This window comes from Ambystoma mexicanum, chromosome 11 (genome assembly GCF_040938575.1).
Source record: "Ambystoma mexicanum isolate Mex_15411 chromosome 11, UKY_AmexF1_1, whole genome shotgun sequence".
Classification (NCBI taxonomy): domain Eukaryota; kingdom Metazoa; phylum Chordata; class Amphibia; order Caudata; family Ambystomatidae; genus Ambystoma; species Ambystoma mexicanum.
This window is the reverse complement of record NC_090934.1, coordinates 1,195,346,089-1,195,418,177: the sequence shown is the minus strand read 5'-3', so window position 1 is coordinate 1,195,418,177 and position 72,089 is coordinate 1,195,346,089. Positions and strand designations below refer to the sequence as shown.

Here is a 72,089-nt window from a genome sequence, read left to right as displayed (position 1 = left end):
ATTCCCGTAGACCCGGACATCTTCATTTATGGTATTACAGTGCTTGTGAAGGCGATGCCCCAGATTGCCAGACAATGTTGGCGAGTGCCCACTGATTTAATTTTTTGGCCAGCGGTGTCACCTGTGGTGGTAGCAGGAATGATATTATCATTGGATTTACAGGGGTTGTCGTGTCGAACAAAAGGTTTGTCCTGTTGGGAATGGACAGAGATGGGTGTGAATGGTGCACAGTGCTCTGTGTAGATCCGATAGTGCAGCTAAAGGAGATGGCAAACTGTTTGAAAATCACGACAAAGAGAGGGAAATAATCCTAGAGATCTGCATCCCATGTGACATAATGATACAGTACCGAAGAGTGCAGTGTCCCTTAATGGCAGCATTAACTCCATCTCCATTTTTTCGATTAAGATCTGCAGCACGTGCCTTCACAGTTGTGGACTACAAATTCACAGGATGTAGATTCATTGAAAGATGTAACACCTGTGCTTATAACATTGAAGCCAGGTGCGGTGCTGCCCCGGGTAAAACAATATCCACTATCAAGAGAGGCAGAGGAAAGAATTAGAAAAACAATGCGGGCCCTACTGCACCAAGGGATTATCGTGCCATCTACCTCCCTGTGTAACACGGCAATATACCCTGTTAAAAAATCAACCGGGGGCAATTGGAGAATGATTCAGGACTTGGACGCCCTAAATGATGGGGTGCAGAAAGAATTTCCAGTAGTTGTGAATCCTGCGACAATTTTATGCAGCATCCCCAAGGAAGCTGCGTAGTGGCTAGTGTTTACTGTAGTGGATTTGAAAAAAACATTTTTCTCGTTTCCACACCATCCAGAGTCGAGGTACCTCACAGCATTTACACAGGGCCATATGTGGTTTGAACACACTAGATTACCTCAGGGGTACTGCGAGAGCCCGAGTACATTTAACAGAACACTGCATGCCAATCTTGAGAATATTCAGGTGTCTAGCATAATTACTCAGTATATGGATGATCTGCTAGTGTGTAGTGATAGTGAACAGCACTGCACAAGGGACTTCATTGCACTCCTACAATTGCAAGCCTATAAGGAGTACAAGGTCGACAAGGCCAAATTGCAATATTGCCAACAGGAAGTAATCTATTTGGGACAATTCATATCGGCAGATGGTAAGAAAATATCACCAGCCTCAGTTAAAGAGATGCAGATGTTTCTGGCCCTATGTAATTACTGTAGCACGTGGATCCTATATTATGCAGCATACACAAGACCACTTCTACCACAAAAGACAAAGGACCACAGGTTACAGTGGACAACTGAAATGATCAGGCAGTTTAATGACTTAATAAAGTGATAAGCTCAGCACCCGTACTGGCCACCCCAGATTATACACAGGAATTTTATTTGCTTTCACATTCTGATGGTCAACTTATGAAAGAAGTGTTGATGCAAAAAAGCACAATGGGCCGCAAGCCATTCGCCTATTATGGTGGCACTTTCGATGCAGTGGTGCAAGGGCAAATAATGTGTGAACAAGCTTTAGCAGCTGCTGCCTTTGCAATAGAAATAAGTTCCACAATTGCAATAGGGTGTTCAGTAACGTAGTATGTGGAACATTCTTTGTTTGCCATTCTAGAAAGGTCAAAATCTACCCTGACTATGCAAAGGTCGTCAGCAGAGATCATCATTTCTAAACCCCATCTTCATGTGGTTAGGTGTAAAACAGTGAATCCTGCCACCTTTTTAACTGACATGCCTACTACAGAGGACCTGACAGAGCACAACTGCGCCACATACGAGGGGGAGGGGATGACACTCCCAAAGTAAGAGACTTTGCATTGACACAGGATGAAATACTCTTTGTTGACGGGTCATCCACAATTAATCAGGAGGATGGGCAGAGACAGACAGGTGCAGCAGTGGTACGACTTGAGGGAGGGGAGTACAAGACAGTGGTCATGAAAAGGTTGCCTATGCATTATTCTGCACACGCGCCAGAACTTGTGGTGCTCATCAAAGCACTAAGAGCGTCACAAGGGTGTCATGTCGCAATATACTCTAACTCATCGTACATTACACAACGGTACATGCCAGTCCATCCCGCTGGAAGAGGAGCAGGGTTCGGCGGGTGGATGGATCCCCAGCGCAGCACACAGCATTGTTAGAAATGCTAATAGAAGCGTTATCACAGCCATCTGCCATGGCGGTCGTATTGTGCCACCCACACTAACGGGACAGATGAAATATCACTGGGGAATGCAGTCGCTGATGTGGCAACCAAAATGGCAGTGTATCTGCCAAATGAAAAACTGACTGTGTTGTGACAGCCCTGCGCGCAAGCAAACATCCAGCACCTTACACAGCGTTGCCTATCTCCGAGATTATCGAGCTATAAAGAAGGGCTCCAGAAAGGGAGAAAGAGTTGTGATTACTGAGAGGTTGCAAACAGTCCCCGACAGATATGTTCCTTGCCTTTCTTTACTTTTTCTCACTCTCTCGCGCCGCTGCTTGCCTGCCTGCCTTTCGGCTGCTGCTGCTCTCCGTGCTTCCTGCGGCTGGCTCGCAGAGCGTGTTTGCTCTTTATTGAGCGCTCTCTTTGCTTACCTCTTGTTTTCCTTTGCTTTTCCAGCTGCTGTCAAGAGGCATTCTTTGGCCTCTCTTCATCGTAGTATTCGCCCTTCTTTTGTGCCCATACCGGTACCTATTGTTACTACTTCAGTGTATCCTACCGGTATTCCTTTTGTCATTCCTAGTTGGATCACATGCCTATGCTTGTCAGCAGTCTATCAGCAGAGGGTGCCTCTCCTTCTGACAAGTTTTCTTGGACCCTGTGAACATCGAGTCTTTTTTTATGCCTGGAGGCTTTTTCCCCCAAAAACTAGGTTGTCCCGGAGGTGAGGCCGCAGGCCTGCTGAGTCCATGCAGTCACAGTGGCTTCCTTCCGAGGCAGACCATATCTTCATTAAAAAAAAGGAGATACCAGTCAGGAGAAGGAAGAAGATTCCATCTCCAGAACCCAGCTCTTCAGGTGAGGAGGAAGAGGGGGATTTTGAAACAGTCATCAGAATCAGAGGAAGACATTCCTGATATCTCCAGAGAACACACTAGTGCATCAGTTATCTTAAAATGAGGGGTAACAGTACGTGTGCCCTGACTACCCAACTGGCCTGTCCACGGGCGATATGAGTGTGGTGGCACAGTCAAGTGGCAGGCCAAAGCTCAGCTGCTAGCTCCACAGTTTTCTTTTTCTATGTGTGCTTTCTTTTCCTTCTTTTTTCTCTTTCTCTTTCTTTATTTCTTTTTCTCCTGTTTTTCTTTTTCCCTCATGTTCTCTCTTTCTTTTGCTCTTTCTCTCGTCTCTTTCTTTCTCTTTCCCTCACTTTCTTTCTCTTCTTCTCACTTTCTCTTTCTCTCTCTCGTTTCTCCTTCTTTTGTGTACAAAGTGCGCCTTGTGCATTTCTCCTTTTTTGTTGTCTTGTTTGCCTGTGCTTCTGTTTCAGGAAAGATGAAGATGGATGCAACTGCTGTAAATAATTTGTTAAGTAGGGACCCAAGGAGTAGACACACGAATGAAAGAATATGGACCTATATCTATTATTGTGGGTCAGTGTCACGATGCCTGCCCCCGGAAAGCCAGACCAGGCCCAGCAACCCCGGAAGCAGGCATCATGCCACTTGAAGCATGCCCAAAAACCCTATTTAGGGGCTCTTTGGCTACAGTCCTGGTGCCTATGGCACCAGGCTCATAAGAATAAAGTCAGTCCTGGCGCCATGGGCGCCAGGCTCATTACAGAAATCTTACCTGTTGCAGACCATGCTGCATACCTACCTGATGCAGACCATGCTGCACGAAGCCACAAGCCAAATGAGGCTTAAAGGGACTACTTTACCTCAGGGACTCCTTTCCTCTCGGGTGGGGCTGTGGAAGGATACTTACCTGGGACTTCTTCCAAGGCTATTTAAGCCACACCTGGACAGCCACACGTGCTTCGCGTTATTCTGCTTGCTGCAGCGTAACGCTCACCGTGTCTTCAGCAGCTCCAGTCTTCAGCCACGCCCGCTTCAGCCCTGAAACACCTGGAACAAGAAAAGGAGAAGGAGAAGAGGTCAGAACAAAACCCTTACCTGAATCCTTGATCCAGCAAGAAGCCTTGATCCAGCAAGAATCCAGAGAGAAGCCTTCTCAGGTGTATTGCCACGCATCTCGCAGAGCCGCGCCGAACTCACCAACCGGGGCTGCATTCCTTTACTCCATCGCGAATCCAGCATCTCCAGGCCATTCTTCAACACCTGGGGGAGACAAGAACAGATAGGTGAGCAAGGGCAATACAAACCACCCCCAAAGACTTACCTGATTTACCACAGGGGGGTTCTCACCTCATCTCGGGTCGGCGTAGTCAATTCTGCATCACTGCCGCACCCCGGCCCCTAAGGGGAAAACAAGGACAATACAAATCACCCCCAAAGACTTACCTGATTACCATAGTGGGGTACTCACCTCATCTCGGGTCGGCGCAGTCAAATCCGCATCACCGCCGCACCCCGGCCCCTAAGGGGAAAAAACAAGGACAATACAACCTACCCCCAAAGACTTACCTGATTTACCACAGAGGGGTACTCACCTCATTTCGGGTCGGCGCAGTTAATTCTGCATCATGGCTGTACCCCGGCCTCAAAGGGGAGAACCACAATAGACTTACCAGGATCTTACCAATTGCCACTTGGAACTCTTCTGGTGGTTTAAATCCGCAACCTGCAAGGAATCTGGCAGAGTGAAGATCAGACTTTTGAACTCTTACGAACAATTGGACTTAGAGTCAATACTGGAACTCACCAATTCCTCCACGCCAGTGAAGTAACTGGTCGTCTACGCGCCCCTGCGCTCGACGCAGGATGGAGAGCTCATCTTTCCAAATCTTCAGGTGAGATTTAGAGGGAACTTCAGGATTGTTCTGAGGGCAGACAAGGGGAGTGGGAAGGCGGGTTAACGCTCAGATTACGGGAGGTTAATTCCCTTTCTCCATTGCAGAAAGATATTTATACAAATCCAACAAACAAAGCTAAGTGGGTCTGTCCAGTCTGTCATCTCGGCTCTATGTTACTCTGGTGGAAGCAACAGCGGGCCAGTCCAGATCGACGCCCCCGTGGGAATCAGGTGAGCGTAACAGAACGCGAAGCCTACCCACAAATACCCACCTGGGCGTCATGGAGACCTCGGAAACCGATCAGTTGGCCCAATTAGGGGGACTAAGGGCCGAAGTGCATTCCGCCCGCCAGGAAACCAATGCCCTCAGGAGGGAATTGATAGTGTCAAAAGATTGAACTGATGATTTGGCCAGACAGCTATTACAAAGCCAGGCTGGACAAACACCTCTACCTGGACTCGGGGCCAGCCCAGCTCCGGTGCTACCGAGTAACCCGGTGCAGATAAACCTCCCTGGAGCCGTTCCCTTGGCTCCGCCTGAACGCTTTGCCGGAGACCCTAAAAGGTTTGCTATATTCATGAATCAATGTCGCTTACACTTTTTATGTAGACCTGGAGCTTTCCCAAACGATCAAGCCAAGGTAGCTTTTGTACTGTCATATCTCAGTGGCAGTGCAGCGGACTGGTCCATTCCGTTAGTAAATCAGGATGACCCGATTCTTCGAGATTTCCAAGGTTTTCGAACTAGCATGGAAAGACTGTTCACCCGACATTCCGAGGACAGGCTTTGGATAATTAACTTTTATCCTTACGACAAGGTAATCAGGATCTTTTATCTTACATTGCAACTTTCAATAGATTAGTTGTGGAAACCGAATGGCCTGAAGCCAAGCGAATTACATTATTCCATCGAGGGCTTCGGGGAGAACTCAAGGATGTTTTAGCCCAAGTCGTGAATCCGCCTTTAGACTGTGCTGGAGAACTCAAGGATGTTTTAGCCCAAGTCGTGAACCCGCCTTTAGACTGTGCTGAATATATAGATTTTGTGCTCCAGTTAGATCACAGACTTCAAACCAGAAAGGCTGATCGAACCAAGTTTGAAAACAAGGTCTTGGTTAAAACCTACGTACCCTCGAAGGGGGTAGATGCCTCAGAACCCATGCAAATCGGGGGGGTTAGAGGACCCTTAACCCAGAAGGAAAGGGAAAGAAGACGGCAACAGCAATTATGTTTATATTGCGGAGCTACTGGTCATTTCCTTTGGAACTGCCCTGTAAAACCACCCAAGAAAACTATAGGAGCAGCAGACGAAAACCACTTGAAACCTGACTCGGGAAAAGATCACGTCCGGCAAGCGTAGAGGTCAGCTTGCCGAGCTTAAAGAAGGACACTCTGACCTCGCATTTCACTATACCCATGGTCCTTATAGATCCAGAGCAGCCATCACGCATGCACGCGGTAAAGGCGTACGTAGATAGTGGAGCCATAGGAAACTATTTGGACTACGGATTGGCTTCCAGGATGAATCTACCTCTCACCCGAAAGACCACTACCGATGTTGTCACCACTGTTGATGGAACTGAAATTGCCTCTGGGCCCGTAACTCATTCCACTGCAGAGATGACTTTGCTGGGTCAGGATGGACACCGAGAGGTTAAGGTGTTTGATTTAATCAAGGCTCCACAGTTTCAACTGATACTGGGAATCCCTTGGTTGGAAAAACACAATCCCTGTATTGATTGGCGAGAGAAGAGACTAACCTTCCCAGAATGTGCTAACACCTGTTACCCAAAGAGAACTCTAAATTCAATACTGGCCCCAATAATCCCAGCTGCCATACAATTACCTGCTGAATACCAAGACTTTCAGGATGTCTTTCAAAAGGAGCAGGCAAACACCTTACCACCGCACAGATCGTATGATTGTCAAATAGATCTCATACCAGGAGCACAACCACCTTGCAGCAGAATCTATGCCCTCACAGAACCTGAAAATTTCCACTTGCGCCAGTACTTAGACCAGTACCTCGCTAATGGCTTCATCCGCCCGTCCAAGTCCCCTGCATCTTCCGCTTTGTTCTTCGTGCCAAAAAAGGAAGGCGACCTTAGAACATGCATTGACTACCGTGCGCTGAATCAGATAACTATCAAGAATCGGTACCCATTGCCTTTGATCCCTGAACTACTAGACCAGGTAAAGAACGCTTGTATATACACAAAACTAGACCTTCGGGGGGCATATCATCTGGTATGCGTCAAAGAGGGTGACAAATGGAAGACTGCTTTTCGCACCAAGTACGGATTATTTGAGTACCAGGTGATGCCTTTCGGACTGTGTAACGCTCCAGCAGCCTTCCAGTTCTTCATGAACAATGTCTTCCGAGAGCTCATCGATGATGTGTAGTCGTTTACATCGATGATATCTTAGTATACTCCCTATCAGAATCCGATCATGTAAAGCACGTCCGAGCAGTCCTAGAAAAGTTATGCCAGTATAAGTTATACGCTAAACTGGAAAGGTGCATCTTTCACACTACGGAAGTAGAGTTTCTTGGATTTATTCTGACCCCAAAAGGAATCCGGATGGATACACGGAAGGTGGACGCAATTCTTAATTGGCCTTCGCCAAGCTCAGTCAAAGGAGTTCAAAGCATGCTCGGCTTTGCCAATTTCTACCGCAGGTTTATCCCGGACTTCTCACACATTGTACATCCCATTACAACACTATTGCGAAAGAATAAACGCTTTACATGGACAGAAGAAGCCGAGAACGCCTTCCAAGAGTTAAAAAAGAAATTCATGTCCGCTCCTGTATTACGACACCCGCGCCCAGAGCTTCCCTACATAGTGGAAACAGATGCATCCAGTTCAGCTATGGGAGCAGTGCTCTCCCAAAAGGATCCCAAAACTAACCAGCTGCACCCAGTGGCGTTTTGGTCAAGAACGTTTTCGGCTCCCGAATTAAATTATGCTATAACCGACAAGGAACAACTGTTGGCCATCAAGTCCGCCTTCAAGGCTTGGCAGCACTATCTGCTGGGTGCCAGGCATATCATTACGGTCATCACTGATCACCGCAACTTACAATACCTAAAGGTAGCCAAGGCCCAATCTTCACGCCAACTCCGTTGGGCATTGTTCTTCGCCGAGTTTGATTTTGTAATAACCTATCGACCAGGTTGTAAAAATGGAAAAGCTGACGCCCTGTCCCGAATAGGAATGGGAGAAACAGAAAGAGCTTTAGAACCTGTACCCATAATTCCTGAACAGAGGATCCTTGGTCTGACATCCATACACTCTCTGGAGGACATTCAAGAAAAGGTCCATCAACTCTTTGATTCCGATGCCTTAAAAGGGCTGGGCAAGGAAAGGCTCAGAGTATTCTGTCACCAACAATCTACCTTATTACCAAGACCGACTATTTTTGCCACTAGAGGAACTACAGAAACTTGTCATTTCTCATTACCACGACACTTTGATGGAAGGACATCCCAGCATTGCTAAAACTGAAGCCAAAATCAAGAAACAGTTTTGGTGGCCCACCTGGCGAAAAGATGTCAAGTTGTTTGTCATGTCTTGTGGCATTTGCGCTCACAATAAAGGGGAAAAGAAAAAATCTGCTGGATTATTACAACCGTTAGACATACCACCTACTCCTTGGCATACCTTGTCATTAGACTTTATCACGGATTTACCCCCGTGCAAAGGTTATAACACCATTCTAGTTATTGTAGATCTTTTTTCTAAAATGGCCCATTTCATTCCTTTAAAAGGAATACCTTCAGCTTCAATCCTGGCCAAGGAGTTCCTTGAAAATGTTGTCCGTCTACATGGCTTTCCTTCCGTGTTAATTTCAGACCGGGAAAGCCAATTTATGTCACATTTTTGGAGGAGGTGCTGCCAGCTGGCACAAATTGATGTTAGACTTTCAACCAGCCACCATCCCCAGACCAACGGTCAAACTGAGAGAACCAAACCAGACTCTTGAGCAGTACCTACGTTGTATGCTACATCAATCTGAGGAGGATTGGAAAGACATTCTTTGGATCGCCGAGTATGCATACAATAATTCTGTACACTCAGGAACTAAACAAAGCCCTTTTTTTACCATATATGGTCACCATCCTCGAACCTCAGACTTATATTCTCCCCAGCATTTAGAGATGCCTGCGGTGGACCATCTCCACGCTGTTATCACGCAAGCCTTTAAAGAGGGGACTGCACATTTACAAAAGGCTAAGGATAAATACAAGAAGGATGCTGATCAACACAGGAGTGAAGCACCGCAATACCAAGTAGGGGACCAAGTATGGTTAGCCACCAAGTACTGACCACTCAAGGGAACACAGACTTTTAACCCCAGGTACTTGGGACCTTATTCTATTAAGGCTATTATTAACCCAGTGGCTGTCAAGTTGGACCTGCCTGGTCATATGCGTGTTCATCCTGTTTTTCACGTGTCTCTTTTGAAGCCTGTGCAACCAGGAACTAGACTAACCACCCCACCTGAACCTATCCTCATAGACGGGGAACCCAAATTCGAAGTCAAGAATATTTTGGACTCTAAAAGGGTGAGATCAAAACTCTTCTATCTCATTGATTGGAAAGGTCATGGTCCACAAGAAAGATCTTGGGAGCCTAGTGACCATGTGCATGCACCTCAATTAGTGAAAAGGTTCCACCAAGAATTTCCAGACAAACCAAGGCCGAGAGGGAGAACAGCTTTAGGAGGGGCCTTCAGGGGGAGTGCTGTCACAATGCCTGCCCCCGGAAAGCCAGACCAGGCCCAGCAACCCCGGAAGCAGGCATCATGCCACTTGAAGCATGCCCAAAAACCCCAGTTAGGGGCTCTTTGGCTACAGTCCTGGTGCCTATGGCGCCAGGCTCATAGGAATAAAGTCAGTCCTGGCGCCATGGGCGCCAGGCTCATTACAGAAATCTTACCTGTTGCAGACCATGCTGCATACCTACCTGATGCAGACCATGCTGCACGAAGCCACAAGTCAAGTGAGGCTTAAAGGGACTACTTTACCTCAGGGACTCCTTTCCTCTCAGGTGGGGCTGTGGAAGGATACTTACCTGGGACGTCTTCCAAGGCTATTTAAGCCACACCCGGAAAGCCACACGTGCTTCGCGTTATTCTGCTTGCTGCAGCGTAACGCTCACCGTGTCTTCAGCAGCGCCAGTCTTCAGCCATGCCCGCTTCAGCCCTGGAACACCTGGAACAAGAAAAGGAGAAGGAGAAGAGGTCAGAACAAAACCCTTACCTGAATCCTTGATCCAGCACATCGTCGATCTGGAAGAGAGAAGCCTTCTCAGGTGTATTGCCACGCATCTCGCAGAGCCGCGCCAAACTCACCAACCGGGGCTGCATTCCTTTACTCCATCGCAAATCCAGCATCTCCAGGCCATTCTTCAACACCTGGGGGAGACAAGAACAGATAGGTGAGCAAGGGCAATACAAACCACCCCCAAAGACTTACCTGATTTACCACAGGGGGATACTCACCTCTTCTCGGGTCGGCGCAGTCAAATCCGCATCACCGCCGCACCCCGGCCCCTAAGGGGAAACAACAAGGACAATACAACCTACCCCCAAAGACTTACCTGATTTACCACAGGGGGGTACTCACCTCATTTCGGGTCGGCGCAGTTAATTCTGCATCATCGCTGTACCCCGGCCCCAAAGGGGAGAACCACAATAGACTTACCAGGATCTTACCAATTGCCACTTGGAACTCTTCTGGTGGTTTAAATCCGCAACCTGCAAGGAATCTGGCAGAGTGAAGATCAGACTTTTGAACTCTTACGAAGAATTGGACTTAGAGTCAATACTGGAACTCACCAATTCCTCCACGCCAGTGAAGTAACTGGTCGTCTACGCGCCCCTGCGCTCGACGCAGGATGGAGAGCTCATCTTTCCAAATCTTCAGGTGTGAGGTAACTTCAGGAGTGTTCTGAGGGCAGACAAGGGGAGTGGGAAGGCGGGTTAACGCTCAGATTACGGGAGGTTAATTCCCTTTCTCCATTGCAGAAAGATATTCGTACGAATCCAACAAACGAAGCTAAGTGGGTCTGTCCAGTCTGTCATCTCGGCTCTACGTGTTACTCTGGTGGAAGTAACAGCGGTCCAGTCCAGATCGACGCCCCCGTGGGAATCAGGTGAGCGTAACAGTCAGAATACTGGGAGTGTATTGAGGGAGGGTATTATAGGGGGAGGCGAATGGCAGTGTAGGATTGTATTTTATCCAAATGGAATGATACACATAAATGTTAACAATACAAGTAGATTTACATATATCAGCACTAATGTGAACACTAACAATAATAATGGAAATTCATTTAATGATTATGTTATGCATAATACGTCCGTGGGGAGGAGAGAATAGGTTGTTTACAACAAATAGGGGATTGTCTACCACTATGAAACAGTAAAATGTTATGTTTGACAGTACTGCTAAAGCGGCCATCCTTGAGAATGTGTATAGAAGAATTAAAAGAGCGGTACCACAAAAGCATGACACATATCAAGGGCTGGGGTTTGGTGTGATTGAGGATATTCATCACCCAAGGTTCACTAATAATTCATGGTATTCTGATATGAGTTGTGTGGGGAGAAACGCTGTGAATGGGAGCTGTTATATGTGTTCACTCATTCCACATGCGTCAGGAGCTCCCAATGTGTTAGTCCTACAAGCAGTCCCAATTATAGAGGCACAATGCCTTCATCTTGCACTATGCAGAATAAAAGGAATGTTCCAGGCACATAGTGTGCAACTGCACATGGTGGGCCCAGACTCTGTAAAATGCAATGATGACCTGAAAAACATCAAGTGTGTAGAGTTTCCCTATCTGATGGTAAAGGACAGACACATGTCTATATCAACTGGCAGGACATCACACTACCTTGCTTGCCAGAGGGACTGGTAACATATAGCAAGGCAAGGATAGCACAAGTGGACACTTTCTGTGCACAAACCTGGACAGAGCATATCACAATGTTGATGTGGATTGTGACAGTGGAAAAGCCGGTGCGAGTGCACAAGGAAGAAGAATATTGAATCTGTTTCCGCAGCAAGGGTACAGTTTTTGTCGGCACAAATGAACACTGCAGTAAAACTCTCTTGATCACAGACATGAAGAAAGGTTGGCAGCGCTGATGGATTACTACTGGTTCTGCGGCCGCCAAGCTTACTTGCACCTCCCACCATCATAAAGGGGCTGTTGTTCGCTGGCCACATTGCACTCAGCGCTATTAGTAATCCCAGAAGAACCCCAGAAGGGGGAGCACTGCCTGCAGAGGGACCAATGAGTTTCTCCACAGTCAACAATGAAGAGCGTGGTACCCACACAAGAGCTCCACATCTGGCTAGGAAAAGGAAAGTTCCAACAACTGCAGAGGATGAAAAGATTGAATTACATATCCAAAGACTATTCCACATTTCTTGCTGAAATACTAGACGAATACAGGCTTTTCAGCTCAGCAGAATCCTTTTTTGTATCTTTACTCTTCCCGGAAGTGCAGGCTGCAGCCAATGTCAAATGGCTGCAAATCGTGAGGTGGGAACTGGTGCAGCTCGCGAACGACACAGAGAATGGGTTCAACGTGATCAAGGTCGAGTTGCGGGCATTGAGACTTATGACAAAGCAAAATCGCTACATGCTGGACATGTTAACAACGATGGAGGGTAGGGTTTGTAAAAAATGTATGGATTCCTGCTGTACATTTGTGCCTCCAAAGGACGCAGAGAATGCATCATTATCCCACATCATTTCAGCTGTCCATGACCTGAGTGTTCGCATGAAGGAGGAGGGAGGAATTCAGGACAGTGATTGGCTGACAATGACATTTAACTGGGCCCCGTCGTAGCTAGGAGCAATCGTGAATATGTTAATGCCCATCATGGTGCTCATCCTAGTTATTTTCTGCACTTGTCAGCTGGTACGTCGATGCTGTGCCACTGTGGCACCCGATAGTGCAAGAATGATGGTATAAATTGGGGGTCCAAAAGCACCTTTGCGAAACAAAAAAAATAGAGGTGCAAACTGATGTCCCACAGGTTGACCCGAAGTATGAAATATTCCCCATCCCGTATGGAGATTAAGTTGATCCTCTATACCATACTATCATTTCCCCAACCCCTGATACAGAAAATTACACAGAGGTTTGGGTGGACCTGGTGGGGGGATGCAGTTACATGACTTGTTCACCTGAAGAGTATACATGTAGGGGGGAGAGTTTGCGATAAGTGTGTAGGGCTTGAGTGCCAGTAAAGAGGGCTCAGTCATATGTGGATGCAGTAATGGGGGTGCAGGAGCGCAGAAGCATTCTGGAATTTGTTACTGTAGAAGTAATGAAAGGGGAGAATGTTTGGAAGGGGACAGTCCCGCTTCCCCCCTTAGGTGCTTAAAGGTGAGGCAAGATGCATTTGAGGATCTATGATGGACCAGGGGGAAGGGTGGACAGGGAGAGGAATGCCTTCCCCATTAACAGGGCTCTACTTCAGTATAACCAAATATAGTTTAACTACATAGTACAGTATAAGGCGTGAGCAGCATTACTATTTTGTGTAGATATTAGTAATCATAAGTAGAAGGGAAGGCCTGCGTGCTAAAAGCGGCATTGCATGGACTAGGCCCAAATTTGCGACCCCACAGAAATACCCAGCCATGCTCGAGCTCCCAGAAGGATAGTTCACACCCCCAACCACCACAAGTCTATTCATTGTTCCAAAAGTGTTGCAAAGAGGCATTATTTCACCCAAGAGGAATGTGTCCTACAAGGCTGTGATCAGAGACTGGAGCCTGGTGTGCATGTTATCTCACACTGGCCAAAGCATGACCCGGCCCATTCCCAGGTGACCACAAGTTATAGCCCATATAACTGACTAAACCCTAAGACCCCTAAATTCCATGGCACCAGGTGCCCTTTGACTATCACCCCAAAGTAACAAGTCCTGAGGTGCTGGGAGGGATAAATTATAGTTCAAAATGAGGGTGAAGACCTTGGAGCCGGATGGCGTGGAGGGAGTGAGTGAAATGTGTGTGTGATGGTTGAAGTGCCCCAGAACCTCCTGTGGTTTCGGCTTAAGGCTTGCCAAGTGCACAGGATGAGTGATAAAACAAGCTGTATAGTAGGAGTATAATGAATTTGTTTTCTGACATTCAATGTGAGAAGCTGAGCTCCACAGCGCCCACGTGATGGAAGACGGACGGACTGGGCTGGGACCAATAAACTGCCATTCCTTATGAATAAAGGTGGTACCTGCATAGGGTCCATTCAATCAGCCATGTGGGTTTTTACTGTATGTATTGCATCATCTATGACAATGTTTTTGTTTATAAGTTTCTGCTTGTACCTCTCTTTGGCAGAACGTTCTTAGCAGCAGAGTTATTTGCTGTTGCTCTCTGCGTGTGAGATTAAAACGTGTTATCCTTACAAGATCGACTTGGGCCTTTCTTCCCTAGCGGGTTGTATTCTCTCTGGTGTGAGCATTCAGGGGCATGCCTTCAGGTGTTATGATTAAATGTTCAAAGGAAAAGATATATATATGTTGCAGAAAAAAGAATAAAATACGGATTCATATATTTTTCTCACAACTATTTGGAGTCCCATGTGTAGTGATAAAGGTTTAAAAAGCTACAAGGCTCATGAGGTAACTGTTTGAAATTATAACAAAAGAAGGAGGAGAGGGTAGTGTGTGCTGGTTGTTGTTTTTTATATTACTTATCCCTGTTCAACACACAACCCCTGTTAACAAAAAATGAAAGGATAGATATGTTATTTAACAGATGTGGGGAGATGACATATTTGGAGCTGCACGTGTTTCATGTCTTATCCATACACATCTGTTGTTTGGCTACTTCCATACTTTGCAGTACAGGCATGTTGGTCATTAATGTACATGGTGTGCATGGGTGTGTCAGACATGTATGCTGTGGTTGGCAAGGCACTTCCTTTGAAAATGTTTTCATGGGTGTTGAGTCATTTTGGGTGTTTTTCAGATAGGCACGATGACATTACTTTGATTGACTTGCCCATATGGCCTTCTGGACATGTGTTTCACGAGCAATGAAGGGACCATCCTAAGTCTGGGGGTAGCAAGGAATGGTTGTCTGATGCCATTACTTGTGCAAGGGTATTGCATGTTTGCTGTCGGTGTATCAGTGTTCATTGAGTGTGTTTTGGATTGGGTTTCTACTGGTGGTGATACGGGGAGACAATTGGAGATGAGAGGTATAGTTTATGATGATTTTTGTCTCTTTTATTCATGATGGGTACTCATTTGTTCAGGTGTCTGGGCTTATGTTCCAAAGAGCAGAGATATTTGAGGTATCTGGTGACTGCTCAGTCACCTCTGCGCATTCACGTCTCCAGATTTCAGTTTCTTGTACGGTGTGCTCTTTTATGCTACTTTTACAAAGGTAGCGGGCGCCCCTCTCTCGCAAGAACAGACATGATAACCTGTTCAGTGGTTATTAACCACTTGAGAGTTCGCAGCCACTGCTTTTACTCACTGTGCCTTTCACAGATGGGAAATATCCATTTGCATATCAGTCTTTGTCCTGCCCAGGGGCAGTCCAGCACCGAAATACAATGGCAATTCCAATCTGAACGAGAGTACCACCAGCAACCCCATACACATGTTTCACCCTTGTTGGGGATCATCAGTGAGGTGAAGCTGATGCCTCTCTAAGCACAGTGAGAGGGAGACCACGTCTGGTTGCCCCCAGGAGACCTAGGGTTACCAATCCCAGGTTCCTTAACAAATAGTTTTACAAAGGTAGCGGGCGCCCCTCTCTCGCAAGAACAGACATGATAACCTGTTCAGTGGTTATTAACCACTTGAGAGTTCGCAGCCACTGCTTTTACTCACTGTGCCTTTCACAGATGGGAAATATCCATTTGCATATCAGTCTTTGTCCTGCCCAGGGGCAGTCCAGCACCGAAATACAATGGCAATTCCAATCTGAACGAGAGTACCACCAGCAACCCCATACACATGTTTCACCCTTGTTGGGGATCATCAGTGAGGTGAAGCTGATGCCTCTCTAAGCACAGTGAGAGGGAGACCACGTCTGGTTGCCCCCAGGAGACCTAGGGTTACCAATCCCAGGTTCCTTAACAAATAGTTTTACAAAGGTAGCGGGCGCCCCTCTCTTGCAAGAACAGACATGATAACCTGTTCAGTGGTTATTAACCACTTGAGAGTTCGCAGCCACTGCTTTTACTCACTGTGCCTTTCACAGATGGGAAATATCCATTTGCATATCAGTCTTTGTCCTGCCCAGGGGCAGTCCAGCACCGAAATACAATGGCAATTCCAATCTGAACGAGAGTACCACCAGCAACCCCATACACATGTTTCACCCTTGTTGGGGATCATCAGTGAGGTGAAGCTGATGCCTCTCTAAGCACAGTGAGAGGGAGACCACGTCTGGTTGCCCCCAGGAGACCTAGGGTTACCAATCCCAGGTTCCTTAACAAATAGTTTTACAAAGGTAGCGGGCGCCCCTCTCTCGCAAGAACAGACATGATAACCTGTTCAGTGGTTATTAACCACTTGAGAGTTCGCAGCCACTGTTTTTACTCACTGTGCCTTTCACAGATGGGAAATATCCATTTGCATATCAGTCTTTGTCCTGCCCAGGGGCAGTCCAGCACCGAAATACAATGGCAATTCCAATCTGAACGAGAGTACCACCAGCAACCCCATACACATGTTTCACCCTTGTTGGGGATCATCAGTGAGGTGAAGCTGATGCCTCTCTAAGCACAGTGAGAGGGAGACCACGTCTGGTTGCCCCCAGGAGACCTAGGGTTACCAATCCCAGGTTCCTTAACAAATAGTTTTACAAAGGTAGCGGGCGCCCCTCTCTCGCAAGAACAGACATGATAACCTGTTCAGTGGTTATTAACCACTTGAGAGTTCGCAGCCACTGCTTTTACTCACTGTGCCTTTCACAGATGGGAAATATCCATTTGCATATCAGTCTTTGTCCTGCCCAGGGGCAGTCCAGCACCGAAATACAATGGCAATTCCAATCTGAACGAGAGTACCACCAGCAACCCCATACACGTGTTTCACCCTTGTTGGGGATCATCAGTGAGGTGAAGCTGATGCCTCTCTAAGCACAGTGAGAGGGAGACCACGTCTGGTTGCCCCCAGGAGACCTAGGGTTACCAATCCCAGGTTCCTTAACAAATAGTTTTACAAAGGTAGCGGGCGCCCCTCTCTCGCAAGAACAGACATGATAACCTGTTCAGTGGTTATTAACCACTTGAGAGTTCGCAGCCACTGCTTTTACTCACTGTGCCTTTCACAAATGGGAAATATCCATTTGCATATCAGTCTTTGTCCTGCGCAGGGGCAGTCCAGCACCGAAATACAATGGCAATTCCAATCTGAACGAGAGTACCACCAGCAACCCCATACACGTGTTTCACCCTTGTTGGGGATCATCAGTGAGGTGAAGCTGATGCCTCTCTAAGCACAGTGAGAGGGAGACCACGTCTGGTTGCCCCCAGGAGACCTAGGGTTACCAATCCCAGGTTCCTTAACAAATAGTTTTACAAAGGTAGCGGGCGCCCCTCTCTCGCAAGAACAGACATGATAACCTGTTCAGTGGTTATTAACCACTTGAGAGTTCGCAGCCACTGCTTTTACTCACTGTGCCTTTCACAGATGGGAAATATCCATTTGCATATCAGTCTTTGTCCTGCCCAGGGGCAGTCCAGCACCGAAATACAATGGCAATTCCAATCTGAACGAGAGTACCACCAGCAACCCCATACACGTGTTTCACCCTTGTTGGGGATCATCAGTGAGGTGAAGCTGATGCCTCTCTAAGCACAGTGAGAGGGAGACCACGTCTGGTTGCCCCCAGGAGACCTAGGGTTACCAATCCCAGGTTCCTTAACAAATAGTTTTACAAAGGTAGCGGGCGCCCCTCTCTCGCAAGAACAGACATGATAACCTGTTCAGTGGTTATTAACCACTTGAGAGTTCGCAGCCACTGCTTTTACTCACTGTGCCTTTCACAGATGGGAAATATCCATTTGCATATCAGTCTTTGTCCTGCCCAGGGGCAGTCCAGCACCGAAATACAATGGCAATTCCAATCTGAACGAGAGTACCACCAGCAACCCCATACACGTGTTTCACCCTTGTTGGGGATCATCAGTGAGGTGAAGCTGATGCCTCTCTAAGCACTGTGCTTAGAGAGGCATCAGAGAGTACCACCAGCAACCCCATACACGTGTTTCACCCTTGTTGGGGATCATCAGTGAGGTGAAGCTGATGCCTCTCTAAGTGTGCTTAGAGAGGCATCAGCTTCACCTCACTGATGATCCCCAACAAGGGTGAAACATGTGTATGGGGTTGCTGGTGGTACTCTCGTTCAGATTGGAATTGCCATTGTATTTCGGTGCTGGACTGCCCCTGGGCAGGACAAAGACTGATATGCAAATGGATATTTCCCATCTGTGAAAGGCACAGTGAGTAAAAGCAGTGGCTGCGAACTCTCAAGTGGTTAATAACCACTGAACAGGTTATCATGTCTGTTCTTGCGAGAGAGGGGCGCCCGCTACCTTTGTAAAACTATTTGTTAAGGAACCTGGGATTGGTAACCCTAGGTCTCCTGGGGACAACCAGACGTGGTCTCCCTCTCACTGTGCTTAGAGAGGCATCAGCTTCACCTCACTGATGATCCCCAACAAGGGTGAAACACGTGTATGGGGTTGCTGGTGGTACTCTCGTTCAGATTGGAATTGCCATTGTATTTCGGTGCTGGACTGCCCCTGGGCAGGACAAAGACTGATATGCAAATGGATATTTCCCATCTGTGAAAGGCACAGTGAGTAGAAGCAGTGGCTGCGAACTCTCAAGTGGTTAATAACCACTGAACAGGTTATCATGTCTGTTCTTGCGAGAGAGGGGCGCCCGCTACCTTTGTAAAACTATTGTTAAGGAACCTGGGATTGGTAACCCTAGGTCTCCTGGGGGCAACCAGACGTGGTCTCCCTCTCACTGTGCTTAGAGAGGCATCAGCTTCACCTCACTGATGATCCCCAACAAGGGTGAAACACGTGTATGGGGTTGCTGGTGGTACTCTCGTTCAGATTGGAATTGCCATTGTATTTCGGTGCTGGACTGCCCCTGGGCAGGACAAAGACTGATATGCAAATGGATATTTCCCATCTGTGAAAGGCACAGTGAGTAAAAGCAGTGGCTGCGAACTCTCAAGTGGTTAATAACCACTGAACAGGTTATCATGTCTGTTCTTGCGAGAGAGGGGCGCCCGCTACCTTTGTAAAACTATTTGTTAAGGAACCTGGGATTGGTAACCCTAGGTCTCCTGGGGGCAACCAGACGTGGTCTCCCTCTCACTGTGCTTAGAGAGGCATCAGCTTCACCTCACTGATGATCCCCAACAAGGGTGAAACACGTGTATGGGGTTGCTGGTGGTACTCTCGTTCAGATTGGAATTGCCATTGTATTTCGGTGCTGGACTGCCCCTGGGCAGGACAAAGACTGATATGCAAATGGATATTTCCCATCTGTGAAAGGCACAGTGAGTAAAAGCAGTGGCTGCGAACTCTCAAGTGGTTAATAACCACTGAACAGGTTATCATGTCTGTTCTTGCGAGAGAGGGGCGCCCGCTACCTTTGTAAAACTATTTGTTAAGGAACCTGGGATTGGTAACCCGAGGTCTCCTGGGGGCAACCAGACGTGGTCTCCCTCTCACTGTGCTTAGAGAGGCATCAGCTTCACCTCACTGATGATCCCCAACAAGGGTGAAACACGTTTATGGGGTTGCTGGTGGTACTCTCGTTCAGATTGGAATTGCCATTGTATTTCGGTGCTGGACTGCCCCTGGGCAGGACAAAGACTGATATGCAAATGGATATTTCCCATCTGTGAAAGGCACAGTGAGTAAAAGCAGTGGCTGCGAACTCTCAAGTGGTTAATAACCACTGAACAGGTTATCATGTCTGTTCTTGCGAGAGAGGGGCGCCCGCTACCTTTGTAAAACTCTTTTATGCTACCACAGCTGTTTAGGTGGCTCTTTGGCACTTGATTGTCCATATGGATATGCTCATGCTTCTGAAACAGGTATGGCTTATTGGCATTGGGGATGATGAGAAGGGATGTGGTCTCTTATTCACTGGGCTACACACCTCACCTGTGGACTAGGTCACCTGAACATCAAGAGACCAAAGTGTAGTTTCAGTGACAATATGGTTAGCTGTTGTTGTGCATCTGAGTGTGATCCATGGGGAAGCCATAGAACAGGTGAGAGTCCTGGATTAACCAGCACTGCTTCCAAGTGATCATGATGTACAAGGATGTCTGCCAGGTGTAGTTCATGGAAGACACAGGCCAGAGGAGTTGAGGAAGGGAAGTGCTCCACAGTGAACTTGACCATGGGTGTTCAAGATGCATAGCTGGCAAGTGTTGTTGCAGTAACAACAACCTCCATCATACTGAACAAGGCCCACAAGCCTGTTTGTCACCGTGTAGGGATAGTGAATGGGTGTAGGTATCCATTACTCTGTATGTGAATGTACACTTTCCCCCAACAGATCGTGTGTGTACGCCAGCATACTGTTTTGTCTGTTCAGAAGGCAACAAGATTTGTACATCTGTGGGAGTCTGGTTGCTGTGTCCCTACGTGCAAGGGGTAGGAGGGACATTTACTGAGCTTTTGGCATGCAAGCATTGCAGCCAAATGACAGGGGAGTGTGTGGTCTACTTAGGTGGACTGGGGTTTCATCATGGACCTCTGCAAGCGAGATAGTTCAATGGATATTCAGTCAGACATTTCACATTTCATCCAACTCCCGGTGTCAGTACTGGACACAGAAAGAGTAAGAGTGGGCATTGGGGTGATGTGTATTTGGGGTTCATTATTGTGATGTAACACCTTGTTGGGGCCAGTACAGTGTGGGAGTGGAGTGGGCGTAGAGTGATGCGGATTTGGGGCGCAGATTAGTTTAGGTACTGGTACGAGGGCGGACTTGTGGGTGCTGCCTTAATGTAGGGGTTTGGGGTGCAGATTGGTGGAGGTGCTCAGACAAGGCAGGGCTTGTGGGTTCTGCCTTAATGTAGGTGGTTGGGGCTCATATTTGTGGTGTTGGGACAAGGACAGACGTGTGGGTACTGGCTTAATGTAGGGAGTTGAGGCACAGATTGGGGAAGGTGCTGGATGAGGCAGACTTGTGGGTGTCGCTTTAATGTAGGGGTTTTGGGCACAGATTGGTGGATGTGCTGGGACAAGGGATGAATTGTGGGTGCTGCCTTAATGTAGAGGGTTGGGGCACTGATTGGTGGAGGCGCTGGGACCAGGGACAGCTTGTGGGTGCTGCCTAATGTAGGGGGTTGAGGGGGAGATTCGTGAGGCTAATCCTTGATTACTTATTTCCTATGGGTCCTGCACAAAAGTTGTTTGACAGCGCTATGATCGGTTTGTCATGGTGGCATGTTGTGGGTGTGTCCTGGGTGCTACTGATTTTTCTTTGTGCTGCTGCTTTCTGGGTGCTTTTGATTCCATGAATTGGCTCCCAGTGCAGTACATTTGGTCAGCGCAATCTTCTTGCTTGCGCTAACTACTTACGTGGACTTAGGGCATGATTTACAGAAATCTTTGCGTGTTGGAAAGTGACTTTGCGAACTAAACAGCGTGCAAAACACCTTTTGTCGATTCATGGAATGGACTTTACATGCATTTCTGGGACTTTGCAGGGACTTCACGCAGGTCCGTAACGTCTTTGCATGCAGTTGGGTGCTCTGCGCGAGACTCCCCGCAAAGTGTGGGATGGGCCTACGCAAGGAAATAAATAGGGGCAGAACATGCATATTCCCCATTCCCTATGCAGAATGAGGAAGAACAAGGACTGACGTTGGTGTATCGAGGGACGGGGTCGCACACCCAACAATGTGCAAACACAGGCATATTCATAGATCCAACTGTGCAATGTCACGTCGGGTGATGAAGCATGCAAAGCTTGTGATCCTACTGTCACCTGAAAGGTCCCAGCAAGCAAAGTCCCAATTGCATACAAAACAACGCCCAAAGGTACGGTACAGTCAGGAATTTAGGGGTGCCAGCAGGCAGTTGAAGTGCCGATTGAAGTTAGGGGTGTGCATATGCAGATTAGCATGTTGCAGCCGTAATTTACAGGGGTTCGCCCCCAGATTTACCAGAAGCCGACTTGTGTTACGCGACATGTAACGCATTTTGTTGGAGTGCAGTTAGGAGTTACGGGGGACCGTATGCAGCGTCACCGGGGTGCTGCCTTGATTGTGAGGGCACGGCCCACAGTATTGACGAGGTGCATGATGGCGGGGATGCGGACTGCGCAAAGGTTGGTATATGTGACTACATTTGCTTTAGGGAGCGGGGCCTGTCGTGGGCGTTCTGGCAGTTACATGCTCCGAGGGTACTTTACGGTTCAAATTCCATGACTACGTGGATCGGGCATAACATGCTAGTGGCATAGTCGCAGAGGACTTTGCGGGGTCTATGGGCATTTTCTATAAATCGGGCCTTATGTTTTTGTGGGGAAATTAGAGCCAAAGTCTCTTGTAGAGCGTTCAGAAGTGTACAGTGTTAACAACGATGTAATTATGTTCATCATTTATATAGCGCAGAGTGTACTGTATGTCTTTTGCAGCTGCCTCATGGCAACTTCATCTATGAGTCATTGTTCTCTCACCGTAAAGTGAAATACATGATTTGTAACAGTAGTTAGAAGCACATATATTCTAAATGCGCATGTACATATAAAAGGACACGTATATACTACTGTTTGGCTGTCCATCCCCGATGGGAGGTCATCCTAAGAGTGCTTTCATTGTGTTCTTTATTGTGCTCGGTAACGTCACTGTCACACTTTATACCTGCAATGTGTTTATCTCGAGTATTCTGCACTGAGGTGAAACCACATATTTGTGTGCGATTTCTTGCGCAATCTATGCTGTCAAGTGTTATTTTTTATCTAAACTCGGTGAAGTTGGGAGGAAGCAAACTTGACAGAAAAACTGCGGCACCGTTACCAAGGCACAGTTCCGGCAGCACGCCATGACGTCACGCGCACCTTTAGCACACAGGTCGTGACGCAGAAGCCCGGCCTGTTCAGGAGGAAACGCTGGCAGCAACTCTTGAAATGTGGCTTTCAGGTTTGGAGGCAATGACATGCGTGGCATTCCAGGGAGGTGAGGCGGACGTGCGAGGGGGGAGGCCGCGCATCTCGCCGGTGTCGTGCTTTCACCTCAGGGCCTCGCCCTTGATATATAAATCCCCGTTAGCCGGGCCCGGAGAGTCACTAAACGGCAACCACGCCTGCCACAGCCGGGAGCGAATCCAAGGGGGACAACTGCGAGGAGCCCAGCACAGCCGCGGAGGTAAGGGGGCAGAGGCCTTCTGGGGCCCTCCACATTCCTAGTTTAAGAAGATGCCACCTGCACTGGGCGACGATTGTAGCGTTTTCCCACGTTCAGGATATTCTTTTCAGTGGGAATTCCCTTTGGCCAAGGATTGATGGGGTCTAGTGGGATTTGGGGTGTTGTACATGATACGTTCACTAAAGAAGCAATGTATGTATATATTCTACTGCTTTAATTGAAATTCCAACTGTGCCAACAGGCACCAGTACATATTGGGAGCCGGATCTAAAATAAAGTGGCTAAAGGGGTATTTTCTACATAGCCGTCCAGTGGAGTTCCGAAAACCCACAAGACAGCTGCTGGATCCAGTAGAAACCTTATTTAATTGTTCAAATAGAATTTTCCACCAGGGGAATAACGTTTTTGCAGTTCCAGATTTTAACAATGATGTATACGCTCCTGCGTGTGTTTCTTTCCCAAGCACTTGTGTTTACATTGCTGGATAATTACAGAGAGCCATGGAGTGAGAAAGTAACCTACAGAAAGTGTAGCACCACTATGAAACCTGACAGTAAAACCATATTATCTCACGTTTGATGCTACATTCCTCGTACTTTTAAGGCGCTGCAATGACATGTATCATTACTACCCAATGGGCCCGATTTACAAAAATGTTTTCAATTGAACTTTCCCGTGTTAAAACTTTTTGGTAAATCAGGTCCAATGTCTCTGAGGCAAGTGCTTAACTTGCTCAGCTATCTTCCCGGTCATATGGGCCACAGGAGCTTTCCTTTTAGAAATCTGAGTCGCATACGGTAATATTGTTGCCTGTACCGTTTTCTGAGTTGGTATCCAGGTCTGAGCTGGTTCGTAGGGCAACAGACACACGCCGGCCTTGAAACTCACAACCATAAAGTATGATTGATGCACTAAAAAAGAAAATACTCTACATCTCTTTTGAGAAATTGTTCCAATGTGCACTTAGATTGAACTTTTCATCCACTTTTTACCGCCCTGGTCAGGCACGTACTCAGGGCGGGTCACATATTGCAAGATAGGGGCCCAAATAAATCACTTCTGGGTTCCTCCCAAATTGTTCACAGTTGTTTTCTTCTGCGAGGCTGACAGAGCACAGCTTAATTCTACATCTTCTGACGTTGCGGTCAGTGTGCGGAATACTCCATCGCTGAGATGTGTGTACATATCTTCCCTCTGGGTGTGTTGCCAGCCAGTAGTATCTCTGCTGAGTAGCTGGCAGAGCTAGCTCTCTGTCATATATATCAGAATAGCCTACTATACGGCAGGTGTTGGAGTCCCGCCTGTGATGTATTTCATGGATAGCGAAGGCGTCAGGCGCAGGAACACACCTAGTTAGGGGCCATGGCCAGGGTCGGACTGGGCAATAAAATTGTCTCGGGCACCAATGAAAAAGTGGCCCACAGTTGGAAACGGCTATTCATTCCTTTTGTGACCCTGTTTGAGTAGCTCACAAGGGAGAGTTTTTGGATAAAATGTGATGCAAGTGGTGCATTTTAAAGAATATGTTTTCAGCAACACTGGTCAAAACTAGTAGCCGCAGAGTAAAGTAACTCGTCAAACTGGCCCACATTGGCCCAAAAAGTGGCCCACTTTGACCCAAAACATTTTCTGTTTTTGACTCGGCCATGGGCCTATTGCCCTATAGCCCAGTCCGAGGCTGGCCATGGCTTCAAAATCTGGAAAGGCTGATGCAGCCTTTGCCCCTTCTGAACACTGGATGCACCTTTGCCAGGGATTCAATACCGCGCAAGGAGTTCACTGCACCGCGGTGTTGGCGTTATGTGGAGTTATGCATTCACTTTGTTGGTTTACATGGAGTTAGGTATAGCATTAGGGAATGCTTTCTTGGCGCGCAAGGAGTTTACCGCACCGCAGTGTTGGCGTTATGTGGAGTTATGCATTCTCTTTGTGGCGTACATGGAGTGAGGTACAGCATTAGGGAATGGTTTCTTGGCGCGCAAGGAGTTCACCGCACCGCGGTGTTGGCGTTATGTGGAGTTATGCATTCTCTTTGTGGCGTACATGGAGTGAGGTACAGCATTAGGGAATGCTTTCTTGGCGCGCAAGGAGTTCACCGCACCGCGGTGTTGGCGTTATGTGGAGTTATGCATTCGCTTTGTTGGCGTACATGGAGTGAGGTACAGCATTAGGGAATGCTTTCTTGGCTCGCAAGGTGTTCACCGCACCGCAGTGTTGGCGTTATGTGGAGTTATGCATTCGCTTTGTTGGCGTACATGGAGTGAGGTACAGCATTAGGGAATGCTTTCTTGGCTCGCAAGGAGTGCACCGCACCGCGGTGTTGGCGTTATGTGGAGTTATGCATTCTCTTTGTGACGTACATGGAGTGAGGTACAGCATTAGGGAATGCTTTCTTGGCGCGCAAGGAGTTCATCGCACCACGGTGTTGGCGTTATGTGGAGTTATGCATTCGCTTTGTTGGCGTACATGGAGTGAGGTACAGCATTAGGGAATGCTTTCTTGGCACACAAGGAGTTTACCGCACCGCAGTGTTGGCGTTATGTGGAGTTATGCATTCTCTTTGTGACGTACATGGAGTGAGGTACAGCATTAGGGAATGCTTTGTTGGCGCGCAAGGAGTTCATCGCACCACGGTGTTGGCGTTATGTGGAGTTATGCATTCGCTTTGTTGGCGTACATGGAGTGAGGTACAGCATTAGGGAATGCTTTCTTGGCACACAAGGAGTTTACCGCACCGCAGTGTTGGCGTTATGTGGAGTTATGCATTCTCTTTGTGACGTACATGGAGTGAGGTACAGCATTAGGGAATGCTTTGTTGGCGCGCAAGGAGTTCATCGCACCACGGTGTTGGCGTTATGTGGAGTTATGCATTCGCTTTGTTGGCGTACATGGAGTGAGGTACAGCATTAGGGAATGCTTTCTTGGCACACAAGGAGTTTACCGCACCGCAGTGTTGGCGTTATGTGGAGTTATGCATTCTCTTTGTGACGTACATGGAGTGAGGTACAGCATTAGGGAATGCTTTCTTGGCGCGCAAGGAGTTCATCGCACCACGGTGTTGGCGTTACGTGGAGTTATGCATTCGCTTTGTTGGCGTACATGGAGTCAGGTACAGCATTAGGGAATGCTTTCTTGGCGCGCAAGGAGTTCACCGCACCGCAGTGTTGGCGTTATGTGCAGATATGGATTACATTGTGGAATGATGTATGAACTATAGAACACAATTCTATAATACCTCGAACATTGGCACAGTGGAAAGGTTACAGCTATTGGCAGAAATTTTGCAGGAATTGCTGAAATGGACAATTTCTTACTTTATTGAGTTTACGTGCAGCAAACGTATTTTTCGAAGAAATGTACACTGCGCTTGGTAGCCACAAGTTATGCAGCAGTTAACAGTGTCACTGGATTTAGTTAATAGAACAAGAAATTGGGGTCAAAATTGCTTTGCCCTGCTGTGTGCTCGGGTCATCGAGCGAGAGAAAGCGCAAAACGTGTAGCTTGCATTTGATTAACAGTTTGAATGGCCATTTGCGCCCTGAGCGGTTGCAATGGCCAGGAGTGGTCCGGTAGCGCCCCACGGGCCTGCTAGGCGGGTATACATTGGGTATGGGTCCCGTTGGGGGATAGAGTGAGAACCCGCCCCCGCCCCACCCGCAGGAGGGTGGCTGCACGAGCGTTTATCTGTAAGGGTCTAATGGCTCGCTTTACTCGTATGAAGTGTGCTCTTAGTGTCGGCATCAGAGGCTGAGCCGGTCTAGAAACGTGTGTCCTGCATGTTACAGAAACATGTATATCTCGGAGGTGGACGCTCAACCTGCTTTACATTTTAATAACCTAACATCCTCGCCATCATTTACCATGTTGTACTTTTAAGGGAGACAACAACGCTGTACAGAGGTGATACAAACGAACTCAATACTTATAATCAGCTCAGTGTTCCACGCATTCCAATGATGGGAAGCTATTGTGATTGCTGCCACGCGCCGCTGCCATTTTCGCTCGCGCGCGCGCTTTTCTCGTGGGTTGTGCTTTTTGGTGTCATTCATTGGTGTGACTTGATAGCTTTCACGTGCATTGTGTGTAACAGTGAAAGTGTGTGCGCAGCGCAGGAGCGCCTGCTTTGCTTTGTGGCGCGTATTGTTAGCCTCCTGGGATCGTCGAGTGCAGGCTGTCCATGCAGTGTTCCAGAATGAGCAACGCGAATCTCCTCAGACTGGCAGGGAGACCCTAGGAGCTGTTTGGAAGTATGCATGGAAACACGTAGGTGCCCGATTTCAATTCCACTGAGCTTTGTGTTAGCGGGGGCGAGGAAGGGGTGTCTGACTGGTGTTTTATAATCTCTAACAATATAACGCCGTAACCAAGGGTCAAGTCCTAAAAAATAGTGGGGAGTCTCATACCAATCGAATGTGGCGTCACCAGAAATTGGCATATCAAGGTGCCTTCTGAAAAAAGTGGGGGGACTCCTGAAAAAAGCGCGGGAACTCCGTCCACCCGCGTGCACCCCCGACTTGACATGATATGACATGACATGATTGGTTATTTATAACGCACTTAATACCCAGGGGTTTCTAAGTGTGGACACGGGGATTGAACCTGCATTGCTAAAGAAGCCCCACGCACCCAAACAGAGAAATGCGGCAGCTGTGCGCGCAGGGTCACACCTGAGGGGGTCTAGCTCGCCATCTCTCCGGAGAAATATCGGACAGATCATTTGACTTAGTTATTATGTTCAGGTCAGATTGGGCACCCTAACGTGGAAAGTGGGTACAGATAGTTTAAAAGGACGATCACTCATAATGTCCAAGTGAGGTTCCCAGGCGTGAATGGTGGCCACACTGATCACCGGGAGTTGGGTCAGGCAACAGGCCTTGGAATATTATTCGAGATTATAGGGCTTAGGCCATTGGTAAGATGTTGCGCTACCTCTCTGCACGCGCAGTGTGAGCAGAGCTAGCGAGTATTCACCAGAATGGGAACACCAGCCCGCGTGCTGTGCTCTGACCACAAAGCTACAACAGCACAGGGACGGTGCTGCAGAGCTAGCGAGCATACACCAGAATGGAGAACACCAGCCAGCGTGCTGTGCTCTGACCATGAAACTACATCAGCACAGGGACGGTGCCTGCTGAGCTAGCGAGAATACACCAGAATGGGGAACACCATCCAGCGTGCTGAGCTCTGACCACAAAGCTACAACAGCACAGGGACGGCGCCTGCAGAGCTAGCGAGCATACATCAGAATGGGAAACACCAGCCCGTGTGCTGTGCTCTGACCACAAAGCTACAACAGCACAGGGACGGTGCCTGCTGAGCTAGCATGCATACACCAGAATGGGGAATACCAGCCAGCGTGCTGAGCTCTGACCACGAAGCTACAGCAGCACAGGGACGGCGCCTGCAGAGCTAGCATTCATACACCAGAATGGGGAGCACCAGCCCGCGTGCTGTGCTATGACCACGAAGCTACAACAGCACAGGATGGTGGCTGCGGAGCTATCGGGCATACACCAGAATGGGGAACACCAGCCCGTGTGCTGTGCTCTGACCATGAAGCTACAACAGCACAGGGACAGTGCCTGCTGAGCTAGCGAGCATACACCAGAATGGGGAATACCAGCCAGCGTGCTGTGCTCTGACCACAAAGCTACAACAGCACAGGGACGGTGCCTGCGGAGCTAGCGGGCATACACCAGAATGGGGAGCACCAACCGGCGTGCTGTGCTCTGACCACGAAGCTACAACAGCACAGGGACGGTGCCTGCAGAGCTAGCGGGCATACACCAGAATGGGGAGCGCCAACCTGCGTGCTGTGCTCTGACCACGAAGCTACAACAGCACAGGGATGGTGCCTGCAGAGCTAGCGGGCATACACCAGAATGGGGAACACCAGACAGTATGCTGTGCTCTGACCACGAAGCTACAACAGCACAGGACGGTGCCTGCAGAGCTAGCGGGCATACACCAGAATGGGGAACACCGGCCAGCGTGCTGTGCTCTGACCACAAAGCTACAACAGCACAGGGACGGTGCCTGCGGAGCTAGCGGGCATACACCAGAATGGGGAGCACCAACCCGCGTGCTGTGCTCTGACCACGAAGCTACAACAGCACAGGGAAGGTGCCTGCAGAGCTAAGATGCATACACCAGAATGGGGAGCACCAACCCGCGTGCTGAGCTCTGACCACGAAGCTACAACAGCACATGGAAGGTGCCTGCAGAGCTAGCATGCATACACCAGAATGGGAAGCACCAACACGCGTGCTGTGCTCTGACCACAAAGCTACAACAGCACAGAGACGGCGCCTGAGGAGCTAGTGGGCATACACCAGAATGGGGAGCACCAACCCGCGTGCTGTGCTCTGACCACGAATCTACAACAGCACAGGACGGTGCCTGCAGAGCTAGCATGCATACACCAGAATGGGGAGCACCAACCCGCTTGCTGTGCTCTGACCACGAAGCTACAACAGCACAGGGACGGTGCCTGCAGAGCTAGCGGGCATACACCAGAATGGGGAGCACCAACCTGCGTGCTGTGCTCTGACCACGAAGCTACAACAGCACAGGGACGGTGCCTGCAGAGCTAGCGGGCATACACCAGAATGGGGAGCACCAACCCGCGTGCTGTGCTCTGACCACGAAGCTACAACAGTACAGAGACGGTGCCTGCAGAGCTAGCATGCATACACCAGAATGGGGAGCACCAACCCGCGTGCTGAGCTCTGACCACGAAGCTACAACAGCACATGGAAGGTGCCTGCAGAGCTAGCATGCATACACCAGAATGGGAAGCACCAGCACGCGTGCTGTGCTCTGACCACAAAGCTACAACAGCACAGGGACGGCGCCTGCGGAGCTAGTGGGCATACACCAGAATGGGGAGCACCAACCCGCGTGCTGTGCTCTGACCACGAATCTACAACAGCACAGGACGGTGCCTGCAGAGCTAGCATACATACACCAGAATGGGGAGCACCAACCCGCTTGCTGTGCTCTGACCACGAAGCTACAACAGCACAGGGACGGTGCCTGCAGAGCTAGCGGGCATACACCAGAATGGGGAGCACCAACCTGCGTGCTGTGCTCTGACCACGAAGCTACAACAGCACAGGGACGGTGCCTGCAGAGCTAGCGGGCATACACCAGAATGGGGAGCACCAACCCGCGTGCTGTGCTCTGACCACGAAGCTACAACAGTACAGGGACGGTGCCTGCAGAGCTAGCATGCATACACCAGAATGGGGAACACCAGCCTGCGTGCTGTGCTCTGACCACAAACCTACAACAGCACAGGGACGGTGCCTGCAGAGCTGGTGGGCATACACCACAATGGGGAACACCAGCCAGTGTGTTGTGCTCTGACCACGAAGCTACATCAGCACAGGGACGGTGCCTGCTGAGCTAGCGAGCATACACCAGAATGGGGAACACCAGACAGCGTGCTGTGCTCTGACCATGAAGCTACAACAGCACAGGGACGGTGTCTGCGGAGCTAGCGACCATACACCAGAATGGGGAGCACCAGCCAGTGTGTTTTGCTCTGACCACGAAGCTACATCAGCACAGGGACGGTGCCTGCAGAGCTAGCGGGCATACACCAGAATAGGGAACACCAGCCAGTGTGTTGTGCTCTGACTACAAAACTACATCAGCACAGGGACAGTGCCTGCTGAGCTAGCGAGCATACACCAGAATGGGGAGCTCCAACCCGCGTGCTGTGCTCTGACCACGAAGCTACAACAGCACAGGACGGTGCCTGCGGAGCTAGCATGCATACACCAGAATGGGGAGCACCAACCCGCGTGCTGTGCTCTGACCACGAACATACAACAGCACAGGGACGGTGCCTGCAGAGCTAGCGGGCATACACCAGAATGGGGAGCACTAACCCGCGTGCTGTGCTCTGACCACGAAGCTACAACTGTACAGGGACGGTGCCTGCAGAGGTAGCATGCATACACCAGAATGGGGAACACCAGCCTGCGTGGTGTGCTCTGACCACGAACCTACAACAGCACAGGGACGGTGCCTGCAGAGCTAGCGAGCATACACCAGAATGGGGAACACCAGCCCGTGTGTTGTGCTCTGACCACAAAGCTACATCAGCACAGGGACGGTGCCTGCTGAGCTAGCGAGCATACACCAGAATGGGGAGCTCCAACCCACGTGCTGTGCTCTGACCACGAAGCTACAACAGCACAGGACGGTGCCTGCGGAGCTAGCATGCATACACCAGAATGGGGAGCACTAACCCGCGTACTGTGCTCTGACCACGAAGCAACAACAGCACAGGGACGGTGCCTGCGGAACTAGCGGGCATACACCAGAATGGGGAACACCAGCCCGCGTGCTCTGCTCTGACCACGAAGCTACAACAGCACAGGGACGGTGTCTGCGGAGCTAGCATGCATACACCAGAATGGGGAGCACCAACCCGCGTGCTGTGCTCTGACCACAAAGCTACAACAGCACAGGGACGGTGCCTGCGGAGTTAGCGGGCATACACCAGAATGGGGAACACCAGCCCGCATGCTGTCCTCTGACCACGAAGCTACAACAGCACAGGGACGGTGCCTGCGGAGCTAGCATGCATACACCAGAATGGGGAACACCAACCCGCGTGCTCTGCTCTGACCACGAAGCTACAACAGCACAGGGACGGTGCCTGCGGAGCTAGCGGGCATACACCAGAATGGGGAACACCAGCCCGCGTGCTCTGCTCTGATCACGAAGCTACAACAGCACAAGGACGGTGCCTGCGGAGCTAGCATGCATACACCAGAATGGGGAGCACCAGCCCGCGTGCTGTCCTCTGACCACGAAGCTACAACAGCACATGGACGGTGCCTGCGGAGCTAGCATGCATACACCAGAATGGGGAACACCAACCCGCGTGCTCTGCTCTGACCACGAAGCTACAACAGCACAGGGACGGTGCCTGCGGAGCTAGCGGGCATACACCAGAATGGGGAACACCAACCCGCGTGCTCTGCTCTGACCACGAAGCTACAACAGCACAGGGACGGTGCCTGCGGAGCTAGCGGGCATACACCAGAATGGGGAACACCAGCCCGCGTGCTCTGCTCTGATCACGAAGCTACAACAGCACAAGGACGGTGCCTGCGGAGCTAGCGGGCATACACCAGAATGGGGAACACCAGCCCGCGTGCTGTGCTCTGACCACGAAGCTACAACAGCACAGGACGGTGCCTGCATATTTGTTAGCAGAGTACTTTACAGAGCAACTAACATCAGGGAAGGGTTAGCCAGTTTGGAGATTATTGCTCTGTGCGAATGACGTCAGCGGGGGGCCTTTATGCTAAGTGCGCTAGGTCAGGCTCAGCATACCTAACATTGCTCAGTGCATATGGTAATATACCATGGGCATAATGTGAAAGTGCACTAACCCAGGGCTTGTTTAAATGACGGAAAGGTTGCAACAACATAGTGCCTTGGGGTCCGGATAGATGAGAGGGCGATTTAATGGCTTATGTACATAATGGCCATTCTTGTTTTCGTGAGCTGAGATAGCTCACTGGGTTGAGCGCTTCCTGCAGCGATGTATGCGGAATCGGCAGGTCTCAGGTTCAGATCCTGGCAAATACAAGTGAGCCTTTCAATTTTCCAAGGTCGATAAATGAGTGCCAGCTACAGTTGGGATGATAATTGTATGTGAATATGTGCCATGTACAGCACTTGAGAAGTCCCCTAACCAAATGTGCTCCAACCCGCAGCTTTGTAAGAAGCAAGTCAGGCGCCCAGCTTTCCCTTTCCCAGCTTCAGTTATTTCATATTGGGATGTTGCTCTATTCCCCTTCCTTCTGATTCTCTTGCACACCCCCGCCCCTTATTGCATCCTCATTTAAAACTTTGCACCCTCCCCCTTGCACCCTGATAGCTATAGATGCAAAATGCAAATAGCCGCAGTAAACGCCAAAAACTATTAGCATTGCCAATGCTTGTTTGTGCAGTTGTTGCTGTTTGTCTCATGAACTGCCTGAGTGGTCATTATCGTCTGGGATTATTGCCTTCCTCAATGTATGTCCCTCTGCTTCAGCTCGGGCAACACATTTGCCTCAAACAATAATCCTGTGACAATCGGAGTCGACAATGGCAGACTACACAATTGGCTGCAGAATTCGTTTTGTCGCTTGTGCTAAATAAGTTGCTGTTATTAAGTATTGCGATTGATATTCCGGGGCGATAAAGCCTTTCCACATGCCATGTAGGCCAACCTCACCCACCTCAGCATAAATAAGATTTCAGCAACTTTCAGGCTTCTTTTTGTCTCAGAGCATGTGCTGGGCTTGGCATGTGCCTCGGTGAAAAATAAAGTTCTTGTGCATAGCATACGAAGTTGCCTATTTCGGACGCTCGGTGATCCTTCACAAATCACCTCTTGTCACTATAGCTCAGAGGTGAAAAAAAGCAGGGTCGGTGGGGGGAAGATGGCGGGCAGGGGTACAGGCCATCAGGCGGCTTGGAACGGAGGCTAACACTAGCAGTGTGAGCCTGCGTTCCCTGCCTCCTGATTGGCTGGCTCCACTGCCGGGGGTGCTAATGAGGTATCAAGCTTTGTCACAGTGCTAACGGCCCTCTGTTAACTCATTGTTTACACTGGCCCGCCAACATTCCAATACAACACTGTCCTTCAAAATGTTCAACTTCCCACCCAAAGATGTTTTAGTTTGCGGCGAACAAGTCATGAATTCAGTTTCTTGAGTGTGGGCCACGGTCTGCTGTCTCTCTGGCTGCTTGTATCTGTCAAGCGTTAAGTGTTTCCTTGACATGCACGTCCCTTCGAGCCACTGGTTCGGTGAGCCACATACCTGACCTGCCAAGTGACCTCAAAGTAATCTCCCTTCAAACAGCAATTGCTGGCGGCCAAGAGGCACTCACTGTATTAATACCTGTAGCACCAGCCTCAGAGTTGTGACACGACATCTGGATTTGTTGCGTAAAGTACGTGATTTTTTTTATATACTGCACTACACGGCACCAAATCACCACCATAGTTGTGTTAATAGCGCTTAGGCCTGAACAAGAGTTTGTGTATTGGGCCCGGCCAGGACCATATCATTTATGGTGTAGGAAAAAATGGGTGTATTCTAATGTGTGTTAGATTAATTGGGATGCACAACTAGGCATATTTGGGGAATCGGAGGAAAGTTAGTAAACTATGTCGTATTTGGATGCATTTAATTTCTCTAGGTCTCTGAATGCATATTGTGATGGCTATTTTGCCTTGCTCCTAGTGCCTGCTGCTTCACTATTGCCCTTCAGTGCGCCATAGATTGATGGTTTTATTTCCAAAATCAGTGGCACACCTTTTATCCACCTGCAGGTCCAGGCTTCTTTTCAACAAGGACACCTGTACTTGGTTCTAATGCATTTTTGTTTTGGTGGGTGGGCAGTGAAGCTCCCGCCTCATAAACCAACTGCGCCTGGCAGTTTATAGCTGGTAAGACAGTGCAGTCAGCTAATGCACCTGTTGCCGGGATTTGACTGGCACATACAAGCACAGGATCAAGTCCCCGTTCATCAACTCAGCGTGATGAGTGAGTACAACACGTAATTGCACTTACGCTTCATGCCAGATTCCTCTTGGTTGTTGTTGTTTTGATAGTAGGTGTAATTATTACACAATTCCATGGCACCGACCTCCGCACGATGAAGGGCTGCGTAGGCCTAGCAGCTCTGACCACAGGCAGCACACAATCGAGCTGAACTCGACCAAAGGTCCCGACCTGTCAGCAAATATGATATTGACCGGCCTCTATGCCAGTCCGTCTGCCGTTTCCGAGTTACCGGCCTGTCAGCAAATATGATATTGACCGGCCTCTATGCCAGTCCGTTTCCGAGGCACCGGCCTGCCGTACAGCCTGACTCGTCACTCTTTGTGTCCTAGCCCACTGGCCTGTCCGGAAATGCAATGTGTGACTACACCTCAGCCCTTTGGGCCATTCAGAGATGCTATACTGCCTGCCGTTGCACCGCTTCTCTCAAAAGTTAAGCCGCGTTGGGCCCGGAGACGGAACACAGTGCTTAACAAGAGACTGGCTTCTCCAGGCCTGGCCGGCCTCCTGGTATGCGTTCGTGGACAGAATGATGACGTCAGGTTTGATAACCGCACCAACCGGGCCCTGCACGGAAAGAGTTGGAAGGGCTTGAGCTTAGTAAATAAATGCTGGACTGGGAAAGCAAAGAAGGGATATTCCAAGGGCTAAGCTCTGCAAACAACACATATCCCGAGGCAAACAGCGGAGCAGGTTTCGGCTTCAGAACCTGTAGCTCAGGTATTTCTGCCAGTGCGCCGCAGGCCAGTTGCCTTATCAGCTCAGACATAAGTGGAACCCTTGTAACTCTTGAACTTTTGATTGTAACTTCAACTGCAGATCTCAAAAACCTACCATACTTCAACTCAGTCCTGGGCAACAACCCCCGCCTTACTAAACTCCACCAGTGTACCCTAGTGGTACTCACATAAATCCACTCCCTGGCTTCTCACAGCTTTTCCAGTTCTGTGAACCCCTTTCAGAATTTCAGGCCACGGCACCACCTGTAGGTCACGAGCTGACATGATGCACAATTGCACATCAGCAATGACCAGCAGCATTCCCTGCAATTATGGCAAAGGAACCTCATGATGTGTTATTCATATAGCGCTTTCACCAAAACGCTGTACATAGAACATATTTACATGCATTTATCATCCCAACTGAAGTTGGTACTCATTTATCGACCGCGGAAGCATGAACGGCTGAGTTGGCCTTGAATAATTCGATCCTGCGACCTGCAGATGACACAACGATCGCAGCAGCGAGCGCTCAACCCACTGAGTTATCTTACCAGCTTATCACATAGATACACCTCAGGTAATGCACCCAAACTGGAGACTACAACGACCGTGACAATTTTTGTAATGAGGCACCCGTCCAGCTAATCAGGGCACTTCAAACACATCCCATGGCAACCCCGGCACTGCTAATGGCACCCTCAAAAACAGCAAAGCCAATGTGCCTCCGACCTGACCTGCTTCTCTACTGATATTCTAGGCCTAGCAGAGCCCCCTCACATCAAAACATGTCTAGTGGCAATCATGCACGCATATTCACATCCCCTGGGGTTAAAGAGCTCAGTGGGTCAATGCACCTGTGTATAGATGTACGAGCAGGGTGAGGCTCGCCACTTTGAACGATGGAAGCATTGGTTATCCCTTGCATTCTTCCAAGGTTGATGCAACTCCAGGTATATGCTGTGCCATACATTGGCAAGACTGGCAGCCACGTGCTGAATGACACACGTCAACATAAGTAAATACAGATCATAGCAAGCCTCATAGCAGGCCCACCCGTTTATATTTTCAGCAAGGAGTTTTCTACCGTTTAGTGGGTTGTGGGTGTGGCTTGCACCTCTACAGCCTGTGCTGCCCTTATCCTGTATGTGAGGTAAAAGGGTGCTAGCATGGATCGTGTTACATCTCCTGTGTGGGAGAACTTTGCACTGTTGCTTGCTGCCCATAACACCCTGATGTCTGAGGGTTTAGGCGCTTTACAAATGTAAAAAATAAATAAATAAGATAAACAACCTCTTCTGTACGAAGTGGAGTATGCATTGCTGCTTGAATGGTGTATTGGGGAAGCCTGCACTGCTGCTGCACATACTGGGTCTTCCGTAAATGTGAATGCTACTTGATTAATTACTGCATATTCTGCAGTGGCAGATGCTGATCTTTTTTCAATCTCCTCTTCTTTGTTGTATTTAATTATTTAACATTGTTGTAATGACTTTGTCTATCAACCTCTGTCCCCTCCCTGTTGCCCTGTGGGCGCTTTGAAACAGAGTTGGCTTCCTGTATAAGCGCCTAACAAGTGAACAATAAATACAATAAATACACCAGAGCATAGACCAACTGGGAGGAGGGGGTGGGGTTAGAGGGATTTCTCCCATGGGAATGATTTAAAATAATTGTATAAAATAGTGCAGCCTATAGTAACGTTTGTCTGAAAAATTGGGCAAAAAGCCATACAATGTATAATCGATTCTGTAGGGTAACACATACAAAAATACAAAAGATGCCATGTCACCAACAGTGCATAGCGTTTTCCAACATATTTTCAGTATGCCAGTGCCCACAAAATATCCCAGGACTTCCACTGTAAAAACACACCCATGTTGGCTGTGCCCAGGAATGTAAGTATAGCTAATTCGTGAAGACATCCCCATGCTGGCTGTGCCCAGGAATGTAAGTATAGCTAATTCGTGAAGACATCCCCATGCTGGCTGTGCCCAGGAATGTAAGTATAGCTAATTCGTGAAGACATCCCCATGCTGGCTGTGCCCAGGAATGTAAGTATAGCTAATTCGTGAAGACACACCCATGCTGGCTGTGCCCAGGAATGTAAGTATAGCTAATTCGTGAAGACACCCCCATGCTGGCTGTGCCCAGGAATGTAAGTATAGCTAATTCGTGAAGACACCCCCATGCTGGCTGTGCCCAGGAATGTAAGTATAGCTAATTCGTGAAGACACCCCCATGCTGGCTGTGCCCAGGAATGTAAGTATAGCTAATTCGTGAAGACACACCCATGCTGGCTGTGCCCAGGAATGTAAGTGTAGCTAATTCGTGAAGACACCCCCATGCTGGCTGTGCCCAGGAATGTAAGTGTAGCTAATTCGTGAAGACATCCCCATGCTGGCTGTGCCCAGGAATGTAAGTGTAGCTAATTCGTGAAGACATCCCCATGCTGGCTGTGCCCAGGAATGTAAGTGTAGCTAATTCGTGAAGACACCCCCATGCTGGCTGTGCCCAGGAATGTAAGTGTAGCTAATTCGTGAAGACACCCCCATGCTGGCTGTGCCCAGGAATGTAAGTGTAGCTAATTCGTGAAGACACCCCCATGCTGGCTGTGCCCAGGAATGTAAGTGTAGCTAATTCGTGAAGACACCCCCATGCTGGCTGTGCCCAGGAATGTAAGTGTAGCTAATTCGTGAAGACATCCCCATGCTGGCTGTGCCCAGGAATGTAAGTGTAGCTAATTCATGAAGACATCCCCATGCTGGCTGTGCCCAGCAATGTAAGTGTAGCTAATTCATGAAGACACACCCATGCTGGCTGTGCCCAGGAATGTAAGTATAGCTAATTCATGAAGACACCCCCATGCTGGCTGTGCCCAGGAATGTAAGTATAGCTAATTCATGAAGACATCCCCATGCTGGCTGTGCCCAGGAATGTAAGTATAGCTAATTCATGAAGACATCCCCATGCTGGCTGTGTCAGTATATGCCATTAATGACACTCTAAGAAGACTCTCTAGTTTGCATTGCCCAATGATGTCTGTACAGCCACTGTAAGAACACACTTGGCGTTGGCTCTGCCCAATAATGCCAGTAATGTCAGAAAGAACCCACTCATGGTGGCTTTGCCCAATATGGCCAGTTTCCGCTGTGAGGACACACGTGTGTGTAGGCTTTGCCCATTAATACCCATTCTGCCACTGTAAGAACACACTTATGATGGCTTTGTCAATTAGGCAAGTACTGCCACTTTAAGCAAACAGCTGCATTGGCTTTGCCCAGTAAGGCCATACTCATGTTGGCTTTGTCCAGCAATGCCAGCACTGTCAACATAAATACTTTGCCATTCAGGTTGTGTCAGTATAGGCCAGTGTTGGCCCAGAACACTTTAACTTTCAGCAATCGTCAAAACGTTGCCAGGATTGCACTCAGAAATCTATGACACACCTTCCCTGACTGCAGGTACCCCAAGTCAGGGGGCCCTGCAGTTCATCCCCCACCAGGCCAGCCCATTCAGCATTCACATAACACACACATTCATACAGGCCGACACACACACACACACACACACACACACACACACACACACACACACACACACACACACACACACACACACACACACACACACACACACACACACACACACACACACACACACACACACACACACACACACACACACACACACACACACACACACACACACACACACACACACACACACACACACACACACACACACACACACACACACACACACACACACACACACACACACACACACACACACACACACACACACACACACACACACACACACACACACACACACACACACACACACACACACACACACACACGCGAAACATTGTGCACTTACCTACTCCATGGGCCTCATTAGAGCACTCCCCACTCTGCAGGAACTGGCAGGAGTAGGTTTCAATCAACACCTCTCCCTGAGCCCTGGCTCCTGCACAAGCACCAGAATGTTGATTCCCCTCACACCAGATGGCGGCGTGAAAGCTGAAGCGCAGGTTCTACACCTGAATGGACTGCTGTAGCCCAGTCCACATACCCAATGTGTCATGCCAGGCTGAGGATGTAAAACACCCCAGTGTTTTTTGTATTTATGTGAAGAACAGGGATGTCAATTTCGATCAGGAATGACTTACAATAACACATTTACAAATGGCGGAGGCATTCACACACAGGGTGCCTATACACTAGTACTTTGCATGGCCACGCTGGTTTACGTACTAATGCAAAAAGAAACCCCGTTTCCCGAGCACACTGGCCACACCAGGAGCACTCTGTCAGAGGTTCGCCGGAGCTGAGGGAGCGCTCATGTTGCATTGGGCCTGGCCGCTCGTTCCTCAGCTATGAGGCACAGCGGAGACCTGTGCACGAGGAAAGCCTGTTAACCTCCTGCCTGGGCTGTGCCTCTGTAGAGTCTGTCCGTGTTTCACCCGTTCTCTGCATCCGAAGGAAGCTTGCAGCGCCTCTGCCTTTTGCTGCAGCCCTTTTATGCATGGAACTTTCTTGCACTGCTGCGGCTCCTCACCTGTTCAGCATTGCAAGTGGCTGCACTGCTGCTGCACACTGCAGGCTCTATGGCAAGGAAGGCGCGTGCCCTGTGAATTTCCATTCTCAGTTATGGGCAATGCCGCGGATAAGGGAGACAGTCAGCAGGGCCTGGCACACCAAAGCAGAAGGGTGAGGTAATATAAATACCTCACCCTTCCAGGAGAATATATGGGTGCACCCAGGAGACCCAATACCAGGCAGGGAAGTACGAAGGGAAATCCACCCTGCCCCCCTGACCGAGGGGGTCCAATTAGTCAGCTGCAGGCTGGCCTGGGGGGTTGGTACACAGCCCCACCCCACCCCCACACTACAAAGAGCCAGGGCCTTCTCTGGGTCCTAGATAATGAGCTGCTTGCAGCCCCAAAAGACACAAACTGTCTTCCCTGCACGGGGACCCAAACAGTATAAGGAAGTTCGCTGTCTACCCAGCGCTGCGCTTTCCTGCCAAAAGAAGCTTTGTTCCAGCGCAATCATAGTCCTGGCGTGCAGTCACACTAGGGACTTAAAACCAGCTTGAATCTGATCCCAATCTAAAGACTGTGGGTTCAAATTAGTTCGAATAATTCAAAGCGTTTGGAGGTGAAATTCGAAATAATTTTAAAGATCTAAACCCCAATTTGAGGGGCACGGATACATAAAAATACTTGCTGGCTCAACCTGAATTAAACCTGTCAATGTTTTCCGATTTAATGAATTGTGTTTTTTTAAAATGTCATGTGATGTTCTGGTTTTAACCTTTTACGGTCACATCGCTTCAAGTATGATTTAAACATTCACTGTCTATGATGTAAGTGTGTTTAAACCAAACAAGAGGGAAGTCCCTCTGCTGAGTGACCCTTGCAAGGGATAGACCGATTCAAACTGATGTAGACCATCGCTTTCTGATTCCAAGCATGGTCCAAGTTCGGCCCCCAAAGGCCACAGACTAGAGTGAAATCATTGGGACATCAATGATGAGCCGTGTGGACTTCTGTTTTCCTGCAGGGTGTCCTGAGCAAGGTCTCTAGTGCCGAGTGTGAGCACGCGCCCAGGATGGGGTGGTCCGGGATCTTGAGTGTGCTGCTCGTGATGACTGCAGGTAAGCTTACTCCGTGTACTATCAATGTCTGTGTGCTTCCTGGCCTGCACTGCAAACAGTCTCAGGTCCCCTCAGAAACCCCCAAAGTACACAGAGCACGATTGCTCCCCTCCATCTGCCCCATGTCTTTACAAAATGACCCACATCTGCCTGGTCATTCCCCTTGACAGATGTTTCATTTGGGACTGGGCTAGGAGCAGGGGTGTTGCTAGGTCTGGAAAAGACCCAGGGCTATGCTAAAGTCGTAACTGTCGGGACTGGGGACGGGGGCGGGGGGGCTAGCTAGACTTTTGGTTGCAGCTCCTGAGATTCTATCTGGGGCTACAACCAAAAGACCCGGGGCTATGGCCCCTTAGCTCTATGGCAGGCCGCTTTGGTCTCTTTTCCAGACCTAGCAACACCTCTCTTACTGTGTTGACTCCCCTTTGGGACATATTCCACCTTTCTACCCCTTTTCAAATGGAGCTCGACATGAACGGAGCTTAAGGAATGTTTTCTTAGGCAGAAGAGTTTACAGTAATTTGCGTGTACATCAACCTGAGCACAACCCGCCTTCATGATTGATTCCCTTGGTCCTTACACAGAGCATGTTATGCTAGCCACTCCGGGTAGCTGATAGGGGGAGGTGGGTTATGTTAATGGAGCGAGGGAAAATGCAAACTAGCTTTGCTGCTGTGTTCAGAGAGGGCCACAATATCACTGCCTCCCTGTTGGCTTGGAGTTACCACCCCGCTAAGCCGGATTACTTTACTTGAATGCACTGCCTGAAATGGGGGGAGTGCCTAGGCACATCAACGAACCATCTGGTAAAATAGGTCAGTTTCTCAGTATCCTATGACAGCACTTGGAAAAAGGGGTTACCTGAGATATGATAGCAATGCCTGCCCGATGATGTGAAGACCAGAATATCATGACAATGGGCCTCATTACGAGTTTGGAGGTAGCCATGCCGTTTTTAGCGGCATGGCTATCCCCAAACCAGGTACCGGGTCCGGGTTCCAGAAATAGGGAATTACCGGGCCATGCCGACTTTGGTGGGCACGGTAATTCCGATTCACGGGACGCAGACCCGGTACATCCCCATTCCCATTTGAGCCCCCATAGGGCTCAGTGGGAATGGGGAGGATGCTAACAACGGGCCCGTTAATGACGGGCCCGTTGTTAGTATCCTGATCTGCTAGCGGGTGCCACTAAGGACGTCTGGTCTGACCAGGCGTCCCTAGCGGCACTCACGAGCAGACCTCGTAATGAGGCGGTAGAGTGATAACAGTGCTGGCAGCTCTACTGGCGCTGTTATCACTCTACCGCACTAGTTGCAATGAGGCCCAATGTCTACTAATGATATCATGGGAATAGCTAACAAACAGTGTTTGTGTCTGGCCATAGTTTGTCAAAAGTGTGCACAAAAGCCCAAACTATTGGCTTTGCAAAAGCTTGTTTCTTCTGGTTTGGTCATTGGTGCACCACAGCATCACCCCCTACTCTTCATTGACTTTACACAAGATAGGCCATTTCATTTTGCAGCACAGAAGAGTGAGTTCAGGGAATGCAGAAGACCACAGAGGCAATGGGGGAGCATGACATGAAGTTGGGCCCAGAGGGATGGGAAGAAGGAAATAGCAACACGGAAAGAAGCAGGGAATATTGAAAGAAAAGCAGAGCAAGGCACAACCTAGAAAGGGGGAATGGAAGAGCGGCTATGACCTCCCCTCCAACAATCCGATACAACAAGCAAAGTCATTCTCAAAGGGCTGGAATGGGCAGAGGGAAGATCCGCCGAACAATGTTGAGAAGCAACTTCCTAATGCTAGTCCCAGCTACTGGTAGCCCTGTCCAATATCCCAGCAGGCTCAATTTAATCTATAGTTTAAAACAGGGCCCTTTACCCCTACATCTTAATGAAATTCTACCCAATTTCCACCAGGGCTAGATTGTCCACCATCCTTGTATTCCTCTTCCGCCAAACTCCACTGCCTTGTATCCAGGCAGTAAGAAAACAATTTAGGAAGGGAGAATTTAGGCTGAAATTGAATAGGCAGAAGAGTAGAGCTGAAGTGATACAGGGAGGCCAAAGACACAAAAAGCTCAAGCCTGGAGCTTGGCTGAGCTGGAGTTTGCAGCATGTAAAGTATGCATACCATCCGATATTTGCAGCATTCTATGAGGTGTTCATGCTGCTGCAATCACACCACTCTGTACAGTGGACAACAAGAACAAGTAGTGGCAATCAAAACAGATTCCGAAGTACTGGCAAACTGTGCTCATATTTCTGGCCAACTGATCAAGTGGTCTAAAGAAAGTTCTAGGGTGTGAAGTGGACATATGGCTGAAATCACGGGTGAATGAGGACTTGTACCACAGCGTGGAAGTCAGACATGGGAATGAAGGGTTGGATTCACTACATTGGCCATTAATAGCTTCCAATATGGGTCTTTTCTATATGTAATCAATGTTCTATTTGTCTCTACAGATTCTATCTCCCTGGCTTCTACAACTAGCTCACCATCATTAACAAGTGAAGGGTCATCAATCTCCACAATGCAGTCACCAATATCAGTCTCATCTGCAAGCGACATCTCTCAAGGTTCTACCACCAATTCACTCAGGACAAATACTCTACCTCAGCCTTCTACAGACAATTCATCTCCTTCAAGGACTGTATCTCAGGCTTCCACATCTAATCCACCATCTGAAAACACTTTATCTCAAAGTCCTATGGCCAATCCATCGTCTGTGAGCACTGGATCTCAACCTTCTGTGGCCAGTACATCACCTGCTAGCACTATGTCCCAAATTACTATAACAAATTCATCCCCTGCAGGCATGGTATCTCAAACCTACATAGACAATTCACCACCTGAAAGCACTGCACCTATAACTTATATAACCAGTTCTTCCTTTACAAACACTGCATCTCAGCCTTCCACATCCAATTCACCCCCTGCAAGCACTGCATCTCAACCTTCAACATCCAGTTCATCATCTGCAAGCACTGCATCTCAATCTTCCATATCCAATTCATCCCCTGCAAGCACTGCATCTCAATCTCCCATATCAAATTCATCCCCTGCAAGCACTGCATCTCAACCTTCAACATCCAGTTCATCATCTGCAAGCACTGCATCTCAATCTTCCATATCCAATTCATCACCTGCAAGCACTGCATCTCAATCTTCCACGTCAAGTTCATCCTCTACAAACACTGTATCTCAACCTTCCACATCCAATTCATCATCTGCAAGCGCTGCATCTCAATCTTCCACGTCCAATTCATCCTCTACAAACTCTGTATCTCAATCTTCCATATCCAATTCATTATCTGCAAGTGCTGCATCTCAATCTTCCATATCCAATTCATCCCCTGCAAGCACTGCATCTCAATCTTCCATATCAAATTCATCCCCTGCAAGCACTGCATCTCAATCTTCCATATCCAATTCATCCCCTCCAAGCGCTGCATCTCAATCTTCCACGTCAAGTTCATCCTCTACAAACACTGTATCTCAACCTTCCACGTCCAATTCATCATCTGCAAGCACTGCATCTCAATCTTCCACGTCCAATTCATCCTCTACAAACTCTGTATCTCAATCTTCCACATCCAATTCATCATCTGCAAGTGCTGCATCTCAATCTTCCATATCCAATTCATCCCCTGCAAGCACTGCATCTCAATCTTCCATATCAAATTCATCCCCTGCAAGCACTGCATCTCAATCTTCCATATCAAATTCATCCCCTGCAAGCACTGCATCTCAATCTTCCATATCCAATTCATCCCCTGCAAGCGCTGCATCTCAATCTTCCACGTCAAGTTCATCCTCTACAAACACTGTATCTCAACCTTCCACGTCCAATTCATCATCTGCAAGCACTGCATCTCAATCTTCCACGTCCAATTCATCCTCTACAAACTCTGTATCTCAATCTTCCATATCCAATTCATTATCTGCAAGTGCTGCATCTCAATCTTCCATATCCAATTCATCCCCTGCAAGCACTGCATCTCAATCTTCCATATCAAATTCATCCCCTGCAAGCACTGCATCTCAAAATTCTACCGCCAATTCCTCATCTGCAACTACTGCATCTCAAAATTCTACGACTAATCCCTCAGCTGCAACTACAGCTTCTCGAAATTCCACAACCAATACCTCAGTGGCAAGCACTGCATCTCAAAATTCTACCACCAATTTCTCATCTGTAACTACATTATCTCAAAATTCCACTACCAATGCTTCCACAGCAAGCACTGCATCTCAATATTCTACCACCAATTCCTCATCTGCAACTACTGCATCTGAAAATTCTACGACTAATCCCTCAGCTGCAACTACAGCATCTCGAAATTCCACGACCAATGCCTCAGCGGCAAGCACTGCATCTCAAAATTCTACCACCAATTCCTCACCTGTAACTACATCATCTCAAAATTCTACGACCAATTCCTCAACTGCAACTACTGCATCTCCAAATTCTACCGCCAATTCCTCATCTGCAGCTACAGCATCTCAAAATTCTACGACTAATCCCTCAGCTGCAACTACAGCATCTCGAAATTCCACGACCAATTCCTCAGTGGCAAGCACTGCATCTCAAAATTCTACCGCCAATTCCTCATCTGCAACTACTGCATCTCAAAATTCTACGACTAATCCCTCAGCTGCAACTACAGCTTCTCGAAATTCCACAACCAATACCTCAGTGGCAAGCACTGCATCTCAAAATTCTACCACCAATTTCTCATCTGTAACTACATTATCTCAAAATTCCACTACCAATGCTTCCACAGCAAGCACTGCATCTCAATATTCTACCACCAATTCCTCATCTGCAGCTACTGCATCTGAAAATTCTACGACTAATCCCTCAGCTGCAACTACAGCATCTCGAAATTCCACGACCAATGCCTCAGCGGCAAGCACTGCATCTCAAAATTCTACCACCAATTCCTCATCTGTAACTACATCATCTCAAAATTCTACGACCAATTCCTCAACTGCAACTACTGCATCTCAAAATTCTATGACCAATTCCTCATCTGCAACTACTGCATCTGAAAATTCTACGACTAATCCCTCAGCTGCAACTACAGCATCTCGAAATTCCACAACCAATGCCTCAGCGGCAAGCACTGCATCTCAAAATTCTACCACCAATTCCTCATCTGTAACTACATCATCTCAAAATTCTACGACCAATTCCTCAACTGCAACTACTGCATCTCCAAATTCTACCACCAATTCCTCATCTGCAGCTACAGCATCTCAAAATTCTACGACTAATCCCTCAGCTGCAACTACAGCATCTCGAAATTCCACGACCAATTCCTCAGAGGCAAGCACTGCATCTCAAAATTCTACCGCCAATTCCTCATCTGCAACTACTGCATCTCAAAATTCTACGACTAATCCCTCAGCTGCAACTACAGCATCTCGAAATTCCACGACCAATTCCTCAGTGGCAAGCACTGCATCTCAAAATTCTACCGCCAATTCCTCATCTGCAACTACTGCATCTCAAAATTCTACGACTAATCCCTCAGCTGCAACTACAGCTTCTCGAAATTCCACAACCAATTCCTCAGTGGCAAGCACTGCATCTCAAAATTCTACCACCAATTTCTCATCTGTAACTACATTATCCCAAAATTCCACTACCAATGCTTCCACAGCAAGCACTGCATCTCAATATTCTACCACCGATTCCTCATCTGCAACTACTGCATCTGAAAATTCTACGACTAATCCCTCAGCTGCAACTACAGCATCTCGAAATTCCACGACCAATGCCTCAGCGGCAAGCACTGCATCTCAAAATTCTACCACCAATTCCTCATCTGTAACTACATCATCTCAAAATTCTACGACCAATTCCTCAACAGCAAGCACTGCATCTCAATATTCTACCACCAATTCCTCATCTGCAACTACTGCATCTGAAAATTCTACGACTAATCCCTCAGCTGCAACTACAGCATCTCGAAATTCCACGACCAATGCCTCAGCGGCAAGCACTGCATCTCAAAATTCTACCACCAATTCCTCATCTGTAACTACATCATCTCAAAATTCTACGACCAATTCCTCAACTGCAACTACTGCATCTCCAAATTCTACCGCCAATTCCTCATCTGCAGCTACAGCATCTCAAAATTCTACGACTAATCCCTCAGCTGCAACTACAGCATCTCGAAATTCCACGACCAATTCCTCAGTGGCAAGCACTGCATCTCAAAATTCTACCGCCAATTCCTCATCTGCAACTACTGCATCTCAAAATTCTACGACTAATCCCTCAGCTGCAACTACAGCTTCTCGAAATTCCACAACCAATACCTCAGTGGCAAGCACTGCATCTCAAAATTCTACCACCAATTTCTCATCTGTAACTACATTATCTCAAAATTCCACTACCAATGCTTCCACAGCAAGCACTGCATCTCAATATTCTACCACCAATTCCTCATCTGCAACTACTGCATCTGAAAATTCTACGACTAATCCCTCAGCTGCAACTACAGCATCTCGAAATTCCACGACCAATGCCTCAGCGGCAAGCACTGCATCTCAAAATTCTACCACCAATTCCTCATCTGTAACTACATCATCTCAAAATTCTACGACCAATTCCTCAACTGCAACTACTGCATCTCAAAATTCTATGACCAATTCCTCATCTGCAACTACTGCATCTCAAAATTCTACAACTAATCCATCAGCTGCAACTACAGCATCTCGAAATTCCACGACCAATTCCTCAGTGGCAAGCACTGCATCTCAAAATTCTACCGCCAATTCCTCATCTGCAACTACTGCATCTCAAAATTCTACGACTTATCCCTCAGCTGCAACTACAGCTTCTCGAAATTCCACAACCAATACCTCAGTGGCAAGCACTGCATCTCAAAATTCTACCACCAATTTCTCATCTGTAACTACATTATCTCAAAATTCCACTACCAATGCTTCCACAGCAAGCACTGCATCTCAATATTCTACCACCAATTCCTCATCTGCAACTACTGCATCTGAAAATTCTACGACTAATCCCTCAGCTGCAACTACAGCATCTCGAAATTCCACGACCAATGCCTCAGCGGCAAGCACTGCATCTCAAAATTCTACCACCAATTCCTCATCTGTAACTACATCATCTCAAAATTCTACGACCAATTCCTCAACTGCAACTACTGCATCTCAAAATTCTATGACCAATTCCTCATCTGCAACTACTGCATCTCAAAATTCTACAACTAATCCATCAGCTGCAACTACAGCTTCTCGAAATTCCACAACCAATACCTCAGTGGCAAGCACTGCATCTCAAAATTCTACCACCAATTTCTCATCTGTAACTACATTATCTCAAAATTCCACTACCAATGCTTCCACAGCAAGCACTGCATCTCAATATTCTACCACCAATTCCTCATCTGCAACTACTGCATCTGAAAATTCTACGACTAATCCCTCAGCTGCAACTACAGCATCTCGAAATTCCACGACCAATGCCTCAGCGGCAAGCACTGCATCTCAAAATTCTACCACCAATTCCTCATCTGTAACTACATCATTTCAAAATTCTACGACCAATTCCTCAACTGCAACTACTGCATCTCCAAATTCTACCGCCAATTCCTCATCTGCAGCTACAGCATCTCAAAATTCTACGACTAATCCCTCAGCTGCAACTACAGCATCTCGAAATTCCACAACCAATTCCTCAACTGCAAGCACTGCACCACCAAATTCAACCAATTCCTCATCTGCAGGGAGTGTTTCTAAATCAACAGTATCCCCAACAGTTACAAGCACTATAGCCAATACCACATTTCCTGTTGCACCTGCCCTCATGATGCTTCTGATCTTTAGAGTTACTCTGGACTTCACAGACAGTCTAAACGACCCCTCCTCACAACATTTCAAACAACTGAAGGACGATTTTGAACGTAAAGTAAGTATTGATACAGTATTCAAATTGCTTATTAAAATGGGACATGCCTCTTCAGTAAAAAAAAATAATGTTCTAGAAATAATATATTGGGGCTACCTGCATTATGCATCTGCTTACTTACTCACTGGACGCCGTGTGTGCTCCAGCAAACAGTTACCTGTAAATACATGCATGCTCGATTAGGCCTTAATAGAATATGTGCTTTCATGGGGACATTCTTCTGATTCTAAGAAATAAAGCAATACCTACCTTGTTGATACCTAACTTCGCGTTTCCTGCAATGCCCAGACCGTAATGGAAACTACTGCACAGGAAACACAAAGTTAGGTATTGCTGTATGTCTGTATCCATGAAAGCACATATGTCATTAGGTCTAATGGTCGAACATGCATTTATTGTATGCATATGTAAACTGTGTGAGTAAGTTGACAGCATTTTACAGAGTGGAATAATTCTTTCCATCCATGCTAGTAACACGGTTAGCCAATCTGGCCTTTGTGTTTATCTGTCCACATACTTGCTTTGTGGGGGTGAATCTGACTCGTGTGGGGCAGAAAGACATATTTTAGCAGATACCCGCCCCAGCTCCACTTTTAAACACTCAAACCTGTGATTTTAGCACTGAAAGGTCGCGCACTGTTCCACGGGTTCTCCCGCACACGAGATCAGTGGACAAGTCACTGGTTTCTGCACAAGTCCAGCAACCCCTGCTGCCATTTCCACACAATCGCCAGTGTTATTAAAAGTTCCTACTTTCTGCACACATATTAAGTGGGCGACGTGTTCTGCCTCACAGCACTCCTGCGGCATACTTGTGACCGATGACAATTAAATTCACCTAGAACGGATATTCATGCATGTTCACTCTGGCTTCAACAGCAACTGATAACTCTACAAGTGAAGGGTGTTGGAGGGCCGCAGTGAATCCAGTTAACGCCCCAGCTCCTTATATAGACCCAAGGGCCCTTGCAGCCCGAGTGTATTCACTGGTAGTAGTACCTGTTTGATTTGAATTGTGTGACCACAGCAGCAAGTCCTCACATAACCAGGATTAGCTATTTGGTGCCATTTGGTTCTCTGTAACATCAGAAATCAGGAGGATTTGGCGCCATGACAACCTTATTACAAAAGTTAATGGATGAGCATGCACTGTTCCTTGGGGTGAGTGGGGGACATGCAGCAAGGTGCTTCCCTAACCTGTTGGGCAGCGTTTTCTGCAGCTGCTTCGTTAGATTGCCCCTACCCCCCCCCCATTACTCCCCATTACCTGGAAATTGGAGCTGCAGCTGGTGACCAGGTTCCACTCATATTGTTCAGGGGGTGGGGGTGGGGGATGCTGTGCCATAGCTGCAACACCCCTGAGCTACCAACAGCTGGGCTCATGTCCAAAATAGCAGCGGGCGTCAGCCATTTTAACCAAATCTTGTACAGTGCTGAGAGCAGGGCTCTGAAGTGGCAAATGCACGTGGGTGACAAATGAATTAGCTGCTGTCACTGCCTTTGTTCTTTAAAAAGTTATGAGGGCCAAAAATATGTGTACTCCTTTTTGCTTTTCCGTTCAGAAGTATTCATTGTAGTGCATGCTCGACAACTCAAAGTGTAGTCTACTTTTTGAAAAGTGATATATTTTTTGCAGTTCTCATAACCTTTTGCCAGTACACTCACATTGCTTAAAGTTCCCGAATATTGACATGTATGTTGTAAATATTGATGTATGCAACCATATAATGCAATTATTGTCATTTGGAAGTTAGGAGGGTCCAACTCACTTTACCTTTAGAGTTTTCAAAAACCTCAGTTGTGTGACAGCATCCGAGGTACCTGTAAACAGTGCATTACAGTTTAAATGGAGACCTGGCGAGCATGCCATGTGGCGCTTCTTTGACTCATGGTGCTAGCCACTCCCATAGATTCCGGCCATGCATTTTACTGGAAGTGCAAAAGGACATTTTCATTGAGTCCCGGGACATTGATTTGAACATGCATAGGCTCCACGGTTCCATGTCTTTACAGCTATGCATTTACATTAGTATCTACAGCATGGCCATCTGTGCACATGCATCATTTACAAAAAACGGGGGCAGTGGCATCTAAAAAAATGTCATGTGGTGCAAGTGTGAAAGCCCTAGCTTTTTAATTGTATTATAATAACATGAGGGTAATTCTGTTTCTGAAAGGGAGATCTGCTAAACAGACCCTCTTTTCATAAAGCTCCATGCCAAAATCATCCACGTACCTCTGCGCCACGAGTCGCCAGACATCTGTAGCTGCTGCTCTCCAGTGGCACAGGGCGGATCAAAGTTTGCAAATGCCTCCCTGACAGATGCTGTGACCCAAAGTCACCACAGGCAGAGGTAGCATTGTATTGTATGTACTTATGATCTAAACTATACTAATTGTCTGCCTTAATCAGTCTGGTGGCAGGATAACCTCTAATAACAAGCCATGCCTGGTGGTGGTACAATGACAGATACAAGCATACAATTATGAAGGCCACAAGTAATTTGATATTGGGCAAGTGTTAACTTGCTCTGTGAGCCCAGCCCCAAGTTATGTCAGAGCAATGTGTGTTCATGGTTGGCCTAGTTGTCTCTACTCAGCCAATTGAGACAATAACCATGATGCTTTCTTTATTGAAAGCCAGGGAGGATGAGTAACAACTCCCCTCAATGCCTGGGACCTCCCACTAGGAGATCTCCTGGGAGACAGTGCTTGAAAGACAGCCTTGACATAACAGAGCCAGCTGCACACCAGAGTTCTTTTGAAGTCAGCATGCATGTGAAAGGGGCAGAGATAGAGCAGCCAGAGAGGGAAGGTAGGCCTGCGAAGGGGTCCCGCCATCTTGGTTTTCTGCAATGGCTCTCTTCCTTCCTGCCCCCTCTATTTCCTCAAGGACAAGGCACTCTGATTATGATGGCAGGGGGCAAGGGTCACCTGACTCATCAATGGGGATTGCACTCCTTCCAGCAGGCTTGCTTTGGACCAATGCCCCGAGACATGTTGCCTTCCTAAGGCAGGGGTCTCCCACCCCTTCTTTGATTCATCCTTGTACACAGGAAGAAAAATAATGCACCTTTGAACCTTTGTTGAGAGGGCAGCCCATCCCAGAGCCCTCTGCAGCAGAGGTGAAGACAGAGGCATCCAAGGCAGAGGAAAGCTCTGCTCCCTAACCATCCCCATGGAACACTAGGGATGAACGTCTGTCGAGCAATGCCTGCCATTTATCAGCTGAACTGAAACCAGCTCCTCACTGCAGGTGAAGGAACCCCAAGCAGGTGCCAGCCAAACTCCCTGGACTGTGTGTGCAGAGCAAGAAAGACTCAGCTTCTCCTGGAGCCCTGCATTGGGTCTCCCAACAAACTGCAAGTCCAAGAGCAGCTGGAATCCTGTTTTACTGCTTCAAACCACCATTAAGCCTATTTGACCATATCAATGTCTTCAAACCAACACAAAACCAACAATGCTGCTTTTGGCACTTCACGCAACTTCAAATCACACGCTAAATTTCTAAACCATCCAGGCACCGGCTTGACCCATTCACTTGAACCATTTTGAGCAAAGCTGTTGAGCCTTGCAAGACAATAATAAGGTACTCTTTAGAGGCTATGTCCCCTGGTTCACTTTAAGGGACCATAGTGACTTGTAAGCCCCATTGTCCAGCTTATTCATCAATGACATACCCTTTTTGAACAGTGACATTGGTACAATTTCATGCCTGGACACCCTGCTCAAGTCCCTAGAGTCCCACACAACACCAGGGTGCAGTTTCTGTGTCACTTTACAGGGGTGGGTGGTTGCTAGTGTTTTTAGCTAGTTGATTGCATTTTCATTGATTAATTAAGCTATATATGTAGAGAACCTTGATTGGACATTCTTTTATTTTGGACTATTTTACTTAAGTTGTTTGGGTTGCTGCTACTATCACCCCATACTCCCCCTGAAGAGTGCATCCGGCCTTTGGCCCATGTTACCACAAAAGGCAAAGGAGGTATACCCATGGGGCTGTTCCCATTTTACCTTTACCTAAGATGGCTTAGTAATAGTGTGGTGCAGTTTAGCCACTACTTATCTCAGTACTCCTGGAGTGCAGTAGTGATTTCGTCACAGGACGCCCCCTTCATCGTTTTTTTACATGTGTTTTTTTTGTCCCCTGTAAAATGAGCAACCCTGATGAAAATACACCAGTGCAAGAACAGTGCATGCAAATACATAAAGTTGTAAATGCACAGATGTAAAGGCATGTCACCGGCTCCACAAATAACATGAAGATAACCACCTGTTAGTACTGTACTTTAAGCCTCTTAATGTCAATGCAAGTCACTGTGTGCAGTGCAGGAGGCACATTTGGCACATAGCTGACATTAAAGGTTGCCATTCACGACTGAACATGTTATGTTGCTTTGAAATGTGTGGAAAGGTCTAATAAAAGCAAAATCTGACTATTGCTATTTTCACATTCACAGCTGACGCCAATATACCAAAACAAGTTCCCCAATTGCACGGGAGTCAGGGTGACCGGCTTTACGTAAGTACCTGCATGCTTTTTACCAGTACATGTGCTGCTCTCTCTCACCTATGCTCAGGCAAGACTTCTACACCCGAGCACAGGCGTTACATGAAGCCTGCATAATGCTGCACTGATCTCAGGGTCATGAGGCTCAAGCGGAAAACATTCCAAGACATGAATGTACTGTGTTAATCAGGCAGAGAAGTGATCTCCTTCTCTCCCTTAATAAATCATAAGGATAATAGCAAATAATAATTTGCAATAAAAAAAAGTATTGTGGAATATCCGACTAACAGCTTTTCACATAACAAACAAAATAAATGAATACAAACCATGCAATTCTTCACAACATACATACTTTTCTATCAGAACTGTTTGATAAAATTTATTTCCCAAAATAGAAAGAAACAACTGAAAAAAAGAAAAAAAAGAAACAAAAAGAAAAAGAAGAAAAGAAATTCAGATTTGTTTTTTTATATAGCGCTTTAATCTAAAGCACTTTACATAGTACATTTATTGACCTCAGAAGGATGAAATGCTGAGTTGGTCTTAATGGGTGTTTAAACTGTGACCCGCAAATTAAACACAGATCACAGGAACGAGAGTTTAACACACTTAGCCATCTTACCGGCTAATAACTTGCGTGCGATCCCGGCCGACTTGCTTCGCTGCTTCCTGAGGCCTCCTCCACACAGCTGCCTCCACTCAGCTCTCCGAGCCCCCTCCTCATTCCACAGGGCTCGGAGCCTCCTCCTCCTCCTGCGTGCGATCCCGACGGACTCGCTTCACTGCTTCCTGTGGCTTCCTCCACACAGCTGCCTCCACTCAGCTCTCCGAGCCCCCTCTTCATTCCACAGGGCTCGGAGCCTCCTCCTCCTGCGTGCGATCCCGGCGGACTCGCTTCACTGCTTCCTGCGGCTTCCTCCACACAGCTGCCTCCACTCAGCTCTCCGAGCCCCTTCTTCATTCCACAGGGCTCATAGCCTCCTCCTCCTGCGTACAATCCCGACTGACTTGCTTCGCTGCTTCCTGGGGCCTCTGCACTTCACTCAGCCCCGGAGCGTCGTCAGCACTACGCTGGACCCCGGCTGATCTGCATCGCTGCTTCCTGGGGCCTCTGCGCTACACTTAACCCCCCTGAGCGCCTCAGCACTACGCGGGAACTGGTTGAGCCAGCGACCATCCATTGTGTTAGTTCTGTTTGCCCCTCTACAGCTCCGGCACAGTCTGCTCTCACACCGGCCCTCCCCTTCACTTCACAGGGTCCTGGTGTGCTCTGCAGCTCCGGCGCACTTCGCTCTCCTGGTGTGCCTGTGGCCGCTTGTGGACCCAGCATTGGGCCCTCCCGGAGCCTCCTTTCGTCCCACCCTCCTGGTGTCCGGGTGGCGACGGGGTGGCCTTAAGTGTCCTGCCTGCTTCCTCGTCGGTCCCTCCTTCTCCTCACCTGTCTGGTCGAGCCTGTGACTGTGCCTGGGTCCAGCCCTCGCGACCCCCTGGATCCTCCACCTCCCGAGTAGAGACGAAACGGGGCGGCACTGGGAATCCCCTCTGCGGCGCCCCGCTCAACGCCCCCCCTTCTCCACTACGTGGAGCCCTGGTGAGTCTGCAACTACACCTGGATCCATCTTCAGGACCTCCCGAGTCCACTACTTGCCTCTAGCACCTGAACATTCTACTGCTCCACTGGCTCTGCTCCAACTCTACTCCCACGGTTCTCGGCTCACCCGGCTCTGACTGATTTGTGCGCTACTTCTCCCCCCTCCTCAACCCACTTTGTCATTGAGTGTTCTTACAGCCCTGTACTGTGGTTGCTTTCTCAACTCTACCCTGTCACCACCTTCAGCGATCCGGCCAACCTGTGCCTATTTGCTCAGGCCGAGGTGCAGCAACTGCTGCTCTCTTTCCTGTGGTAATAACTTTGAGTACCTACTTTGTCCTGCCTCAGGCACCACTGGACTCCTCCTTCCACAGTCTCGAGATCCTGCACCCTCTGACTCTTTTGGTTCCCTCTGGCTCCCTCTCACCTCTGACTTGAATCCACCGTCAACGCCATCCTCACCTGGTCTCCTCCAATTGTTTCTTCCTGCCAATTCTCCTTACTCCTGATTCCACATTGCCCTCTACATCCCCCTTTATATAACTAACGCACTGGTCTCTACCATCTACATTCCCATTCCTACTATTACTGCTCCTACCTACCTTTTGTCCGTACCTGAGTCCTGGGTATGCATCCTCCATATCTCCTTCCCACCTCACTCTCCCCCCCCTCTCCCCTCCGTACCATCTCCTCCTCTCCCTCCTATTCTACTCGTTCCTCCTGATGCCGAGTCCTCTCCACTATTCTCTCCCCCAGTCCCCTAGCCATCCTCCTTCCTTCTCTCACCGCCCTAACCTTCTCTACCCCCCCACAGCCAACCACTCTGCCCTCATAAACACTGCTCTCTGGAACGCCAGATCCATCTGAAACAAAACCGCAGCTACCCTTGATCTATTCTTTCGCCTTAACCTTCATTTCCTCTGCCTAACTGAAACATGGATTCCACCTCATAACACCTCTGTCCCTGCTTCCTTAACAACCTCTTCTTCCTCTTTCATCCATACCCCTCGTACCTCTGGTTGTGGTGGCGGCGTTGGTCTCCTGTTCCACCCCAAATTCATTTCCTCCTCTTCATCTCCAACTCTCCCCTCTTTCCCTACCTTTGAATTCCTCTACAAGTCCTTCTCCTCTCCCCTCCCTATTTCCTTCCTGGTCGTCTATGGACCCCCTGGCCCTCTCTCTTCCTTCCTTCCACCTCCTCTCACTTATTTCTCCCCCAACCTCTCCTCTAGTGGTACTTGGCGACTTTAATATCCATCTGCCTTCTCCCCCCCAATCTTCTCCTCTCCTCTCCATTCTTGATTCCTACCTCCTGTCCCTCCTTCCTTCACCCTCTACTCATTCCTCTGGCTCTACTCTTGACCTCATCTTTAACTCCTCCTACCCCTCCTCCCCTGTCTCTTCTCTCCCTGTTTATCTCTCTGACCATGCCTTACTCTCTTTCTCCCTTTCCCCTCTCTCACCACCCACTAATACTAATCCCTCTCCCCCAATCTAATCATGTCGTGACCTCCGGGACTTTGGCGCTACCCTCTTCTTTGACACTTGCTCTTCTTCTCTCCCATCTCACCAAGACTTTACATTACTCTCTGCTGACGATGCTCTCTCTTCCCTTTGATCTTCTATCTCCACTGCCCTTGACCAACTTTACCCGCTTTCTCTCTTTCGCCCTACTCGGAAACCTTCTCAACCCTGACTTACTTCCCATCTCCGCTCTATGCGACGCCTTCTCAGACGATTAGAGAGATTCTGGCTCAAAACTCCCTCGCTTTCTAATCAAACCTCTTACTTCTCTTACCGCGCACTTTACAACTCTTGTCTTGCTACCACCAAGTCCTCTTACTACTCTAACCTTCTCCAGTCTCAAGCCTCTCATCCTCGTCGGATTTTTCAAACTCTTACCCGCCTTCTTTCTCCTCCTACTCCCGATCCCTCATCCAACTCCACGCTTTCTCCCTCTGACTTTGCTAACTTCTTTTCCTCCAAAATCATCTCACTCCGCCAAAAAATTAACTCCCCCTCTAGCTCCCTCTCTTCTCCTCCCCCCTCTCCTCCCTCTTCCACTATGTCTGTCTTCTCATCTGTTTCTACTTCGGATGTCTCCTCCCTTCTTGCCAAAGCCCACCCCACATCCGCCCCCTCTGACCCTCTCCCCTCCGTTCTCATCCCCAAGATCTACCCTCTTCTTATCCCTTACCTTACCACTTTCTTCAACTCCTGCCTCTCTTCATCTACCTTTCCCTCAGCTTTCAAACATGCAATGATTATTCCTATCCTAAAGAAACCCTCTGCTGATCCACTTCTCACCACTAACTACAGACCTATCTCCCTTCTACCTTTCCTTTCTAAACTCCTTGAGCGTCTCGCCTACTCTCAACTCTCTTCCTTCGTCTCTTCTTCCGCTCTCCTTCCTCCCTTCCAATCTGGCTTCCGACCCAAACACTCCACTGAAACTGCTCTCCCCTCTATTCTCAATTCTCTCCTCTCTGCTCGACATGCCAAGCAATCTTCCATCCTTATTCTCCTTGATCTCTCTGCAGCTTTTGACACTGTTGATCACCCACTCCTGCTACACACTCTCTCCTCCTTCGGATTCAAAGGCCCGGTTCTGAAATGGTTATCTTCTTACCTCTCTTCTCATTCCTTTGCCGTCTCATGGGGAGGCCAGACCTCTCCTTCCTTCCCTCTTATCTACGGTATTCCTCAAGGCTCTGTACTTGGTCCTTTCCTCTTCTCTCTTTACACCTCCCTCATTGCCCCTGTTATCTCCTCCTTTGGTATCTCCCATCACTTCTATGCCGATGATACTCAACTCTTTTTCTCTTTCTCCTCCTTCACATCTGACCTCCATCTTAAACTCTCCTCTTGTCTCACAGCCATCAGGAACTGGATGTCCTCCCGCTTCCTCTCTCTTAACACTGATAAAACTGAAGTCCTTTTCTTCCCTTCTAACACACTTCCTCCTCCCTCTCCTCCCCCTTTCATCCATTTTCCTCCCTCCAACCTCCCTATCTCCTCCCATGCTCGCAATCTAGGCATTCTATTTGACTCCTCTCTCACCTTTTCACAACACATTTCACTTACCTCCCGCTCCTGCCGATACCACCTCTACAATATTCGCACAATCCGTCCCTCCCTCACATTCCACGCTACCAAACTCCTTATCTCTTCTCTCATCTTTTCCCGCCTCTTCTACTGCTCCTCCTTAATCTTTGGACTTCCTGCATCTCAGCTTGCCCCCCTTAAATCCATTTACCACTCCGCTGTCCGTACCCTTTGTCTCCTTACCTCCCGTGACTCCATCTCCTCCTCGCTCTCTCACCTTCGATGGCTACCTTTCCACTTACAGCTAAAATGTTGCTTTCTCTGCCTTGTTTTCAAATCCCTACATGGTCTTGCTCCTCCTTATCTCTCTTCCCTTCTCACCTTTTACTCCCCCTCTCGCTCCCTTCGTTCTGCTGACCATTTCCTCCTCACTGTACCTCCTTCCCCCTGGGTTTCCTCCCGGTTCCGCTCCTTCCAACTCCTTGCTCCTCTGCACTGGAACTCACTCCCCCTCTCAATCCGCTCTTCCACGACCCTCCCCTCATTTCGCACTTCCCTTAAATCCCTCCTCCTCCATTCTCCACCTTGAAGGCCCCCCCATCCTCTCTTCTTCCCCCCTTCTTTCCCTCTTCTAATTCCTCTCTCCCCACTCCTATTTCACTCTCTCTCCCTCCAATTTTCACTCGTTCTATCCTTCTCATGTCCCCACTCACCAATCCTATTCCCACTCCACTTCCCATCCCCCTCAGTTAATTGCTCTTTGCACTGTTTTGTTGTAGAATGATTCATGAGGTAATTTTTGCTCCCATTGTTTGTTGTTGTTCTCTGAATTAGTTGTTCCATTGTACAGTGCCTTGGTGTAAGGCGGTCTATAAATAAACAAATCAATCAATCAATCAATCAATCAACTGGGCTTGGCTCAGAAATCCACAAGGAAACGCAGAGGACCAAAACAGACAATTTCTGCACCCAAGGCCCCAGTCATAAATAGGGAGGGGGGGCGGGGGGGCATAGGGAGGGGTAACAGTGAAAAACAAATGTGAATGTCTTGTTTGTCCAAAAACCATGGCATGAAATGGCTGCTTAAGGAGGCGACCTGAAATCGTCTGGCCCAAAACATGACTTAACCCAATAAAGAGATCCTCATGGCAATTTTTCCACCCACGTTTTAAAAATCATAAAATCCTTCCTTCAAACCCAACCTTTTTTCCTCGCGCAGCCGTGCATTCCTCAGTAAAGTACTCTTCTGGGGTGCCAGCGCCCCAAATCACCAGACAATGCCAGCACAGATCTTTCCGTCAAGCATTGTGTGCGCGCCATTTTGCTCTGTGCAGTGGCCACCTTGTCACTATTAAGTCTTTGAATGTAAAGTGGTAAACTTCATTTTTCCCCACTAGATGCCAAAATATGGTTTACATCGCACACCACGTATTTGCTTCATTTCGTGTGTTCCATGGGACGTTTCCTTAAGTTAATGAGACACTAGAAACCACTCCACTGAACTGAAGCCTACATAAAGTAACGTAGCATTGTTGTTTGTTCCCAGGAAGGGGTCTGTGATAGTCGCGGCAGAGGTTCTTTTTAACAGCACGACGTCGCCTCCTACTTCAGACCAGATCACCAGCACTCTCCGAGAGAGCTTGACCACCGGTGGTTTCCTGGGGAGCTATGAAGTGGATCCGGCAAGCATCCAGTCCAACAGTAAGTGACTTAACACAGACACAATCACACCAGGCCATTCCCTGTTTTGCTTCAACTCCAAGAAAATCAACAGTCAACAAATGATTTAATGCAGTGAATAAAAGGAATACAGGAGAGTAGCCCGTGTCTATCCAGAGTTCACTTTTCTGGGAAATGTCATATCGTGCATATGCGTTTTGAAGCTGCATGAGGAGATTGATGGATTTAAATGTTATTCGGTTAAATGCATTTTGAAAAGGGATTCCAAAAGTAAGATCCTTTTTTCAAAGTGTGATGGATGGCGCAGTGTATGACGTAGTACACGGCCTTCTAGATAGACGGACCAGTTCCTTGAATGCTACTCATTCTCTAGGAACGCGTGCTGGCCATTTGGGAGCAAAGCGCTTGTAGCTCTTGGTCTGATAGGCAGACGTGAATTTCCTCAATGAAATAGTCTAAAGATATTGGGACATGAGCTAAATACCAGGCACGGGGCCTGGACGTGAACCAGGAGCCAGTTGATTGAATTGCAGTGTCTGGAAGTGGATTACTAATTGCTCTTTATAGTTTTGCAATCTAAATAGGCATGCAGTCTTCAAAAGGGTCCAGCGAGACACCAAAATGGTACTAATCTGTGTGCCTGCTGCCAGAATCCTGTCCTTGCCCCGTAATCAAAGGTAGTGTAAAAAGTCTAGGAAAGCAAAAGGGTCACATTTCTGTCAAGTGCAGCAGGGGTGTTGCAAGATCAGCCCAAGATGGGGGCTACGCTACTGTCGGGACTCGGGGCTGGCTAGCCTTTTGGTTGTAGCCCCTGAGCTTCTATCCGGGTCTACAACCAACATACACGGGTCAATAGCCCCCTCTTACCCTTCCCCCACCCCCAGCAACGCCTCTCATGTGCAAGAGCTCATCCCAGACAATGAATAGGATTTTTCTTTCTGTCTCTAAGACTTTGATTGGTTCTCGGATAAGTATTCAGAGGTTGTTGTCTGGCAAGAATTCTTGTTTGCTTTTGCCAGGGATAACAAGGGTTTGGATTTAGTGTGCATGCTCTGATTACTAGTGTCTATAGGCCTCTCTGGAAGTGATACATCATTCAGTGAATATTATCTGAAGGATACTGGGGGGGTCCATGGGAGGGTAAAATCACTATTGGGATCAGACTTCACATTTCTGAATGCATGCATGCACTAAACGGCTGGAACGCACTTCTGGCTTGGTTGCTTGGTTGCATGCAGACACTCAGATTAGGTGGACGTTGAGGATTCCTCTGGAAAGGGAGGTGGTTGGCCTTTATGCAAAGCTTCTGAGTCATAGGAATCAGGTTTTCAAAGACCCTTGGACTATGAAGTGTCCGATTTATTTTTATCAGCAGCAAGTCCTACATCTCCTAGGAAGCAATGCCTGAGCCTGTATCCTGCGGGAGGGTCAATCCAGCTGTTGATGTCACCTGAGAGTTATATGTTGTTGCAGTGCGGTCCAGTCTAGGTATTGGGCTATCTGGGCTTCAACAGGGCAGTGCACGGAAGTTAATATCCCCATGTGGGGTAGGTGGATTCGTGAATTGTGCTCAAAGGCCACATAAGGGCTGTGGCGGGTTCTTCTATTTAGTTGAAATAAGATTTCACTAGGATGGCTTCTCCTCCACCACGCCTGGAATACCTACTCATGTGGAAGATCAAGTTTCATTCTGCGGCTGGCTCGATCAATATTAGCTTTGCGTTTCTATTAATCATGCCTCTTCCATGAACATAATGTTAACGTCATGTCTCATGGTATTGAAAGGCAATGACAGTGGCAACTATATCGTCTTCTTGGTCAGATATTGGGTGCGCTACATTGTTTTAGGGTTGTACTTTGGGAGGCGTTGGTAAATATATTTCACGGGCATCGTTTTGGTGGATAGCTTAAGGAGAGGGACAGATATTGTGTGTTGGAGTGGAGATGGTGTACTGGACAGAGTGATGGCATGTTGAAAGAGAGTAAAACAAGTAACAGTGAATCAAAGACCCTGAATTAGGATTTTGATCTCTGCAATTTACCAAAGTCAAAGTGATTTTCCCTCTGTGGGGCAATATCTGCAGGCTGCAACCAGCAGCTGTGTAACTATTCCTCAGCCTCGCACCCGCGGCGCTAGGGGGTCAGATTGCGAAATCTGATCCCCCCCACTTTCACTCTCATACAGGGCAGCTCAGTGCTCATTACTGCGGCTATAAGAGACAAACCTAAAGGAAATCTCGCCATGACTATTACACTCTTGTTCACTAATGTGCTCCTTCACCCTCAAATTTTAACCCCTTAACTTTATTTATTTATTTGGTAATTTGTAAGGCACTTATACATCTAAAAATGGAGTTTCAAAGCACTTTCTTTCCTTAAGTGCTAAGAGGGAACCCGCAATACTGCATCAAAGGTCTAACTTTACTGATCCTTTGTTTAAAGATGTGAAGGCAGGCGCTCTGTTACCAGTCTTTAGCTTCTCCTCCTAACGCACGTTTTCATGACTTCATCAATCTTCAGAGAGGCTGAGTTTCTGTGTTTTTTCAGGCGGGTCTGCATTTCTGTTTCAGGTGTAACAAATTAATTAGCTCTGTGGATTCTGGTACTTGTATTTTTCGCACTCGATTTTGCTGGCAGGTGACTGGAAACAACTCCCCCCATAGCACAAATCTTCCCCTTGATGGGGGGAACCATGGCTGTGGCTCTCCAATGTAAGGCATTGTGGCCCTGCTGCACTGCCTTGTGAGCCTGGGACTCCTGGAACAATGTTTAAAGATGTGAAGGCAGGCGCTCTGTTACCAGTCTTTAGCTTCTCTTCCTAACACACGTTTTCATGACTTCATCAATCTTCAGGGAGACTGAGTTTCTGTGTTTTTTCAGGCGGGTCTGCATTTCTGTTTCAGGTGATCCTTTGCACTGACACCCAGGGATTTGGGTTCTCTCTTGCGGTCCTTGTGTATGTGGGGTCAGGGGGGTCATAGAAAATCCCTACTTGTGTGTTTCTGCGCATCTGTTGAGCTCCTATTTGCAGATGTGGTAAAAGTTTGAGTTTGGTTAGCTTTGGAGGGTGACACAAATCAGAGAGTCGCACGCCTTGGGGATGTACTGGTACATTTAAGAAGCGTTTGCTTTGAGAAGGTGATTTGTGCATGGCCAAATAAGTGTTTTACACAAGAGTAAAACTGTTCTGCACTTAACCCAGGGCCCTTGCTGGTCTGGATGCCCTTGTTCCCTTCCACCCACCTCTGTCTTACACATTCATGACCTGACTGTACTAGGACTAGTTAAGTTTGTTTGTTCCTGTCCCCCTCACTCCCCTTTTTTGTTCCCCCTCCCTACCCTGGTCGTGACTGTAACACTTCATGCACTTGCACTAGGAGAAATGCCGTCAGGCCTAATATGCTAGTTTTTCTGTTAGATCATTTGGAAACTAAGAATGACTAGTGGATGCCCTTGCTCCCTAGCGCTTTGAAGAAATCCACCTGTGTATAAGTGATGTATAAATGAACATTTACAATTGTAAATGCACAAAGGCAGCTAAATTACATTCACACAAATCAAGGTCTGGTGTAGACAATAATTGCATGCACACACCCGGAAGGGCAGTTCTTTCTTTACAAGCTGAAAAATGCCCAGGTCCAAACAAACACTTACCAGAGTCATCAACTAAAATATACAAATGACTTGCCATCACAGTGAACTACTATCACTTACTCCACACAAACGGGAGAGAACCACAGAAGGACACACTCATACAGGAGCAACTTGGATAAGATAGTAGAAGAAACGGTGGTACACTATCACTTGGAAAAGGCGCAGAAGACTAACAGAGGGAAGGCATCAGCTGAAATGATGCACCATCTTAGCACTGCCCAAGCCCTATAGAAATTACATTTTATTTGTCAATAGCTTATACATTTATTGACATAGTAGAACGCAGCAATAGAGGGCAACTTGCGACAGAGCAAACACAGTGCAGCATTTTAAAGGAACATTGCGCATCCTTTGCCAGGGTATTCTCATAATTGCACTGTGGCCAATCGGATGACCTCCCGGGGAGGCCCCAGTGGCACAGCACAAGCTCAACACTGGTGCTCATTGGGTGGCTATTACTCGAGAAGGCACAAAGTGGTTAAGCGCCAAGCAGGTGACGCATGTGCTCGTCCGTTTCTTAAATGTCTGAGGGATGCAGTGTTTCTCATGAAGGATGCTATTGATGGAGAAGAGATTGGAGTCTGAGGGGACCCTAGAATTAGTTCACTGTGCCAGATATGTAATTGTAGAATTTGGGGCGTGGGGTTCGGGAGACGCTGCAGTGGGAAATTCAACTGTCCTTTGCTATATGTCCATATTAATAAAACACTTTTACATCATGATTTCAGTTACTTCGACTGCTCCCACCACTGCAACTACTACTCCCACCACTGCAACTACTACTCCCACCACTGCAACTACTACTCCCACCACAACCACGCCAGCAGATCGTTTGTTCCCAGGATATGCTGTGGCCATCATCGTTATGTGTATCCTGGCCATCCTTGCTATTCCTCTTTTGATCATATTGGTGAGTGACCAGAATACCTTTGTGTGCCTTTTGATCAAGAATGCTGAGAGTCTAAAAAACTCTGGAGTACCTGGTGCTTCCAACTCGATATACGTTTCACTGGAAGTCCTTCACTGGTTTCTGTCTTTAGAGCGGGTTAGGGGCGAATTGGCAGCCAGGCTCCCTGTCCTCCCATTGGCATTGACCACTTGCACAGAATAAGCAGCAGAATATGATCAATTAATTCTCTCTTCAGAAATTAGGTCATTAAAAAAATCAAAAAGAAAAACAGGAAGATCAAAATTAAAAATGTAACAGATTTGATAAAAGGGTGAGCAAGAGACCATCCATATTTTTGCTTGAAACATTCACTGCCCCTTCTGGTAATTATCCATTGTTCTCAATGTATAGACGCCTCGATCTGAAAATGCTGCAGAAAGAAAAAGAAACTATAGACGCAATCCATTTAAATTAAATCAGACATTCATGAGCAATCAGTGTATGGAATTGTACCCCCAGTGTTAGGGCATCACTAGCAGTCATGCACCAATGCCCCGCTTTCCTTGTAGTAATTTTCCAGAATAGGCCTTTATTTGCAATCCAGCTGCTATGCAGGCTTCTGCCGGTATCCGTACCCCCATGTGCATGTTCCGTGGTAGGGGACAGCTACGGGCACAGAACATAGCTATCTGTACATGTAGTTGCAACTTGCATTCAAGTATCCATATTTGCAGATGACCATCATGGGCCAGACCCATTGGACTTCAAACAGCACTAACTACTTTTGACAATTATTGTAGAACAAACGATTTGAAAATAACCTTCAGAAAAGCCAGAGTAATGGTTTTACAAATAGTGCAAGCCCAAATATTTCTGGTATCTATCAACAACAAAACTAGAATGGGTATCTGAATACACATATTTGTGTGTAATTTGTGATAAGTTAAGGTGGATCAAACAGATAGCTGCTGCTATAGCCGGAACAATAGCTGAGAATGCCACGCATCCTGTATCAAGCAAAAATGTCCTTGCGCACCCTACATTGTAGTGAATGTTCTTCTTTTCAAACCTTGGAAAAGTTACAAAACGATGAAAGAAAAATAAGGAAATCCACTGTCTCCATTAATCAACAGAAGCAGCAAGACTTGAGTGAGGACAAGTCAGGATAGCATTTAAGGGTATGGCTACTACTATGTGGATGTGGCAGCAGCTTTATTTAGCGGAACATCGTATCCATATATTTCCAATTCTTTCTGATCGGAATCTAAATACTAGTGACCACTGATAGACCATGATGAAACGTAACTGGGTGATAACACACTTAGATTGAACGGTCTTGCCCCAGAGTTTCTTGATCCTCGTGTTTGCTATAAAAAGCTCTTTAAAAAAATGGGTGTGGCAAGCTTAAAATCGAATTACACAACTTGCCTAGACCAAAAACACCTGGGGAGTGACTGCCGGAAGGTAGACTCCCCTCTTATGCAAAACAATCGAGGAGATTTGCTTGATGGAGAAGTTTGGAGCTTTAACGTAACCCCTTAACTGCTGGGCTATTATGCATGTCTATGCAAATAGGACGCGCATACTCATCCTCAGCACTTAAGATTTAAGCTTGACCAATTAAAAACCAGAAGCTGAAGGAAGCGCTTCGATGGAGATGTTCCGTATAAATCACAAATAATAAATAATGGCGCACTCAGAGTGTTAAAACCAGCTTCTGAAAATGTTATCTGTTTGAAATTGAGGAAAGTTTAAAAACATTTAGCTTTTTTAATGTGGGATGAAATGTAGAATTTTAGGAATGGTTTAACATATTTTGATTGCGTTTAAGAAGAGTGAGATTGCATTTTAATATTGTATAGTTTTGGTAGAAACCTTTTAGAAATAATATAAATATTGCGATACATATGATGCTATGGTACATGATATACATGTAGTGTTGTCCCTGTGAGTAAAGTTACCTGTGGTCCTGTCTGGCGGCAGGGATTACTGATAGGTATGTACTTTTCAGGACTCTATCAGGGTTACTGTCCCAGTGCTGGTTCATGTCCATAACTTTACATCAGTGCATTTACATCTTCAGGCAGTTGCATCATTTCTTGGGCTTGTTTTTAATGCAGCGGCAATCTCCCAGCAATACCAGGCAATACCAGGCGTGCCCTTTTTCACATCTTTTTTATTTGTTCCATGAGCATGAAGTACATTTGATGTGAATGCACGATGTTAGAACATCGCCCTTGCAAAAAATCACATGTAATTCCAACGCAAGCTTTTTCCAGTGTCAGAGCATGCCTTTACTTAGAATCTCACTACTCAGAGTGTTTTACATGCAGCCATCCCTTGATACACGTTTATTTGATCCGCTCTACTATTTTAAAATGCATGGCTTCACTGGCTGTCTATTCTCGGGGACTGTGGGGGCATCCAGGGCCTACAGCACGCAAGGGCCGTCATGCTCGTGCGCATACATTATTGAAGCTGAAGATTGTGTTACTGTGATTGCAAATGGCGTCTACAAGAAGAAGAGGCCATTAAGCTGGATTGAACAGTCTTGACGTTGTTTACTCCCTTTTCAGGCATTGAAAACAGACGTCTGTAGAAAATTGGCTGGAGCCTGTGCCCTGAAACCCCCGTATCGTCAAGTGGACTCCACTCCAAACATTCTAGGCTGGAAGGTAAGCCAAGACCACCGAACACTTCATGTCCACCTCTATGTACGTGCCAAGGGCACCGAAGAACCATCAAACGCTCAGGCACTTCTGTAATGATCTAGGAACACTGCACTGTCCCCAGTACTACCCAAGAGGGTTGACGATTACGTGGGAGATGTCTGGTGGGCATAATGGTCTTTTAATTAAAAAAAAAAAAACAATTTAACATGGGGGTACCACAGCTGAATTTAGAGCCAACCTTGAAAAAATCCCCCTCCTAACCATTGAGAGAAGGTGAGGAATACAGTATGGGCTGGAGACATAGAAAGATCCATCTCTCTTAGCCAAGGAAGGGGGGGGGCATCTGGAGGGGAGCATCTACATCTAGACTATCTTTGTTGCCCGGTTTCTGTAACAAGCATGAAACAAAGTGCAAAGCACTTGGAATGTTTCATTCCACTTGAAGGAGGGGAATACCTCAAAGGAGATGTGATCTTAGCACGATTCTTTGCACTGAGAATCCGAGGTCGATAAAGATAAACTGGCCTTTGGAAGATTACATTGTAATCGGTCGTAAGAGGGGGTCTCTGTTTAGAACGTGTTGGAACATTCCACTATGCTGGGTCTAGAAGAGATATCTAGAAGGTGGTTTTGTTGATTTGAGGAATTGGTGGTGCAGCGTTAACAATATTTTCATGATGGAACTGAAAATGAAGAAGGTCGAATTCGGTGTGAACTTATATCTACCATGATTTGTAGAAAGCAGACTCTTCATGGGGACAAACATCTAAATTCATCTAGTCATTGCATAGTGGTATTTGTGGAACGTGATTAGGTGATGCAGTGAAACTCGGGTTAGACCCATGTATGGACCATAAAGGGTGGTGAAGAACAATGACTAGGAAGGAGACATGCTACCATACATTAAAGTAGGATGCCAGCAGGGGAGTCAGTGATCAGCCACCATTGAGATGTTTCACCCCAATCTTCTCTTTCTTTTCACAGAGCCGTTCATATGATCTTCCGCACTAAATGAACAGACAGGAGCTTCTACACCCCACACAGTCTGGTGCAGATACAAACAATGACAACATGTTCGCCAATTCATATATGTGTAACCATGCACGAGTCAGCTGTTGACATCAATCTTGTAGCAAACTGGGTGCTGCTGAAGGACGAGGGCTCTAACCAAGGCTGCACTCCCAATGAAAGGTGCCATCAGAGTGACTCAAGATGGAGTTCAAGAGCCAGCGCTACTCCCCCTGCACATTTCATAGGTTTGCATTGTCATTTCCCAACAAGGCACTGACTAGCATCCCCCAGAAACAGATGAAACCTATTGCGGGTAACACTGCCACTGAAGAGCGCTTAAATGACATAAGCAGCAACCTTGGGTGAACATTTTCAAGTGGATCCAGCCACGTGGTGAAACAGAAGCAATATACACCATCGCCCACTGCACAGACTGGGCCCAGGCACCATGCACTTCGGCTTCTGGAAAGAACTCTTTGCAGACACCACCACTGGTGTTCGGGCTTTACTGCCGGGAACAATGTCCATAGAAGTCTTGCAGCCTTTGTGTTTAGGGACAGTCATGGACGACCAGATTTGTGTTGAGACACAGGCCCTTTCGCACTTCTATGTATGCAATATTTATATTCCAAAGAGACTTCGCCTTGTCTGGACCCTGGACCAGTTATGCTTTTTGATATGGCAAATGTGGCCTTTGGTGCTTCCAACTGGCAGGGAAAATCTTTGCCCAAGTTCACGCAGACTGCCAGTGGATGCACAAGTAAAATGTATTTTGGTGTTTATTTATTTGCTGAGCATCTTGAAAGGAAATTCAATACAGCGGTCAAAGGAAACTTAGCGGTGGATGGTACCTGTGTGTGTGGGAGAGGGTGGCGAGCAAGGCAGTTGCACTTAAACAAAACCGATTGGCCTTTTCACTACAAGCTCACAGGATTTACCCCTAGGCTACATGCTCTGAAGCAGTATACCTTCAAAGCACCACTCAGGGGAAAAGAACCAACCACAGGCTTCCGGGCAGCGCCAATGACTACTAAACGAGGCCCTGTTTTCGAGGTTGGAACCGGGAGCTGAAATGGATCAGCACCAATGTTCCATGCCGCCACCAAACTCCTTTCACAGAAGCACCTGCTGGACAGGTCAAAGGTCAGCATGGCATGCAGCATCCTCTCCCAGGCCCTTCCACCAATTGGTTTAAAGTGTGGAAGAGACGGGTGTCAAACAAAGACTGCACACTGCTACAGGACCAGCGAGAGCCGTGATGGGGAGATGGATTATACAAGTTGCCAGTGCTGCTTATTTATTCAATATAAATTATATTTTTGTATAAAAGGATGGCAGAGCCAACGCTGCCTTCTCGGCTGAATGTTTTATAATGCAGGTGTGTCCAGGCATTATACAGCTTACCCAACGTTCTCCGCTTGCCTGGGCTGTTGGTTACACTTTTATTTCATCTATGCAATGATGTATACTTTTGGTCTTATGAAGGATTTCCACCTGTAACTCGATGGATGTCCACCTCTTATTCGAAGGTAACTTCCGTATGTAGGTACCAGACAAAAGAATTTATCATAAAAAAATAAATACTTTTTCCAAGTAAAAAAAAAAGTCGGACTTCTTGTGTTTTATGTTTCATTAGTTTTGTTGTGTGAATAAAGGACTAGTGGCAACAAGTACAACATTTGCAGTCCAGCTCCGACATCAGTATATTAAAACCTGGAACCGATTCGTGCTCCTTCGCCACTCTTGCCCATGCCCCTGATGTAGGACTGGTGCAGCATCCGACCAGTGCTCACCCCCAGCGCTACCATTCCATGATGCTTTGCCCGGCGGTCCTCTGTGGCTTCAGCAAGCTGCTGCCCTTTCCTGCCACTGTTCTGCAGGCCAGAACCTTGAACAGGCTGCCAGCCCCTCAGCAGTTTCAAAGGCTTATGTTTGGAAACCTAAGTAAACGTTTTCAAAAACATATACCTTTTAAGCGGCAGAAGGAACTCCAGCCAGGTACACTACATGCTGGAGGGCGGATTCCGATTATTACATCATGAAATGGGAGGAGTGAACATGGCACGGGAAGGATTAGTTTCCCAGGGAGTGTTTCGATTGAAAACATATAGAGAACATCCACTAATGTTCACCGTACTTTCACGCTTAGGTATGGGTTGGCAATGGATGAGGTGGGTCAGGGTTCAGTACTCTACTCCCAGTGCTTTAGCAGTCATAAACGGGAAAGACCTTTAATTGATTTGTCCAGGAGATTGGGAACAAGACAGTGGTGTTCACTGTGACCTCTCCTATTTGCTCTGGTCATGGAACCAGTGCCGGATTAAACCCTCTGGATGCCCTTAGGCAGTCAAAATGTCAGGGGCCCGCCTTGCAAATTATCTCCCAAATAACCCTGTCACTCCTAAAAAAAAAATGCAGCTGACAATGAGGCAACACAGCCGTTTCACCACCGCAATGAGGTGGGCAGATGATGTGGTAGCAAACATCTCTAGTCCAATGGACTCCATTTCAAAAAACGTGATTTGCGTGCTGGAAGGTTAGGGAGCCCCATCAGGGCTCAAGGTAAACTGGCCACTATGTCTCTTGGAAAGTTTACACTGAGCTTGGGGTACACAACTGGAGACCTAACATTTTCAAGTTCACAGGGAATGTATACCATGCTTAATGATCCAGCTAACCAGCTCATTGCATTTTCTAGGCCAATTACTTGACCCATGGGGACATTATTAAGCAGGATATACAAAGATGGTGCAAACTAGTTTTGTGCTGGGTGGGCATGCTCACCACAATCAAAAGGAATAAACCTCCTGAGATTCCATTACCTGTTCCAGGTGTTGCGGATCTGGGTTCCAGCTTCTTTTTTTATAGAGGTTAATAATTTGCTCCTTGGCTTTCTGTGGAATGCTAAAAAGCACTGAGTCGCCTATGATTTCTCTGTGCTGCTGAAGAAGGAAGGGGAGCCGCCACCCTACACCTTCCTAAATATTCAAGTGCAACGCAACTGAGGGTGTTAACATATCATCTCCAGCGGGATGGGGAAAACAGTGCATCGACCTAGAGAAGGCCATTGTGGCTCCAGTCTCATTAGGAGGATGGGTGTGGGTTCTGTGTTAGAAGCTCCCCAATGGAGCAAAGAATCACCCAGTTCGGACAGTACTATGGGACCTGTGGTGGAAAAGGAGTGACGCTAGTGGTCTATCCAGGTGGAAGTCCACCCTTAACTGAATCTGGGCCCCAAGGATTAGAAATCGCATGCAGGAACAATTGCGATTCAAAAGTTGGTACGAGGCAGTACTGTTGCAGATAGGACAATTGTGGGGAAAGGACAACTTTATTAGTAAAAAACATCTATAAGAGAAATTGAGATTGGGATCTTTGGCAGACTTTATGTACAACTCAAGGAAGTCATTATGATAAGCGGTGGGTCGACCAACTAAACAGACACTTAGCCACTTTTCAGAAAATAATACAGCTATCACCTCCAGATCAGAGGACGCACCAGGCTTGAACCGGCCAGCCAGCAGAAGTCTAGACAGGTCCGAGCAAACCAAGGGCCTCGTGAGGGTTTAGGGGCTTTACCAGCCGATACGCCCCCTGGAGCGTGGTTATAGCTATTTGCACCCTGAGGCACTGTCCAGGGTGCAATACGTTGTCATTTTTTTAATGTATGGGAGATGGGCTTTGTGCCTATTCTGTGACCCCAATCTCCCATCAGAAAAAAAAGATGCAGAGCAAATGGAAAAGGGACTAAATCCTATTTCTAGTTCTCTTGCGGTGGCCAGACGAGATGGATCAG

At 47.7% G+C, this 72,089-nt stretch overlaps 1 protein-coding gene across 1 annotated transcript; it reads left to right on the top strand.

Annotated features, from left to right (window-relative positions):
• Positions 1-23,171: 23,171 nt before the first annotated feature.
• LOC138504221 (pneumococcal serine-rich repeat protein-like) lies at positions 23,172-69,898 on the top strand. The gene is made up of 8 exons (XM_069624546.1): positions 23,172-23,314; positions 41,189-41,282; positions 43,753-49,238; positions 53,702-53,763; positions 59,934-60,088; positions 64,450-64,631; positions 67,187-67,285; positions 68,267-69,898. Exons 2-8 carry the CDS (start codon positions 41,237-41,239, stop codon positions 68,291-68,293), a joined length of 6,057 nt encoding a protein of 2,018 aa, XP_069480647.1. The 5' UTR covers positions 23,172-23,314; positions 41,189-41,236; the 3' UTR covers positions 68,294-69,898.
• Positions 69,899-72,089: the final 2,191 nt, after the last annotated feature.

Coding starts and splice junctions, on each gene's coding strand:
- LOC138504221 (XM_069624546.1), top strand. CDS start 41,237: ATGGGGTGGTCCGGGATCTTGAGTGTGCTGCTCGTGATGACTGCAG. Junction 41,283..43,752: donor GCTGCTCGTGATGACTGCAG/GTAAGCTTACTC, acceptor TTGTCTCTACAG/ATTCTATCTCCCTGGCTTCT. Junction 60,089..64,449: donor GGCAAGCATCCAGTCCAACA/GTAAGTGACTTA, acceptor TCATGATTTCAG/TTACTTCGACTGCTCCCACC.